This window comes from Dreissena polymorpha, chromosome 3, assembly GCF_020536995.1.
Source record: "Dreissena polymorpha isolate Duluth1 chromosome 3, UMN_Dpol_1.0, whole genome shotgun sequence".
In the NCBI taxonomy this organism is placed as follows: domain Eukaryota; kingdom Metazoa; phylum Mollusca; class Bivalvia; order Myida; family Dreissenidae; genus Dreissena; species Dreissena polymorpha.
In genome coordinates, this window is record NC_068357.1 from 128,830,214 (window position 1) to 128,886,084 (window position 55,871).

Genomic DNA, 55,871 nt, shown 5'->3' on the forward strand with positions numbered 1-55,871 from the left:
TTTTAGGGGGGGATTGGAATCTGGGGTGGGGCGTGGGGGATGGTTTGGGTGGAGTCCATTGTGGTATGTCAGGTAAGTGTTCTTATGTCCAAGTATGAATCAAATCTGATCCTAAATAAAGAAGTTATGGCAATTTAACTAAAATTTATTAATTTGAACTTTAGTCAAGGTCATTCAAAGGTCAAGGTCAAATTCAACTTGCCAGGTACAGTACCCTCATGATAGTAAGAAAGTATATGAAGTTTGAAAGCAATAGCCTTGATACTAAAGAAGTAAAGTGGATCTAAACACAAAATTTAACAAAATATTCTAAATAACAAGACAAAAAAGGGCAATAATTCAGTTAAAATGCTAACCAGAGTTATGCAACTTGCCCTGTACAGTCCCCTCACGATAGTTAGCGTGTTTTCCAAGTCTGAAAGCAATAGCTATGATACTTAAGGAGTAAAATGGACCAAAACATAAAACTTAACCAAATATGTCAATATGTCAAGGGACATAGAAAATATTTGAGGTGGTACGAAAACTTTAACATTCCAACGTTCAGCGATACAGATCAATTGACTTTGTCACGCGCTAATGCGTTATGCATGCAGACGATAATTGCTATTAATACACATTGTTATTGTTAATGTCACCTGTTTAAAGTGATATTATGGGCATCTAACAGTTTATAGCTGGCTATCGCAACCGTTGTTTATTTTTGGTATTTTCACTTCATATACAATGTACACTTATATTTGTTAATTCAGCATCAACATACTAAAACACTATCCCGGAGAGAGAAAAAAAATGCATTTGAATATTAACCGTCTTCGTTAAACAACTGATCATGCATGTACGATGTGAACCTAAATTTAGTTTTAGTGCAGATTCGTTCATACGACACAAAGACACAATTTTGTTTTACGGATCATTTCGGCTTAGAGGAGTGGGTTAGTCATGTAAAGTAACGAATATAAAATATATTTTTAATAAACAACTGGTAGCAAAATGAGTTTCAGAAAATTGGTCTTTTAATACAATCAAAATGAAAATTCAATAATAATGGTGAAACAATTTTACATACCGGTCATGGATGCACAAATTGTTTGTTTACTCGCAGCTGGTCGCTTTTATAATATCAAAGACAATTACCGCTATCAGACGCTTTTACCACAAAATAGACGGACACATGATGTGCTGTGTTTTTAATTTTCGCGACTCGAGACGACCGACGCGTGACCGTTGATTTCAGGTCAAACATGAATTTCGGAGTGGAATGTAGTGGCCGTTGGCCGTTATGGACAGGTGGCTGTTGAATTCAAGTGTAATATAGAGTGTTTTTCGTCGGGGGGATTCCAGACTGACCGTTGTCTGCAGGTGACCGGTAAATTCAGGTGGCCGTTAGGTCAGTTTCGACTGTATATATTTAATATAATAGTTGAGCTAAAAATGGATTATGATGGCCCACAATGCTCATCTGCAATTGACAGGATCATACTGTAGAACACTGCCCAAATGAACAATTTTGAATGAACAAAAGAACTCAAAGTGACTTTCATTTTTTGATAAACAAAAGTCTCAGTATGGACTTTAATGATAATTAAACACAAGTCTTAGTATGGACTTTAATGCTGATTAAACACAAGTCTTAGTATGGACTTTCATGATGATTAAACACAAGTCTTAGTATGGACTTTCATGTTGATTAAACACAAGTCTTAGTATGGACTTTCATGATGATTAAACACAAGTCTTAGTATGGACTTTAATGATGATTAAACACAAGTCTTAGTATGGACTTTCATGATGATTAAATACAAGTCTCAGCATGGACTTTCATTATGAATAAACGCAAGTCTCAAAATGGACACTCAATATCAATACAGTTGTCTCATTATTGACTTTCATTTAATTTGGCATGCATGTGTATCTCATGGAGCTGCACATTTTGAGTGGTGAAAGGTCAAGGTCATCCTTCAAGGTCACAGGTCAAACAAATAATACAAAGCGGCGCATAAGGGGGCATTGTGTTTCTGACAAACACATCTTTTGTTTAAATTGCCATGTTTAAAACCATTCTTTACGCTGCGTGGCATAATTTATCAACAAACTGGAAACATTTAAAGAATTTTTAATAAAGGACCACACAAGAAACATTCTTGTAAATTTGAATAAAATTATGCCAAGCCATTTAATATATGTTTGAATGAAAAGTTGACAGAGTCAGAAACACTTGTCACACAAACACATATGTATGATGGACATCATGTTATCCCAAAATCTCAAAATGCACCCATTGATCTCAGATGAGATAACAAAATGTAAGTTTACATTGTCTAAGAAATAGAGAACAGTTGATGTGTTGATTTCAGAGTAAGATTGCATAATGATTTCATGACTGATCTATTAAATATATTTTCACAAGTAACCAGCGGACCTATACAAAACATTAACTGTTTTATATGGCCAAAATACTACAATGAACAGACAGGAATAAATAGCCCAGATCATTAAATAGAATACAAACATACGGATTACTGTATTTTTTTTAGATTTTATTCTGCATTCTTAATAACTTTCAATTACAAATAAGCCTATGATGGACTAGTAGCTCATGTGTTTAATGCAAGGTATATTACATGTGATGGTTTTACAAAGGTAAAGTACACCCTTATCTTCATATAAAATACTTTGTCAAAATCTGTCAAATGATTATACAAATGCAAGAAAAAATACATAATACAGAAAATGTAAATGCTTAATTGTCTTGGCTGTGCTTATAAATGAGTGTGTGTCGATAACATGCCTGTAACTAAAATATTTCTAGCTTTTCTTTTACATAAATTACAGGAAAATTAGACTAAAGCTTAAAAATAATGCTTCAAAATTAAATGCACTGCTTTTGAAGTAGAAATAAATTAAACAAAGACAAGTAAAAATCCATGAAATTCGAGAGGGTTAGCAAAAACTGATACGTTTGAAAGTTTAATAATGATGCGAAGAAATAATTATGAATACAATTATAAATAGTTGCATACAAAGTGTATTAATTTTGTATTATTTGCGTCTTTTTTTTTCTTTCATAACATCATATTCTACAAGATATAATTATATGAATTTAAAATAGATACAAAATATTATCAACTGAAACAAAACACAATATGTTACGGCTAAATTTTTTTTTTGGACCCCAAGTAATACCTTAAGCCTTAAGGCCAGGAGTTTGATACATGTGACACTCTGTCTTCTTTTGATGGTCATTTTTAGTAACTTTTTTTTTTTATTGCACTACAAATGACAAAATTTAAATCTAGACAAGCAGTTTTGTGGCAAATTAGAGATTTGACCTCTCAGTGTGATCTTAACCTACGAGAAAATGAGACAGATGCTATACAGCAACAAATTGTGTAATGAAGTTTTACCAATTTGCCAAGCTATTTTAAAATCCAGCATTATTATGGAAGTTAAGGTTAAGACAGAAAATGTCTAGAAGTTTTTGGTCAAATTTTACTTTTGACTTGTAATTGTGTCCTTAACCTTCCAGAAAAGTAAAATGGTGCAACAAGCGACAGGTCGTCTAATGATGGTTTAGATTTGTGCCAAGTAATTATAAAATCCATTATTATTCAGCAAAGTTATGGAAGAGACAGGAAATTTTAACGGTTTTAAATTATTCATTAATAAGGGTAACATTATATAATTACGTTCTATCACCCTTTCCCTGTCCAAAAACAAAGGAAGGTAAAAAAGTGCATACAACTGCAGAATACACTCGTTTATTTCACATTATATAATACTCTTCAACATTTAAAGCAAAGCTTTACGAAGAAAAACATATTATTACGGATGAACCTTTTCAACATTTTTTTTCTTACAACTTTCTCGAATAAATCAATGTATTCAAATGTTAACATGCTTTTTTTTAAAGTATGAACATTTGCACATTTTCTTCACAGATCAAACATGATTTAAAATGTACACGTGTTACTTATGACAAAACAATAAAGACGTACTAAAATAATAGCCATTATTATAGCAAATGCAATCTATGTAATGCCAGCATTCTAGAGCAAACTATTTATTACAAAATACATATGGAAAATAGATAAAAATCCAGATAAAAAGATCATTATATACCGGTAACGAAAAGTGTAAAACATATCACATCTCATATTACATGTCTAGTGTAACACAGTTATATAAATGACTAAATTTTGTATAGTTTAAAAAAATATATATTAAAATGAGAACATCACAGATTTTGTATCAACTTAAACACGTAAGATTGACTTGACATTGTTAGAAACTATGGCTATGTTAATTTTGCTTTCATCATAATATCATTACAATAATACACAACTTTGCCAAGGTACCAATGAAATAAGAAATGAAGAGAATTTTTTTACAAAGGATAATGATACATTTTTATAACATATATTACATAGCTCTATATATTATGATACATACAGTTGAAATGAACCAATATTAAAATAAGAAGTATTTAAAACAAACACAATGACAACTAAACACTGCTGAACATAAACATTGTTTAACCTTATCTGCTCAGAAGAAAATTATTACGGCTATAAGAAACCAGCATAAAACTAGGAAAGTATTCAAGTTACTCGCAGTCTGTTCAGATTGTATGCTGTTTGCTGCTCTTTAGTATCTTAGGGTTAAAAATAAAGGTTTTCAAACTTAAATGCAGTAAAAATGTCTTAAATTTTATTGATTAACTAATTGACTACGAAAACTTCAAAGTGTGAATCAACAGTAAAAGGTTAGGGATACTGAATACTATACAAAAAACACATGGGATTTGAAACATTAACTAGAAAAAAAACAGATAAACAGGAATGTAGAACAAACAAGTTTCACTGGGATTAAAAGTAATTTAGGCTTTCTTGCGATTTGGCTTGGCCATGTCTGGGGAGTTCAGAGCCTTGAGCCTTGCAGTCAACTGCTGCCCATCTTGTTCACAAGGTTCTCTGCCAGCTTGTCAAGGAACTCAAAGGTGTTCAAGTAGTCTGCCTTTGTGACACTACAATTGTTAAAAACAACAGTTTACAATTAGGCATTGAATTGAGATTTTCCACTTGCTTGACTAGAAATATGAAAGCATTTAAGTGGTTGACCCTCCTGACCCACACAATTGTGGCACAATTTGTAAAAGCTATGATTAAGGATGTTTCAGTCTCATTATTAATTGAACATGAATACAAATTCAAACAATCTGCACATACCAGTAATATTGTTCACATTCTACAAAAATAAGGAACATATAACTTTTGAAAAACATGATTTCAAGACAGCCACTTAGTTTTATGTAGTCTGAATTTTCCTGTATTTTAATTAAATGCCAACATACGAAACATGTTTGCAATATTCTGGGCTTGTTACAATACAGAAATAATGAAAATGAAAATATAACTAAATGTGCATACATAGAAATTTATAAAAAAATCATTGTTTTCTCCCTTTTATTTGTATTTATTTTGGACATCAACTTTCTGCTATCCCAAATATTAAGCTCAGAATGAAGAGACATTGCAAAATTGAATTTGTTCCCTTTATTTCAAGCCTATTCATCTTCATCTTCTGCCACAAATATTATTATCTAAAAACAAGTGAGAATATTTCATAAAACAGAGCTATGTAAACATGAAATTTGAGTTATTGTCAGCACAATACCTTTCAAGCTGGTCATAATATCTACAGTGCATAGGACTTTCAATATCATGGTTTCACCTTAGTAGTGCCCCGATTCAACCATAAATTTGTACTCTCTAAATGCATTTGGCAATGCTTTGGTCATCTGTTACCTTAATGGTAGTGTTATTTACCACAATACCGTAATAAATCATCCCTTTATACACATCGCCACATCCTTTTTTTACTACCTTGTCATCCCCTTGATACATCTCCCAATGTCCTTGTTTTCAACAAAACTTGTCCTTTTGCAGATGAAATTGCCCAGTTTTTGTTACTACCATGCCTTGTCATTCCCCGGACGCAAATAACCTAGTAGTTGTTTCATCTGTATTGTGTTATTACCCTAATGCATATACTCAAGTCCTTGTTACTACTGTATTTTGTTATTCCCTTGATGCATATACCCAAGTCCTTGTTACTACTGTATTTTGTTATTCCCTTGATGCATATACCAAAGTACATGTTACTACTGTATTTTGTTATTCCCTTGATGCATATACCAAAGTCCTTGTTACTACTGTATTTTGTTATTACCCTAATGCATATACCCAAGTCCTTGTTTCTACTGTATTTTGTTATTCCCTTGATGCATATACTCAAGTCCTTGTTACTACTGTATTTTGTTATCACCCTAATGCATATACTCAAGTCCTTGTTACTACTGTATTTTGTTATTCCCTTGATGCATTTTCCCAAATCCTTGTTACTACTGTATTTTGTTATTCCCTTGATGCATATACCCAAGTCCTTGTTTCTACTGTATTTTGTTATTCCCTTGATGCATATACCCAAGTCCTTGTTTCTACTGTATTTTGTTATTCCCTTGATGCATATACTCAAGTCCTTGTTACTACTGTATTTTGTTATTACACTTATGCATATACTCAAGTCCTTGTTACTACTGTATTTTGTTATTCCCTTGATGCATATACCCAAGTCCTTGTTACTACTGTATTTTGTTATTACCCTAATGCATATACCCAAGTCCTTGTTTCTACTGTATTTTGTTATTCCCTTGATGCATATACCCAAGTCCTTGTTACTACTGTATTTTGTTATTCCCTTCATGCATATACCCAAGTCCTTCTTACTACTGTATTTTGTTATTACCCTAATGCATATACCCAAGTCCTTGTTTCTACTGTATTTTGTTATTCCCTTGATGCAAATACCCAAGTCCTTGTTTCTACTGTATTTTGTTATTCCCTTGATGCATATACCCAAGTCCTTGTTACTACTGTATTTTGTTATTCCCTTGATGCATATACCCAAGTCCTTGTTACTACTGTATCTTGTTATTCCCTTGATGCATATACCCAAGTCCTTGTTTCTACTGTATTTTGTTATTCCCTTGATGCATAAACCCAAGTCCTTGTTACTACTGTATTTTGTTATTCCCTTGATGCATATACCCAAGTCCTTGTTACTACTGTATTTTGTTATTCCCTTGATGCATATACCCAAGTCCTTGTTTCTACTGTATTTTGTTATTCCCTTGATGCATATACCCAAGTCCTTGTTACTACTGTATTTTGTTATTCCCTTGATGCATATACCCAAGTCCTTGTTTCTACTGTATTTTGTTATTCCCTTGATGCATATACCCAAGTCATTGTTTCTACTGTATTTTGTTATTCCCTTGATGCATATACCCAAGTCCTTGTTACTACTGTATTGTGTTATTACCCTAATGCATATACCCAAGTCCTTGTTTCTACTGTATTTTGCTATTCCCTTGATGCATATACCCAAGTCCTTGTTACTACTGTATTTTGTTATTCCCTTGATGCATATACCCAAGTCCTTGTTACTACTGTATTTTGTTATTCCCTTGATGCATATACCCAAGTCCTTGTTACTACTGTATTTTGTTATTCCCTTGATGCATATACCAAAGTCCTTGTTACTACTGTATTTTGTTATTACCCTAATGCATATACCCAAGTCGTTGTTTCTACTGTATTTTGTTATTCCCTTGATGCATATACTCAAGTCCTTGTTACTACTGTATTTTGTTATTACCCTAATGCATGTACTCAAGTCCTTGTTACTACTGTATTTTGTTATTCCCTTGATGCATATACCCAAGTCCTTCTTACTACTGTATTTTGTTATTCCCTTGATGCATTTACCCAAGTCCTTGTTTCTACTGTATTTTGTTATTCCCTTGATGCATATACCCAAGTCCTTGTTGCTACTGTATTTTGTTATTCCCTTGATGCATATACTCAAGTCCTTGTTACTACTGTATTTTGTTATTACACTAATGCATATACTCAAGTCCTTGTTACTACTGTATTTTGTTATTCCCTTGATGCATATACCCAAGTCCTTGTTACTACTGTATTTTGTTATTACCCTAATGCATATACCCAAGTCCTTGTTTCTACTGTATTTTGTTATTCCCTTGATGCATATACCCAAGTCCTTGTTACTACTTTTTTTGATATTCCCTTGATGCATATACCCAAGTCCTTCTTACTACTGTATTTTGTTAGTCCCTTGATGCATATACCCAAGTCCTTGTTTCTACTGTATTTTGTTATTCCCTTGATGCATATACCCAAGTCCTTGTTACTACTGTATTTTGTTATTCCCTTGATGCATATACCCAAGTCCTTGTTACTACTGTATTTTGTTATTCCCTTGATGCATATACCCAAGTCCTTGTTACTACTGTATTTTGTTATTCCCTTGATGCATATACCAAAGTCCTTGTTACTACTGTATTTTGTTATTACCCTAATGCATATACCCAAGTCGTTGTTTCTACTGTATTTTGTTATTCCCTTGATGCATATACTCAAGTCCTTGTTACTACTGTATTTTGTTCTTACCCTAATGCATGTACTCAAGTCCTTGTTACTACTGTATTTTGTTATTCCCTTGATGCATATACCCAAGTCCTTGTTACTACTGTATTTTGTTATTCCCTTGATGTATATACCCAAGTCCTTGTTTCTACTGTACTTTGTTATTCCCTTGATGCATATATACCCAAGTCCTTGTTTCTACTGTATTTTGTTAGTCCCTTGATGCATATACCCAAGTCCTTGTTTCTACTGTATTTTGTTATTCCCTTGATGCATATACCCAAGTTCTTGTTTCTACTGTATTTTGTTATTCCCTTGATGCATATACCCAAGTCCTTGTTTCTACTGTATTTTGTTATTCCCTTGATGCATATACCCAAGTCCTTGTTTCTACTGTATTTTGTTATTCCCTTGATGCATATACCCAAGTCCTTGTTACTACTGTATTGTGTTATTACCCTAATGCATATACCCAAGTCCTTGTTTCTACTGTATTTTGCTATTCCCTTGATGCATATACCCAAGTCCTTGTTACTACTGTATTTTGTTATTGCCTTGATGCATATACCCAAGTCCTTGTTACTACTGTATTTTGTTATTCCCTTGATGCATATACCCAAGTCCTTGTTTCTACTGTATTTTGTTATTCCCTTGATGCATATACCCAAGTCCTTGTTTCTACTGTATTTTGTTATTCCCTTGATGCATATACCCAAGTCCTTGTTACTACTGTATTTTGTTATTCCCTTGATGCATATACCCAAGTCCTTGTTTCTACTGTATTTTGTTATTCCCTTGATGCATATACCCAAGTCCTTGTTACTACTGTATTTTGTTATTCCCTTGATGCATATACCCAAGTCCTTGTTACTACTGTATTTTGTTATTCCCTTGATGCATATACCCAAGTCCTTGTTTCTACTGTATTTTGTTATTCCCTTGATGCATATATTCCCAAGTCCTTGTTTCTACTGTATTTTGTTAGTCCCTTGATGCATATACCCAAGTCCTTGTTTCTACTGTATTTTGTTATTCCCTTGATGCATATACCCAAGTTCTTGTTTCTACTGTATTTTGTTATTCCCTTGATGCATATACCAAAGTCCTTGTTTCTACTGTATTTTGTTATTCCCTTGATGCATATACCGAAGTCCTTGTTACTACTGTATTTTGTTATTCCCTTGATGCATATACCCAAGTCCTTGTTACTACTGTATTTTGTTATTCCCTTGATGCATATACCCAAGTCCTTGTTACTACTGTATTTTGTTATTCCCTTGATGCATATACCCAAGTCCTTGTTACTACTGTATTTTGTTATTCCCTTGATGCATATACCCAAGTCCTTGTTTCTACTGTATTTTGTTATTCCCTTGATGCATATACCCAAGTCCTTGTTACTACTGTATTTTGTTATTCCCTTGATGCATATACTCAAGTCCTTGTTACTACTGTATTTTGTTATTCCCTTGATGCATATACTCAAGTCCTTGTTTCTACTGTACCGTATTTTGTTATTCCCTCAATGCATATAACCAAGTCCTTGTTTAGACTGTATTTTGTTATTACCTTGATGCATATAACCCAGTCTTTGTTCAGACCAGGCTCTGTTATTTTCTTGATACAAATAATCAAGTTCTTGTTTCCACCATACCTGTTACCCTTGATGCATATAGCCAGGTCCTTGGTCATTTGGCCTGCCTCAATTGTCTCCACACATACAGCCTCCAGATTATTGGCAAACTTGGCCAGCGCATCATTGTTGTCAAGCTTTGCACGGTGAAGTAGACCTTGCGTCCATGCAAAAATGGATGCTGAAAAAGGAATCAACACTGCTCTATATATCTAATAGTTGGTTAAGCTGTTGCATTTTTGTGCATGCATATATGTAACGATGAAAGTCAATGCAAAATTGTCCATGCATAAATGTATTATCATTATTAAAAGCGTTCTTTTATACTACTTTACATCTTCAATATTCAAATTGATTATTCAATGGGTGTTAATAAGCCAATAGCAATACAGCTGTATTCACTTTTCTCCAATGTTAAGTCTATTAAAAATATACAAAGAAATCAGTATGCTAATGTCACTGTTCTTCCTGAAAGTCCATGCTTAATTGGAGGCAATTCATTTTGTCATTACATTGGAAAAAATTGTATTTCAATTATAAAATGATTTGGTTTTGTTCTTGGTATCATATTTCACTTAAAAAGTTAATTTTCAAAGTCTTTTAAGATCAATTTCTACAAATAAACTGAAATACCAATTGGATTGGTTGATGTTTCTTTTCCCTGCTGATGCATTCTATAGTGGCGTGTAACCGTTCCATGGGCTGCCTCAGACTCTATGGTCTTGCCATCTGGACATATCAACACGCTGGTCATCATTCCAAGTGATCCAAACCCTGAAATGAAGTGAACATTTTACTTGAAATTCGCAGATTTCTTAGTTCAAGGTTAAACAAAATGACAACATAAGCCTGTATTCTAATGTATTTAAACCCACATACATAACTCTCTACATCAATATTGATTTTATCATGGCAAGTGGTCTTTAAGCTGGGGTTCACTTGAAAAATCATTTAAAGAAAACAGCCCGACAATAGTTATGAACGTGTTTACATGATACTTCAGATGGAAAGACAATGTGGTGACCATAGTCCTACTCCCAAACCCTTTCCGTGAGAATACAGATCAGAATAGCCACATAATTTAACAAATGGTGTTATATTTATTTCCTTGGGAGACTCCAGTTTAATTGTTTAATGGGGACAATCAAACATGAATACCAAAATATTGATGATTTTAAATTTAAGCCGTAAACAAATTTTCTTACATTGGGAAACAGTCTGACTGCACTACTTCTTTCACAGCCACATAACTTACACAACTATCATATGCATGCTTATAATTAAATGCTATCAACTGAAGCCATAAATGAAGTTTTCTGACCTTGGGCAACTGAGTCTGACTGCACGTCTCCATCGTAGTTCTTGCACGCCCACACAAACCCACCCTCGGACTTCATGGCATAGGCGACCATGTCGTCTATCAGACGATGCTCGTACCAGATTTTCTTGGCCTCATATTTCCCCTTGTACTCCTTATCATAAATCTCTTGAAAGATGTCCTTGAATCTACCATCATATTTCTTCAGAATGGTATTTTTTGTACTAGAAAATGAATAGTCCCAAATCAGTCACATGTTTACAAAGAATTTTAGATTATAAAGTATTGGAGGATGGTTAAAGAATTATAAAAAAACTTGGGTCCCCGGCGCAAGTCCAAAAGAATGTAATACCATGCAAAATGAATTAAAAAATACACCTTTTTGATCTTATGGAGCATCTTCAACTTTAACAACAGCTTATTCAGGACAGCCAGAACGAATTTCTTGTTGCAAGAAATTTATTGTATGCTAGGGTAGGTAAGTTATTTTAGCTATCAAGTAATTAAGTATTTTTCTTATTTTTATTTGCAAAGTATCCTATTGAGCTAGTGGTTTTATCTGACATCTCAGAAAACTGTTTAAAAGGGGATTATTAATGATAATCCATTATATGCAAGAATTATTATTCTAACACTACACGCGACTTATTTTCAATAGACAATGAAGGAAATCAAGTGTGTGTTATTCTGCAATAATTATTGGCGAGGTTTGATGTTTCGAAAAAAGTCCGGAATAAATAAAGAAAATATTGCAGTAAAACCCGCTCTAATAGAAGTTCAATTAAAGTAGTATGTAAATGTAGTATGTATATAAATGTAATGAAACAACAAATTGCATATTGGGTGAAAATTGGTTAATCACGCCTACAAAGAATGTTATTTGTTAGGAAACGTAATTAAGAAAACATTTATAGCATGTCAGCTTTTCAGTAGCATCAATAAACGTGACGTCATTTAGTTTCTACAATATTTGTTCACAATGAAAGTGACATCATTTGCAAATATTTATGAATGAAAACAACGTCATATGTTTGTAAAATTCAATGACGTCACTAAATAGTCAACCTTGTACTACGAAGGGTAGAGTATTGAAAAATATACTTCACGCCCAAAAGCTTGAACCAAATCAATCAGAATTGTGTCAGAATCAAAATAATAATTTTCTATGATGGTTTGTTGTCGAATACCTCACAGTAAGGAGTATAGATGCGTGTTATCAAACCACTCGTGCTTCACACTCGTGATTTTATTCCTACGCATCTATACTCCTTACTGTGGTGTATTCGACAACAAACCACAATAGAAAAATATTATTTCTTAAACAGAACCTGACAAGGTATTTTGCATGTACAATAGAAACTATAACAGATTCTGAACTATATTTTCCATTTTTTCTTTGCTTACAAATACACACTGCACCTTATATGCCTTCTTTACTATACAATGTATGATTAAAACCTATTGAGAAAAAACAGATAAATTAGTATCTAATGATTGTTTACATACATCTCTATCAACACTTACAAAAACCACATATGATAATTACCTTAGGTACAGAGGCCATTCTTTACCCAAGGCATATTCAAAGGAGCAATATGCAAACTCTCGAATGCTCTGAAGAATAAAATATGATTTAGTCAAATCTTTAACATCATCCCTACAATGCTAATCTGATATTTCTTATGCGTTCACGCTCGGCTGCAAAAGCATGTCAGAATTATTATTTTTTTTAGAGGTCACAGTGACCGTGACCTTTGACCTAGTGACCCAAAATGGGTGTGGCATGTAGAACTCATCAAGGTGCATCTACATATGAAGTTTCAAAGTTGTAGGTGGAAGCACCGGCGGACGGCTGACGGCGGACAACGAGCAGGCTATAACATTAGCTCGGGTTTTCTCCGAAAACAGCCTCGCTAAAAAACATGGCGGCCATGTTTTTTAAAAGTTTAGAGCAATTTTCCCATTCGGCAGAGATCTCATTTTTCAAGATTCAGCACACAAAAGTAACATTTTGATTGATTTAAAATTATCCCCTTCTGCCCAGTACATGTATTTCAACGTGCACAAATTATTTCCAAACCAGACCAATATGTCATTCAAACAATTGTTACAATCAAGTTGTTTCATGTAGCTGAAAAACAAAATATGTGACTTTAGAGTTTTCATCTGGTTATACTAAAGCAATAAAAGAAAAGCTGTCGAACAATTTATGAATTGAGCTGAGATATTAGTACAAATGTTTTAAGCAAATTTTGTGATGATTTGCCAGAAAAATGGTACTTCTAGATTGTTAAAATGGTTCAACTTTATTTTAAACTGACTCACCACTCAATGACCATGTCTTGAACATGCTGGAACCATTTCACAACTGAGCCAATAAAGTATTACGATAAATGTTATGAGCACATTGGAAAAAGATAACACACATAATGTAAAAACATTTTCTGGTTACAGCCCCTGACCCATGGCTCTCACCTCATCTGTATTGTACATAGCCAGTGCAACACCACCAGTATTTTCAAACTGGAACACAGTGTATTCCATGGGCGCACTTCCGTCGTCCGGTGTGAACTTGATCTCCAGCTTTCCAGGTCCAGGCACCACAAAGTCTGTAGCCTTGTACTGAAAACATTAGAAACATTAGTACATTCACTGGAATAATGCTAGGAAAATGTCTACTGCAGTAAGCATAAAAGTAAGCTTCATTAAAGTGGAATGATTTCATAAATGTGGCAATGCAATCCATACCAGATTTCAACAAAAATATAGATGTCTGCATGAACCACATTCGATAATATACTCAATTTAAACAGGCCTCGACAATAACGGTGTCCCAGGAACCCAAGGACACCAGTTTTTGGCGAGGGTCACCAGTTCTTTCAAGCTGGGTGATCCTCCGGGATCCCTAAGTTTATAGAACCACTTCGTATGGATTGACCATTTAAATCCACACTGGTTTTTTCTCTTTGTTTCAATGTGTTTCAGTGTTCGCAATTTGAACAATAAACGAAAACCGGTCTGCACCAGAATATGAGAAATCGCTTGACCTATTGTTATTGAAGCGCACATGGTAGCTGGCCAATTAGCATTGAGTTTGCTCACACATGACATTAAGACATTCATGCGCAGACACTGTATACTTGGAATACAGTTGATATTGTCGTCCGCCAATGGCAAACGTCTTATTAAAAGATAAACAAAAGAAAAGAAGCGTAACTGTAAATAAATTATTTCTAAGCTGATCACTTTACAACCTTCTCCCAACTATGGATCTGAATTAAATGATGATAATTAAAAAATTAGTTCTATGTCGATGATGTTACACCTTTCTAGCGATAATCGTTTGACCTAAAAGGTGATAATTAAGTTGTTTTTTACCCACAAAATATGCTTTTGTAAATTAATATGTCAACCAAATTGTATATTTGCTAGGTTACATAGTTTTTCATTTTCTACAGTGAATTTTTTTTTGGCATTTTTCAGACTGTCGTTTTTGGATACATTATTATTCGTAGATAATAATTTATTTTCGAAGTTCTTTATAGAAGAAATAAAATGACGAATACATAAGTGGTTTATAATATTTCCAATTGTATCCACTGCTGAAAATGATAATGTTGAAGATGATTATTACTAAGATGACGATGATGTTGATGAAAGACATGATATCCAAAGTTTACAAAACAAGGCTTATAAGCTATTAATGGGTCTACTTTAAATGGCAGCTGATTTGAATATTGGAAATAAAAATGTGTACTAGTATGCTTCTTGTATTTATTTGCCCTTACGCTGTGCATCGAAACAGGGGGGAACCCTAGTTTGGGTAAGGGTCACCAAAAGTTGAAAGTAGGGTTCCCTCCGGGAACCCTGTCAAAATAGTTAGTGTCAAGGCCTGTTTAACATACAAAATATAAACTTGTAAAAAAGGTTTAATCTGGCCCATGTATCTAAGGGAAACTTAACAAAATATGCAAAAAATAAATTGTATGTAACAAATATGTTATGTTGCAAAACTTGTTAATAAACTTTAAAGTACAAAATAATTTATATGTGTCTACATGTATGCTCCATATAGCAGGACTGGAAATCAGCATTAAATTTGTAAAATGTATTACTATTGTTTGTTTTTACATATATTAATGTAACAGAAAGTATCTAATTCATCATGGTTGTCAACAGTAGTCTTCGGGCATGCATGTAGGTCCGTATTTACATATACAACATTAAAGAACTATTGCCACAGACTTTGGGAAAATTAACTGTAACTTCTGTAAGTAGGATTTGATTAAAATGGGATTAGATGTACGATGACATTTTGTCTTTTGAAAATTTGTAAAATTGTTAAATCCAGATAAAAAATCCCTGACCTCAAGTCAATGGAGCTTGACCCTGGACCCTCCCTGTTTCAAGGTAGACACTCTACTGTGTCACTATAAAAGCTAGCTCTGACAAGGGCTGTTAGTAAAACATGCATGCCCCCCATATGGGCTATCAGTTGTAGTGACAGCCATTTTGTAAATATGTCTTTTGTCACTGTGACCTTGACCTTTGACCTAGTGACCTGAAAATCAATAGGGGTCATCTGCGAGTCATGATCAATGTACCTATGAAGTTTCATGATTGTAGCAATTAGCGTTCTTGAGTTACAATCCGGGAACCATTTTACTGTTTCGGGTCACCGTGACCTTGACCTTTGATATAGTGACCTGAAAATCAATAGGTTCAAATGCGAGTCATGATCAATCTACCTATCAAGTTTCATGATCCTAGGCATAAGCGTTCTTGAGTTATCATCCGGAAACCATTTTACCATTTCGGGTCACTGTGACCTTGACCTTTGACCTAGTGACCTGAAAATCAATAGGGGTCATCTGCGAGTCATGATCAATCTACCTATGAAAATTCATGATCCAAGGCATGAGTGTTCTTGAGTTATCATCCGGAAACCATTTTACTATTTCGGGTCACTGTGACCTTGACCTTTGACCTCAAAATCAGTAGGGGTCATCTGCAAGTCATGATCAATGTACCTATGAAGTTTCATGTTCATAGGCCCAAGCTTTCTCGAGTTATCATCCGGAAACCACCTGGTGGACCGACCGACCGACAGACCGACCGACATGTGCAAAGCAATATACCCCCTCTTCTTTGAAGGGGGGCATAATAAGTATAAGTTCTCCTTACACCTCCCCCTGCATTTATTAATTGATTGATTGGAAATTTACTGAATTTACTGAAAATGGCAAATAAGGAGAAATCATAGTGTTGTTCAAAGTGACTATAAATACAACATATTTAAGCCTCTACCCAATCTGTTCATAATACTTTGTGCTTTGTGGTCTACAAACAACATAAAACTGGGAATTACCTGGTCACCATATGCATGACGGCCTATGACAATGCTCTTAGTCCAGCCTGGCACCAGTCGAGGGATGTTTTCACAAATGATTGCCTCTCTGAACACTGTGCCACGAAGGATGTTGCGGATCGTTCCATTGGGTGACTTCCACATTTTCTTCAGCTTGAACTCTGTGCAGGTAAAGTGTTGTATGTTCTCATGTCATTTAATGAAAAAAAAACATGAAGGGGATTACCAAAGCCAAACATAATTTACACACAAATGGGGGCAAGACATTTTTCAAGAGTTTTCCAGGTAAATTATTGAATAGCCATCCTGGGACCCTCCGGTTTTGTATTATGCTAGTCCCTAGTAAAGTTTGAGGTTATACTCGTTCTACATTTATGTTAAGTGTAACCAGTAGCTGAAATAACCAAATTAAAACAAGAGGGCCTGAAAGGCCCAAATTCGCTCACCTGAGATAACAAGATATTATTGGGACAAATCTTCTGACCAAGTTTCATGAAGATCGGAAAATAAATGTGGCCTCTAGAGTGTTAACAATGTTTTACTATAGCCAATGTTTTTCAACCAACCAACATCATTTTTAAACTCTTCCAAGTTATTATCGGGATGAATCTTCTGACCAAGTTTCATGAAGATCGGACAGTAAATGTGGCCTCTAGAGTATTAACTCTGCCAAGGTGAAACTATAATACGTCCCATTTTTTTTTAAACGGGCATATAAAAATGCCCGCCCCTTGGCAGCCATGTTTTTCAAGCAAAGGTTACTATTTTTGAACTCATCCAAGATATCATTGGGACAAATCTTCTGAGCAAGTTTCATGAAGATCGGAAAATAAATGTGGCATCTAGAGTGTTAACAAGATTTTACTATAGCCATATATAGCCATATAAATAAAAATGCCCCGCCCCTTGACAGCCATATTTTACAAGCAAACGTAACCATTTTCGAACTCATCCAAGATATCATTGAGACCAATCTGCTTACCAAATTTCATGAAGATTGGAAATAAATGTGGCCTCTAGAGAGTTAACAAGGCAAATGTTGATGGCTCACGACGCACGACGGACAAAAAGCAATCACAAAAGCTCACCATGAGCACATTGTGCTCAGGTGAGCTAAAAAAGAATCTAATTGGTTAGTTATATATATAAAAGCTTTCTAAAACAAGGGCTGTTTGTAAAACATGCATGTCCCTCATATGGGCTGTCAGTTGTAGTGGCAGCCATTGTGTGAATCCATTTTCTGTCACTGTGACCTTGACCTTTGACCTAGTGACCTGAAAATCAATAGGGGTCACCTGCCAGTCATGATCAATGTACCTATGAAGTTTCTAGGTCTAATTATTCCGGAGTTATCATCAGGAAACCATTTTACTGTTTCGAGTAACTGTGACCTTGACCTTTGACCTAGTGATTTGAACATTAATAGGGGCCATCTGCCAGTAATGATAAATGAACCTATAAATTTTCATGATCCAAGGCTTAAGCATTCTTGAGTTATCATCCGGAAACCATTTTACTATTTAGAGTCACTGTGACCTTGACCTTTGACCTAGTGACCTGAAAATCAATAGGGGTCATCTGCGTGTCATGATCAATGTACCTATGAAGTTTCATGATACTAGGCGTATGCGTTCTTGAGTTATCATCCGGAAACTATTTTACTGGTTTGAGTCACCGTGACCTTGACCTTTGACTTATTGACCTGAAAATCAATAGGGGTCATCTGCAAGTCATGATCAATGTACCTATGAAGTTTCATGATCCTAGGCGTAAGCGTTCTTGAGTTATCATCCGGAAACCATTTTACTGGTTCAAGTCACCATGACCTTGACCTTTGACCTAGTGACCTGAAAATCAATAGGGGTCATCTGCGAGTCATGATCAATGTACCTATGAAGGAAGGACCGACCGACATGAGCAAAACAATATACCCCCTCTTCTTCAAAGGAGGGCATAATAAAGCAAATTTTCTCACTCTCTCATGTAACTTCTTATAATAGCATGCATTTTGGCCACTAACTTTCAACAATCAAACTGCCTCTCATGTATTTAAAATAGGAAGTTATTTTACTTATTACACAGAGTAGCAAAAAAGTCATTACAAAGAACTAATGACATCCATAGACTACTGCAATTGTTTTTTTACCTTCCACACGTTTTTCATCTGGAGTGATGGTGGCACATTTGATACCAACATTATATTTGCGGATTGCGTTGGCCGCATCAACTGTTACTAAATGACAAAAACAATAAAAGGTTAATTTCAAATAATTTTAACATTAAATACGACACACAACATTAATCTGCTATTATAACTGCATCCTTAAAACATTGAATACATTTTATCATAAATAATAAATTGTAGAATATGATTATAATCTTGTGGTTTTTTTTAAGAGCATACTTATATTAAATACATGGGAAATGTTTTTGGCAGATCTCAGGAGGCTGTTTTATCAACAGTCCTTATCTTAGCGGATCTTATCTTAAATCAGATAAACATCAAGATTATAATTAAACTCCCTTGCTTTGGTTTTTGAAAACATGTAAAATCATTTGAAAATACGAATTTGTTTGAATGAATATTGATAGTGTTTCCTGAAACTACAAAAGGTATCACAGAAAAAGTACTGTCTGGGGCTGGCACTCTTATGGTGAACAAAAATAAAGTATGATTGCAAATGACCCTGCATGGTTATTGTGAGAATGCATTAAGACAGCCAAAAATGCCATGAACTTTACAGTATATTCTTTGATTATTATAGAAATAAACGCCAAGGATCCTCCTTTTCGGCCTTGGTTAGGTTTTCTAAATGTCTTACACTGCTTAGACCCTGTATTAATAATGTTTCTGAGTCTCTATAATAAAATGGTGTTAGTTTCTTCAATTCCTGACCCACAATCCTTAGTCTTAAGTATCACACTGATAAGAACCAGTGACGTCTGCACACATCAAAATGTAGAAAATTTCTCATACAAATCAACTTTTTATGCTCTCAACATAGGTGCTTTATGGTTGTATAGTGTTAACACAAAGATCGCAGTAGTCATATAGGAGATGCCTACAACATTGTGTTGATGCTGTAAAGCTACATAAATTAGTCACAAAATTGCAAATTGATCACTCAATAAGGGCATGTTAAGAATGGAGCATAAATGTAAAGAAAACAGAAAGCGAGCGGTAAGTCCATTGTGTGATGGCCGAAGGTTTTCAGATTTCTGTGGGAAATGCACATTGGTGCTTTTACTACGACCATGAGCCTTTTCCAAAAACTGACTTTTGGTTGTAGAGTAGAAGCCATTCTGGGAAAACATGTATTGGGAAAACAATATATAAAACTGATGAAGAGAAGGTTATTTGACTTGGTCAATATTGAAAACATTGCTATATGCATTCTTTATAATACATTATTCTGCATCGATTGAACTCCTTGCATTTTTTTTTCTCAACTGTGTTACCTTGGTCGTCTGTAGCATCTCTGTTCTCAATACCAAGGTCATATGTGTGAAGTTCAAGGTCAACAAAGGGCAAGATCAACTTTTGCTTGATCAGATCCCAAATGACCCTAAAACAAAACAGTACACATTTAGAAAAAAATAATTGAACATGTGTTATTTTAAAAGCTATTAAGCATTCAATGTAAATATGTTCATTTACATTGCAGACATGTTTTTTGCACTGCGTCACATATTCATTAATTTATGGTTAAGATCTTGCATAAATTATGTCATGAGTGGAGAAAATACTGATCACCTGATATTCAGGATGAGAAAACTTACATGAGTAGATGTGAGTGTATGTAGAAATGTTATACATCACAAATAGTGATTGCTTTCAATTTTTATTATTTACAGGAAATTTATGAATAGAAAAGCAAACAATAAATTAATCGTGATAATCGATTGACCACCCGATAATTGCATGTTTTTGGCAGATGGCACAGTTAAAGAAAGTCGGCAAAAATAATTAAAGAAAAACAAAATTGATCAAAGGCCTATTAATTAAGTAGATCCACTATTAAGTCCAGCGATTTTTGTCAGTTTGTTAATCCGCCGATAATTACGAGTAACACCCATCTTATATAAACTGAATCGGTTCTTTTTTATTATTGTTCTGTTAATTTTGAATTATGGATTAATGTTACGTTAAATCGTGAAAATGTCGCAAAAGACTTTAAGTGGATTTGGTTTTCTCAAATCAGGAAGTGTTAATAGTGGTGAAAAACGAAAGATTGATTCAGTAAATTCAGATGTAGACTCAGAAACATAGTTTACTCCTAAAAAGAAATTTGTAAAAAACTTGATTCAGGTCAGTTTTGACTGGTATGTGTGTGATGAAAAAGGACTTTGGGATTGTTCTGTGTGTCGTGAAGCCAAATCGGATAACATATACGCACATGGTCACGAACGGCCCGCGAAAACAACTTACCACATACAACATGCTGAATGTAAGTACGATTTTTTCCTAAAGTAACGTTATTAATAGTTATAAGTATGGTCCGTTGAAAACCTCATTTAGAAGGGAGATATTGGCAATCTTTTTTTGAATTGCAAGGTCCGTTATTACAGTAGCTCTATGGTAAAATATTGGCGAAGTTTATACACTGAAAGCACGCACTGTAACTAATTAAGGAGGCAGTCTACAGTTTTGTAGCCATATTTGCGCATTAGCCCCGGTCAATTTCCTGAATATAAGGTGTATGGTCTAAACCGAATAGTTTTTTTACTCCAGTAGCTTAAATGTAAGTATAAATGGTCAATATTCTAGTAATTTCACATGTTTTCAGTAATTCGAAACTAAGTTACCAGACTTTTAGTCAACAACAAAGACATGCTCAGTGAGATGTAAACAAATGTACCTCCTGTTTAAAGCAGCCGGCATTTAATTGACAGATTTCAACGGTGGGTTTAAATAAGTTAGAAGTGCAAAAAAATTCAATGGTAATGACCCATTTTGTTTGGCTCAGTTTGAAAGCATTTGCTGTGATAGTGCAAAGCATGTTGTCCACTGTGCGCGTATTCTTACCCGGAAAGTTAAATGTGATTTGCGGGTTTATCTGAAAATGGGGTTTTTACAGTCAAGTTCCGAGACCTCCGAAAAGGTCTATTTTACCCCAGATATCAGTTTAAAGTGCATTTTCTGCATTGTTTTGTGCTTTATTTGCAAGCTGTTGATGAGCTGCACTGAAAATTGTCTGAATCTATTTTCAGGTTGTGACTGAAGGCCTTGTTTTGAGGGTGTTTTGCAGACCAGTGGTTGTCGGCCTGGGGATTTTCAAGAAAAACTGTAGACTGCCCCCTTAAGGTAAAAATCCCAAATTTCACACCCAACACCCAATAGTGACATTTTTTTATAAAATAGAGTCATCAACACCTGAAAACAGCTTTCCCATTAAATTCTGACCAATTTGAGCAGAGATATTAACATTTCAGTAGGGGTTGGTAAGCCTGATTTTTTAAGAAAACCCTTTTTTGAACGGTACGCGCATCTGCTTTAGAGCTGCAGTCTTTGTTTCTTTGTGCGATATGCTTATTTGTTTATGCAAGAAATACTAAGCTGACTTAATTCAACTATATGTACTACATTTAGTGCCTTTCAAACCATTTAAACCCCTAAATGTGCATAAACGTTGATGTAAAGTGAGTAAAAAACACCGATTTTAAGGGAAAAATCATCCAAATTCATTTTATTTTTAAACTTTGACCAGTGTAGTGAGCAATTTTTGACTCCGGGTGTAAGCTGAAACTCATTACGAGTCAGTTTTGGCAATATGATTATATCTACATTTCATATCTGTGCGAATTGGGGATTTTTAGACTTGGGTAGAATACGGAAAGAATGACCAAAAAGTTGAGTGAAAATGCCGCCATTGATATGCTCACTAAAAATAGTCTCCAATTGTACATTGCAGTTATTTTACAAAGAAAACCACCCAGTTTAATCCAAAATTGACTGAAGAGTACAAATAATTCAAATTTAGATGGGTTTAAAACTTTGGACTGCCATCTTAATGAGGCAGTCTACAGTTTTGTAGCCATATTTGCGCATTAGCCCCGGTCAATTTCCTGAATATAAGGTGTATGGTCTAAACCGAATAGATTTTTGACTCCAGGAGCTTAAATATAAGTATAAATATTCTAGTAATTTCGCATGTTTTCAGTAACTCGAAACTAAGTTACCAGACTTTTTGTCAACAACAACGACATGCTCAGTGAGATGTAAACAAATGTACTTCCTGCTTAAAGCAGCCGGCATTTGACAGATTTCAATGGCGGGTTTAAATAAGTTAGCAGTGCAAAAAAGTTCAATGGTAATGACCCGTTTTGTTTGGCTCAGTTTGAAAGCATTTGCTGTGATAGTGCAAAGCATGTTGTCCACTGTGCGCGTATTCTTACCCGGAAAGATAAATGTGATTTGCGGGTTTATCTGAAAATGGGGTTTTTACAGTCAAGTTCTGAGACCTCCGAAAAGGTCTATTTTACCCCAGATATCAGTTTAAAGTGCATTTTCTGCATTGTTTTGTGCTGTATTTGCAAGCTGTTGATGAGCTGCACTGAAAATTGTCTGAATCTATTTTCAGGTTGTGACTGAAGGCCTTGTTTTGAGGGTGTTTTGCAGACCAGTGGTTGTCGGCCTGGGGATTTTCAAGAAAAACTGTAGACTTCCCCCTAAGCAATTTTGCCGATACATTTTTCACCAGCGTAATAATTCGGTATTTTATGAATGAAACGTTACATCTGATCGACAGAACAGCCAAAAGTTATTTTTATGGGCGGAACTTCACATAAAATAGTACACAAGAAATAAAAGATACATTGTGTAAATCTTAAGTAAAATCCGTGTTAGAATCGAAATAATTCGTGTTAGTTTAGTTTGTTGTCAAATAACCCACGGCTGGAAGTTTAGATGCGTGGTTTCAAATAAATCGCGTACACACTAGTGATCTAATCCCTACAGTACGCATCTAAACTTCCGGCTGTGGGTTATTCGACAACAAACTATAACATACACAAATTATTCCTTAAATAAAATACGACGTCAGCTGTCCCCGACAAAAGTAATTTCTGGTGCAATTATTGTTTGAACCGATAGTTTTCTTTTTTTAATGTTCATATTATTGAACGGCCTTCTTTATAAGCAAATCAAACGCCTATATTGTAGGGTTAAAGCATGTTGATGCACGAGTCCGTAGGGAAACAAGAGCACCGCCTTGCGGGTGCAGACCGCTCATCTATTTTGTTTTTAAAGGTGAAGGGACTCTCATTTTCAATCACAAAGGAGGGAGGGGTGGAGTGAAGAGGGGTGCATTGTGTAGGGGTGTGGACATTTATTACATTATGTTCCAAAAATGCAAAAAAAAGGAAAAAAATAATTCGGGGGGTGGGGGGGTGGTGGGGGGGTGGGGGGGGGGTGGGGATTCTTGGGTGCGATGGTTGGACGGTATTTCAAACATAAAATAATCAAAATAAATAGTTTTGTTTTTTAACCGTTAAAAAAAAAAATAATTGGGGAGGGGATGGGGTGGGGGGGGTATAGTGTGAGAGTGTGGTGGTCATTTGTGAAATGATCTTTAAAAAAAAAAAAAAAAAAAATAGGGGGGGGGGGGGGGGGGCAAGGGGCACGGGCGATGGTTTGGGTGGAGTCTATTGTGGTATGTCAGGTAAGAGTAGTTTTGTCAAAGTATCAATCAAATCTAATCATAAATAAAGAAGTTATGGCAATTTTAGCAAAATTTAATAATTTGACCTTGAGAGTCAAGGTCATTCAAAGGTCAAGGCAAAATTCAACTTGCCAGGTACAGTAACCTCATGATAGCATGAAAGTATTTGAAGTTTGAAAGCAATAGCCTTGATACTTAAGAAGTAAAGTGGATCGAAACACAAAATTTAACCATATATTCAAAGTTACTAAGTCAAAAAAGGGCCATAATTCCATAAAAATGACATTCAGAGTTATGCAACTTGTCCTTTTACTGTACCCTTATGACAGTTTGCGAGTGTTCCAAGTATGAAAGTAATATCTATGATACTTTAGGGGTAAAGTGGACCAAAACACAAAACTTAACCAAACTTTCAATTTTCTAAGTATAAAGGGCCCATAATTCCGTCCAAATGCCAGTCAGAGTTACATAACTTTGCCTGCACAGTCCCCTTACGATAGTTAATAAGTGTTGCAAGTATGAAAGCAAAAGCTTTGATACTGTAGGAATAAAGTGGACCTAAACACAAAACATAACCAAATTTTCAATTTTCTAAGTATAAAAAGGGCACATAATTCTGTCAAAATGCCAGTCAGAGTTACATTACTTTGCCTGCACAGTCCCCTTATGATAGTTAGTAAGTGTTTCAAGTATGAAAGCAATAGCTTTGATACTTAAGGAATAAAATGGACCTAAACACAAAACTTAACCAAAATTTTAAATTTTCTAAGTATAAAAAGGGCACATAATTCTGTCAAAATGCACTCCAGAGTTATCTAACTTTGCCTGCCCAGTCCCCTCATGATAGTAAGTAAGTGTACCAAGTTTAAATGCAATAGCATTGATACTTTCTGAAAAAAGTGGACCTAAACGCAAAACTTAACCAAAATTTTCAATTTTCTAAGTATAAAAAGGGCACATAATTCAGTCAAAATGCACGCCAGAGTTATCTAACTTTGCCTGCCCAGTCCCCTCATAATAGTAAGTAAGTGTACCAAGTTTGAATGCAATAGCATCGATACTTTCTGAGAAAAGTGGACCTAAACGCAAAACTTAACCGGACGCCGACGCCAAGGTGATGACAATAGCTCATATTTTTTTCTCAAAAAATAGATGAGCTAAAAAATGACCGAATGCCTTTAGTAACAAGATTAATATTAATTTGACCGTAGATATTAATATGTCTCCTTTTTTTCAACAGCTGGTTCCCACAAGTCAGCAGTTACCAAACAGAACTTCAAGGGTAAAGATGTTCTACCAAAGCAAGTAGAAAAGATCATTACTCAGGATACTGAAACCATATCAACATACTTTAAATAGCTTACCACCAGGCTAAACACGAGCTTCCTAAAGCAGCTTTCAAACAACTTGTGCAGCTTTCAGATTCTTTGGGTGTTGACTTAATTAAGGACAAATCCTCAGAAGTTCTTTACACATCTAACAATAGTCTCAATGAGTTTCATGAATGCATCAGTGAGGTAATTTGGCAGGACACCTATGACGCGATAATAAAGTCTAATAAGAACGTTTTAATTATAGATGAAAGCACCGACATAGGTAACAAAAAACAGTTGCTCGCGTACATACAATATCTAGACCAGGACGGTGTCAAGTGCGTGCTGCAAAAGAACATGCTTATTACTACCACATCAGCCGATGTTAATACCATTGTAGAGAAAATTACAGACTGTCTGCAAAGAAAAAAGATTGACATTAGCAATATGGTTGGAATCGGAACCGACGGAGCATCAGTTAGGACAGGTAGCAAAAATGGTGTGGTGAAAAAACTCAGAGACTCAGCCCCTCCCCTGATTGGTGTACATGCTGCCTCTCAGGCTGGCAATTCAATCCCTGAACTCGCCTCATTTCGTAGGACAGTATCAAACATCTACTACTACTTTTCCAACTCTGCCTTGAGATCCAACAGGTTAGCTGAAATCCAGTCCCTCTTGCAGTTACCAACACTGAAATTTGCTAACATTCATTCAGTTAGGTGGTTGTCTCTGCAGCATGCTGTAGAAGTTCTGTACCGCAGTTACCCCGCTTTAGTGACGGCTTTTGAACATGAAGCGATCATTAACCCAGTCGCAAAAGGTTTGTTAAATGAAGTTGTGCAGTACAAGTTCATAGGTTTCATACATATGTTGATGGACATCTTACCCTTTATTGGCCGACTCAGTAAGACCTTTCAAACAAATGTTATAGACTTTAGTAAGATCAGACCAGCTGTCACTGCCACATGTGACTCTCTAGAGGATCTCCTGGAAGCTGAAGGTGTCTACACAGATAAGTTGTCAGAATTTGTAACAAATGAAGATGGTAAAAGTGAGTACAAGCGCCCTGTTTCAGAGAGCAAAGCTGCTGTTGTGAAAGACAATATATCAGAGAACATTGATGGTTTTAGTGGCTTTGAGCAAGTGTGTGATGATTATGATGATGAAGATGACATTATTCCTGAGAGCAGTGCTCAGTTAAGAGTGAATGTGAAATAATTCATTGAGTCAGTTTGAAATATGCGGATGTTCAGAAAAATGTGTTGCAAGGAGTCAATCAGGAATACATTAAGGAAGTTGCTCAGAATCTCAGAAACAGGTTTAATGATTTAGATACATTGGAGATGCTTTCTACCCTTGACCCTAATGTGATTAAAAAGAATGAATCCTGTCCAGCATCCTTTGATAAGGAAAACATCCTGAAACTTGGCAAACATTTCAGCATTGATTGTGACACACTTAGATCAGAGTATGTAACATATAAAAGACTTGTCATTGGTAGTTGCAAAGATATGGATTTGCATGAGGTAGCCTTGAAAATGTTGTCAGAGCATGAAAGCATGTTGCCAAACATCTGTCTTTGTCTTAAGATTTGCTGTGTAATACCAGTAAGCAGTGTTGCTTGTGAACGTGGGTTCTCCACACAGAATCAAATAAAATCCAAATTGCGTACAAATCTGAACAATGCAACCCTAAACAGATTGATTAAAATATCCGAGCAAGGTCCCAGCCCCAAAGACTTCAACTTTGCCAGAGCTGTTACAATCTGGAGACTGAAAAGAGAAAACATTGAGTTATATGACATTTAGTTGTTAAACTATCTGTAAATGTATTGTGAAACTGTTGGGTATAATAAGACTACCGGGTATATCTGTTTTATATATAAATATGACATGGCAAATCATAGGAATATATGTGAATGGTGTACTTGATATTATATGAATCATGAACATTGAGTTATATGACATTTAGTTGTTAAACTATGTGTAAATGTATTGTGAAACTGTTGGGTATAATAAGACTATATCGGTTTATATATAAATATGACATGACAAATCATAGGAATATATGTGAATGGTGTACTTGATATTATATGAATCATGAACATTGAGTTATATGACATTTAGTTGTTAAACTATGTGTAAATGTATTGTGAAACTGTTGGGTATAATAAGACTATATCTGTTTTATATAAAAATATGACATGACGAATCATAGGAATATAATAATTATGTGAAAGGTGTACTTGATATTATATGAATCATGAACATTGAGTTATATGACATTTAGTTGTTAAACTATGTGTAAATGTATTGTGAAACTGTTGGGTATAATAAGAATATATTTTTTATCTGTTTTATATATAAATATGACATGACAAATCATAGGAATATAATAATTATGTGAATGGTGTACTTGATATTATATGAATCATGAACATTGAGTTATATGACAGTTAGTTGTTAAACTATGTGTAAATGTATTGTGAAACTGTTTGGTATAATAAGACTATATCTGTTTTATATATAAATATGACATGACAAATCATAGGAATATATGTGAATGGTGTACTTGATATTATATGAATCATGAAAAAATAAACTTTATAAAAATACACTTGAAAAACTTTAGTCGATATTGTTCGCACAAACTTCTCCCTGATTTTCCAAAATTCTCCCTGTTTCAAAAAAAAGGAGAAGTCACTTCTCCCTATTTTTAAGGCCTAGGGTCGTCCCTGCAATATTACTATTTTCCTACAATTTGAAGTTTTCCTTTAAAAATATCTTATTCTCCATCAGTTTTGTTAATTGTGGCAAAAATGAAGGCTTCTGAATGCTCTTTAGCCAAATCAACAAGAAAGAGCTCTTAGATTTCAAATGTATAACTAATTCATTTCAGCTTATAAACACATGGTAAACAATTAGTAATTCAGAAATGTATTTGAGCTTTTATGAGTACATACAGCTCCCAGCGACTCAGAGGGTCAATAGCTGGGACTGGAGTTGGATTATTGCAAATAGGTAAACAATATGGTACATGTATCGGGTCGTTTGGCCTCAAAACCTGTTCGCCCTAGGTCACTCTGAGTCATTTCGCCCTTGCATGTGGGCTGTTTCGCCCTTATTTTAGTTTAAATTACAATCAAAGCAGATTAATTAACATACCAATTATCTTTAATTGAACAAGGGCTGCTTGTAAAACATGCATGCCCCCCCTATATGGGCTATAAGTTGTAGTAGCAGCCATTGTTTGAATACATTATTTGTCACTGTGAACAGTGGTGGTGGCGGTGGTGGTGGTGGTTGGGTGGTTGAGTGGTGGGTGGGTGGGGTGGGGTGGGTGGGTGGTGTAGTAGTAGTAGTAGTAGTAGTAGTAGAGTAGTAGAAGTAGTAGTAGTAGTAGTAGTAGTAGTAGTAGTAGTAGTAGTAGTAGTACTAGTAGTAGTAGTAGCAGTAGCAGCAGCCGCAGCAGTAGTAGTAGTAGTAGTAGTAGTAGTAGTATGCATTACAAAAATGCAGTTAGCCTTACATTTGGTAAAATTTAAATATATTATAAGGGAGCCAAATGCTGTCACAATAAATTTAAACTTATTGCATTTGTTTCCCCTGTATATAAGAAAGATATAATATTGTATTACCTCCCCTCCTGCTTATATTTATATTAATCAACAAAATTAAACATTAACACAATATTGAATATACAAAATATACAAAAAAATCTCATATTCTGATAATATTTTTACTGATCCACTGTATTTTACTAAAAGGATGATGTTTCATTGGACTGATAATTATAGATTTAGGATTACAGACCAGTTGCTTCAGTAATATTGTTCAGAGTGCGCCCTGTTGGCCGTGTATGCATTCTTGAGTTATCATTCAAAAACCATTTTACTATTTCGAGTCACCGTGACCTTGACCTTTGACCTAGTGACCTCAAAATCAATAGGGTTCATCTGCGAGTCATGATCAATGTACCTATGAAGTTTCATGATCCTAGGCCCAAGCGTTCTTGACTGACAACCACCTGGTGGACGGACGGACCGACCGACTGACATGAGCAAAGCAATATACCCCCTCTTCTTCGAAGGGGGGCATAATAATTAATTTAAGTATGTTGTATATAACACCTTTCACACCTCTTACACACAACTATATTACTCGAAAAATATAACGACCACAAGTGTGACAGAGACATTAATTGTGACAACCGAATGTTCATATTATTAAAAAAAGAATATCTGATGTGTTACACGTATTTGTGATGTCTTGTTGCTGTTGTCAGTAACTCAACACAATCTTATGCTTTAGAAATGTGCAGTGAATGGAATAACAAACATTTTTTTCTTGTCTACACTCTAAGCAGTATACTTTTAACATTGATTTTGTTCTTTACATATGTATCTGTGACTTTTTTACCCTAAACTATATAGAAAATTAGACACATTGTTTTGTGCACTTATATGGTAAACGTTTAAGGAAACATTACAGAAGATTGTCAGTTATGTAGGAATGAGGGCGAAACGACCCTAGGCGAACGGGTATTAGAGCGAAACGACTCACGGGCGAACAGGTATAAGGGCGAAACGACCCGGATTCAAACAATACTGTACAGTATGGTACAAAATATTATTAAACACATGGTTAATTTTAAGATTTGTTTTTATCAGTTAAGTTATTTCATACAATAAAAGTATGTTCTGTTTCAAATTAATTTAGATTTCGAATAAATTATCGCTGAATCAGCTTTGCACTGTTAGTGTTCTCTGTATAATAAAACATGTCGTCGAACAGCTGATAAGGGGTCATAAAGTAGGTCGCTTATTTAAAACAACTATGTGGATCACAAAAGAGCAAAATAAAAAGGCATTACTGATGGGAAATCGCCATCAAAGTATCCGCAAAAATTAGCTTTTCTTTTCTAACGACTTATTTTGAGTAAATCTGTAATTATTTATGAACAACCGATACATTGATATTGTCAATTTGTCATAAGAGATACTGTCATACCTGGTCATTTCGTCACCTTGCATTTCAACCACAGGTCCGCCTGCAAATAAAAAAATACACTAAATATAACTGGTAAATCATCGATGTTGATTTATTATCGCCCGACTTAGTAAATAGTTTATGCTTACCATTGATTTTGCCCATTTTGATGTTGAAGAGTGTACCGACTGGCGGTTCTACAAACTGAAACGCGAGTGGAGTTAAGATAACCTTTGACATGCGATAATGATTGGTCGATATTGAGGTTATCGATAAAAATAGCGTGCAGGAAATGACATGCTTTCAAGCGGACGCGTTGACGAGTGACGTTACGCGCACCTGCAAAGTTAAGATTCCGTGCAACATTTTGTTGACAGATTCATAATTTATTTTGACAATATGTCAACACATTTAATAGTTTGGCCTTAATTTAAGTCTCAATGAGAAATTTAAATGAAAAAAATGCAATCCCATCTTAGTGTGGGCCGCTTACCACTACCACAGGTGGTTAGCGTGTGGCTATGATATTAAAGGGATCTTTTCACGCTTTGGTAAATTGACAAAATTGAAACAAGAAATATCTTTAAAAAAGATATACGGCGTTGATTGTGGTCGATGTTTATGAACGATCAAAAGTTATCTCTATGAGATAAAAAGTAGCGGATGCCTTTTTTCTGCGCAGTTCTTAGCTACATCACAAGCAAATCAATTACGGGGTGTTGCGCCAGATTTCGTGGCTTATTTTGCTTTATGTGATATTTTTACTCAGATGTCTATATTTACAGAATAGAAAAACACAAGAAACATGAAAATAAACGAGTGCATATAGGTCAGCCGGCAATACTCGAATCTTATTTAATTGCATAATTATAGTATAGTGAATTATTGTGCTCATGCGTAATAAACTGGTCAAAATGGATAAATATTTCTAATTAATTTTATCAAAATTGGTCCTTATCATGCAAATGTTGAAAACATATTAAAAATCGATGATTGGCATACCACAATAATATTGCCGAATATCTTTATTTAGTATCTTTCTGATCAAAACAGACTTCAAGTGCACAAAGTTTACGAGACGGCGTTTATATAAAGATTTCTGCAACTGACCGCAAACTGACCTTGATACCTTGCGGATTGGAATGCAATGCATTAAAGTTAGGTAACAATTCTGCTGCTGAAACGACGGCTTGTTTACGCCAACTGTACTCGACCAAGGCAACAGCTGTGCCTAAAATATTGATAAAGCGACTAAACGAACTATTTACTCCATCAGACAAAAATAGCATAGATTCCAATTTTGTCCTTCAATGAAAAGGTCGCAACCCCTTCTGCGAACTCCGGTGATGAACTGTATATAAACTCTGACTTTCGCGGGTTGAAATGCAATGCAAGTAAGTACTAAATATGAGAATATAGCCTTTAGTATAAACGCTTTTGCGCTGGTAATTCTCTGAAAATAAAAGGTGAACGCACAAACTGTATTTATGTCGAAAATTGATTGTAAAACTGTTCTATCTATTGAGCCTTTTCATTAGAGATAAAATTGTTTCATGCAGTAAAACAGTGTTACAAAGACGCGGATATGTTTCCAATGTTCTGGTGTTATACTCAAATCAGCCAATGGAATAAATGAAGTGTATTCATTCGTACCTAGCCGCGGGAAATTTTATTTGCATATTATTGGATACTTACAAAGGTCAAGTCAGGGTGAAAAGCTGGCTTAATACAGCTTACGCCGAAAAAGTTGTTTCACATTCGCAAATTTTCGTTTTAGTTATGATATTTGTGAGGAAACAGTAATACTGAACATTTACCATGGTCTAATATAGCCATTATATGCATCTTTTGACGATTTTAAAACCTAAAAATTATAAAGCGTTGCAACGCGAAACGATTGAATAATTTGGAGAGTTCTGTTTTTGTCGTTAAATTTTGTGAAACTACGAAGATTGCTTATATAAGGTATGAAATACGTCCATATGTGTACTCGGCGGAATAGCTCAGTAGGCTAAAGCGTTTTTACTTCAGGTCTCTGGCAGTACTCCAGGGGTCACTGGTTCGAAACCTGCTTTAAAGGGGCCTTTTCACAGATTTTGGCATGTTTTAACTTATTCATTAAATGCTTTATATCGATAAATGTAAACTTTGGATCGTAAAAGCTCCAGTAAAAAATCAAGAATAAAATTTAAAAAAGGAAAAGAACAATGACCGGACCAGGTTTCGAACCAGTGACCCCTGGAGTCCTGCCAGAGTCCTGAAGTAAAAACGCTTTAGCCTACTGAGCTTTTCCGCCGAGTACATATACGTGCAGTATTTTATACCTTATATAAGCAATCTTCGTAGTTTCACAAAATTTAACGACAAAAACAGACAAAACTCTCCAAATTATTCAATCGTTTCGCGTTGCAACGCTTTATAATTTTTAGGTTTTAAAATCGTCAAAAGATGCATATAATGGCTATATTAGACCATGGTAAATGTTCAGTATTACTGTTTCCTCACAAATATCATAACTAAAACGAAAATTTGCGAATCTGAAACAACTTTTTTCAATTTTGTCACTTTACCAAAGCGTGAAAAGATCCCTTTAATCAGTGAAAACATAATTTTGAATGATAAATAATCAAATAAAGCAAAATCAGCTTTAAAAAAAAATTCACTATCAAATATATTAATTTGATAGTAAACTTTTTAATAGAAAAAGTTGATTTTTAGTAATTTGATTATTTTTCATTTAAAATGGTGTATCAAAGACCTATAGATAACACAGATTGGAAACTCTCCTCTTCGCGATAGCGATATGCGATAATATCTAACGGCGGACGCGGGTCACGTGACATTGATTTTGGAGATGCCGGTGTACCTGTAGATTCTTCCCTGTTCCAGCTACTGTCGGCCATTTTGTTATAAAGCAATCAATTATTCTTCGTAATTAGTCGTTAATATTTGTTGTCGTAGGGTATTCTGAGCATGATCTGGTAGTTTATATTATATTTATATTGTTATTAACAATCTTAATGTGTTAATTAGTGTTTTTAGCGCTCGGTTGTCAGTTTGCAGAGCAATGAATGTCTGAAAGCGCAACGCTACGAACTTCGCGTAGTGAGCAAAGTCGGTCGCCGAAAAAAGACATATTGAATATTTTTTTGTGTGAATAAAGATAAGTATTTATTTTCTGTGTTGATAATTCTTTAGGTTTTGGTAGTTGTTATTCTAATTAATTATTAATTTATCGGAATTTGAAAGAGAACACTGGATTCGTTCATTTTCGATAATTTTTGAAAAATTGAAAGGCCCGAAGCATTTTTTTTAAACATCTTCATTAAGCATCACATATTGATAACGTAAGATTTTTATGCTAGGTGAGATGTTAATCTATTATGATTAATAAAAAGTAGACGAAAATGAGGTATTTTAAAGAATTTTGCCTTTGTACAATTTGTACTATTTTATACTGTTATTCCATTCAATCATTTTTCACACCTGTCGCCAAAGTGGTTTGTTTCTTTTTGACAAACTTTTCTAGTTCTCATCCCATATCGTTGAAGTAAGATTTTTATGCTAGGCAAGATGTTAATCTAAGTATAGATTTAAACAAACCAGAAGAAAATAATCAATTTAAAGTATTTGGCCTTATACAATGTTGGTACAATTTTAAGCTCTTTTATTCTGTTGTACAAGATTGCTGTCAAACGTGTTTTTGTTCTTTTTGATAAACTTTTTCATTTTTCATCCAAAATAGATTAAGTCAGATTTGTATGCTTGGTGATATGTTAATATAGGTATGAATGAACTAAACTGGAGGAAAATGTTCATTTTAAAGGATTTTGGCCTTGTACAAAGATGGTACAATTTTAAGCTCTTCTACCCTATTATACACACATGTCGTCAAAGGTGCTTTGGTTCATTGTGAAAAACTTCGTCATTATTTACCTCAAATCGAAGAAATAAGATTTTTATTCTGGGTAATATGTTTATCTTGGTATGAATAAAAAAACAAGATGAAAGTACAATGTATGGGTTTAATTTCTCATTTAATATCTTTTATTAGTATTACCAGTTTTCCTGTCAATGTTACACATGCAAGTTAATATACAAACATGTTTTAACAGATAGCTGTGAGATTACTATTAAAACACAAACAAAAGCTGTGAGATGACTATAGTAGAGGGGAAACTAGGCTTCTGGGACAGAACCGTTTCCCTTCCATTTTCCTTCCGTGTCCCAGGAAATTCTATATATAAATGTATAGGTAAATAATATCTTTTTCAAGATATTATATATCCTTCCGTGTCCCAGGACATTCTATATATAAATGTATAGGTAAATAATATCTTTTTCAAGATATTACATATTTCCGAAAGGTCAAGCTCGGGGCAGCATCCCATTCGCAAACGCGGCGGCTCGAGGACTTTTGACCACTACCATTATTCGTGAAGGCCTTTGAAAATATTGTGTTTATATGTTTAATTTCCAAGTCTTGGTAAACAATGTCGTTTGGTTTGATCATTCCGAGTAAGAAGGCCGTGGTAATAGCACCTTTGCGATATTTTTTCTCCTTCATATCACACTCTAATTTTAACACGTATTTGTCAATGAACCTAAGTTGATCCCGTTTTTTAACCTTTACCCACTGTTTTATTGACTCTTTAATGGTTGCTTCCAGCTTTTCAAACTCAGTGTTTTTAGTCCAGAGCATTTGATTAAGTTCATCATGCATTTGGACGCTGTATGTTATTGGGATTTTGAATTTTCCCTTTTTTTTAACGAGTGTTGACGTTCCATCGTCATTGTCAATAATCATACCACAGTTTCCAAACCCAAGAAGTTCCAAATACCTTTTATTTTTCTGATTTGTTTCATGCTTACTACATTCTAGAAAAAACGGATAAAATTTCATGTTTTTATATTAAGACTGCTTTAGTTAAATTAGTCTGATAAAACATACAACTGCATATATTGAATTCCAAGTTCTCCAGGTTGGGTTGACATAATATCAAGTTTATAAAATCGAAATTTTTTAGTAGGTGAAACCGTGAAAAACGAAGGAGAAGTAGCAGTGCCAAGCAGCTTATCATTAGAAGTAATAAGCTCTATATATGTTTTTCCATCACGGCTTCCACTTATACTCCAATTTGTAATAGTTTTACCCTTTAAAGCCATTAACGCCACTTTCCAAATTTTTACGGACTCAGGACATTCAATTTCAAGACTTCCCGAACCCGGAGTAGCCCACCCATTATCAGTAAGATTGTTAAAAGCGTGGTATGGTTGAAATGTATCCCCTAGTATAGCACTTGAAGAAACACGAAACCCAGTTACACTAACATTTCCTTCCAAAATAGGAATATATCCACTTAAACATGGAACACTTGTGTTTTCTTTAGCTTCGCTAATATGCGTATCAACATAACTTTTAGTTGCAGCATCTTGATCAGTAGAAGGATCACCAACACCGCTTATTTTGTTAGAACTCATTTCTAGTATACCAGTTAAAGTACCACCTGCTAATGGAAGATGCTTATCAACATAACTTTTAGTTGCAGCATCCTGAGCATTAATAGGATTCAATACATTGATTAGATTGTGAGAATCCATATTAATATTTTCAGCAGCTGCATTTTTACCATCTCGTCTTAAGAACGTATTAATGGCTTGTGATAATGTAACCCCTCCTGAAATCACTCTTTGCGACGATCCGACGTTTGTTTTACCAAATATGTTTACAGACATTTTTATATACACATTTTTTTTAATACAATGAGTTTATCACATGTTGTAAGCTTACGCTCTCACATTGTTTAAGAATGTAAAGACAAAGGTGACCACAAAATACCTCACCATCCGTTTGTACTCTTTCGCTATTATAATACACAGGTTTGTTTAAATAGCTAACTAGTACTTGGGGAGGGGTTAAACCATAACTATCAAAATAATATTTACGCTGATTGTTTTTGATCCACGCAGTCCAATGTGTGCCATTTCCTTGTGAGTTCCCCAAATTTAAAATTCCGCATTCTACCCTTTTAGGTTGTTTAGGAAGTTCATCACGTAGGTAGACACCCCTAAAGTTTGTAATCTTTAATTTTTTAGCAGCATCTATCAACTGAAAATTGGATAGAGGTTCGTTTGGTAATACAACCCCTTCAACACTAATATATTTAACGGTATTAAAACTCATTTTATATATTATTGTTTTGCGTTCATTCGCTCGTTTAGATAGGTTACAAGTTCAAGAGATGGCTCTAAAGAAAAAGTGTCAAAGTATATTTTTTCATGACCGTTTTTTATCCACGCAGTCCAGTGTGTACCCGGCATATTTGGATGACGTGGATAGTTGTCACGTACATACCTTACTCTAACATTTGCTTGTTTTATTTGCTTAGCAGCATCTATAAGCTGTGATGTGGAAGAGAACGTACTGTAAATGGGTACGTTGGGTACAACACGTCCTCCCACGCTTTTAAACTTTTTGATTAATTTATTAACGTTTGTCATTATTTTTTATTAAGACTGTAATGTCCATAAACCATTGTATGAATACCGTCTTTTAGTATAATACGCTTGTTGACCGTTTCAGTATATATTTCATGCGCGTATGATCTTATAACGTTCATTGACCTTAGCACTTCTTGGCGAGAAAACAGCGTGTTTTTATAATCGTTGTGTGTAATGGTGTTTTCGATAACGCTCTTTTTTACCCCCTTACACTTTTTGTTTTCCTTTCCTTCATACATTTTACACGAATACAGTTTAGCTCTGAGTCCTACAAATTCCTCTATTTGTTTTCCAGCTGCCTCATCTTTGAACATTCCGAGAACCTTTTTGTTTACACCCGTTTTAATTCCGGAGGGGTGATCTTTTGGATACTCACTCGTATCAAACAGTCTTTCAACATCGTTTGAAATGTCTGCATAAAAATCTTTAGTTTTAATTTCGTAGACAAGACTGTCTGTATCCGTAAACAATAGCTTTGACCTTTGTCCATATTTAGCCTTGATGTAGTTATAGTGAAACTCATACATTATTGTCTTGCTTAAGTCTAGAATAGACATTCCAAGATAAATGGGTTTGTTATAACATAACTTGGTTTTTCTCATATGTACAGCTATTAAATTTTCATCAAATATAGTTAAGCGGTCGAAATTAACCTTTGCAAGGAGCTTTTCCGCCTGTGTAACATTATTAACCAATCGGATATCAACACGATTCTCGATGTTCTCCATTGTTTTTCCAAACACACTGTTGTTCATCAACTTGAAGAAGTCTTTTTCAAAGTTGTTAGTTGAAGCTGTTCGCAATTCAGTGTTCAAGTCGATATATGTTTTTAACCAAGGGCTTTCATCAAACTTAATTCCTCTGTGAATGTTGGTAACTCTGAGCCCTAGCTTTTCGTACTGCTGCAAGTTTTCATAATGTACTACATACTTGGTTTTGTTGTTCAAGTTTGGAATAAGCTTTTTAACTTTTGATCCCTCAGGTATAATGTTTTCAGGGGCTAATGGATAGTCATTATGAAGATCATGTAATTCATCAGGATATTCCAAGTCAACTTCTAAAATACACCCATGTCCTTCTGTGCATGAAATGTTTTTCCAATCGTTAAGCTCATTTACATTCATCCACTTAAACCCCCCTGTTGGAAGTGGCTTACTCATCGCGCACCCGTAGAGATTGTTAGCATCCAGATAAATGATAAACGATGAGTCTTTGCTTTCATCATAATCATCACCCATATACTTATTGTTTCCAATACCAAGACGCGTTGAAATTGTACTAACCCCACCTCGAATACCTTGCTTTAACATTAGCAACACGTCATAATCGTTTATAAGCTCAAGTTTTACCTTTGTCAACTTAAGACACGCATCCATAGATAGTCCTGGCGCTGTATAATACCATGCTGGATCTAGTTTATAATACTTATTGCTAGCATCTCTGAAGTTTTCGAAAACGTCGGCTAGCAGCAAGACATCACTCTTTATGTAGAGTTCAAGGTAGTCTCTAATTGTTTTACAGCCAAAAGCCTTCCATACTTTGTTTGCAAATTCATAATCATCATTACAAATAGCCTTACCCGTGAGCTTTGAGTAGAATGCTTCCTTTGGGGGCAATGACGTTTCTGCGAGTTTTTCAACAGAGCTCACATAATCATATGGAAAGATGCCCTTTTGTTTCAAGAGTGTAAACTCATTACCGGTATAGACCTTAGCCAATTCACGAAACTGATCATCGGCAAGATTTCCCGATAAAGCATCCAAACTCGATTGCATAAACCTATAGGTATCAATAAACCTAATATCACGATAAATAGGCTTTTCCTGTCCTTTTTTGTTTGTATACGTGTCAACAACAACCTTCTTACAGAACGAAATATACTTTTCCTCGTTATTTGGAATGCAGCTAATTTGTCCTCCAATACTTAACTTTTTAATAAATAGATGACAGTCATATCCAGATAGATTGTGTAGTAATACAGGAATAAATTTAGGGATTTTATACCCTAAATTACACTTTGAATGTGCCGCTCCTCTAAACTTTCCAGTCAAGTGACAATGATCGCGAACCTTTGTATAGCTCTCAGTGTTGCCTTCTAATCTAAACTCGCCTTTATCACCTTCGCATATATGACATGTGGTCGCAGCATCGTATTCAGCTTGATCATCTTTTGTGAATATCATTTCCTTGGAAAATTTAAATGTGTTGTAAATATCCTTAGTGGTTTGTTCAACAGAGTTAACAAATAATTGCGCGACATCATCTGTTTGATTCTTAGCTGAATACACAACAGGCTCTCGACTATACAATGAGCCGTCAGAGCATACCACGTGATAGCAAAACGCGCTAGGCGTATGCTTCTGGAAATTGTGTGTAAACGACGTCGCAGGATTCGGATTACAAGAACTAATAGGCTCGATAAACGATTCGAAGTCTGCATATATTACAAACGGAACCCTCATTGATCTACAGTAATACTTGAAATACTCTGTGGTTCCCTCTGCTGGCATCACTATTTTCTGTGTGCTGTGTAATGAACAATATTCATTGTGTCTTTGAAGACCCTCAACTGTTCGATGACCTGTTAAGCACCTTTTACAATAATACATTTTATTGTGACCGGTTTCAGTTCGTCCCGAAGCTAATTTGTTAAAATTTTTAATCAAGCAATAATGTTTTGTTTTTCCATTTGAAATTAGCAATAAATCAATAGCCTTTTCACTTTCGTTTTTACTTATTATTAGTGGGTAAATATCCTTTTCTTTAGAATCATAACCGAATATATTGATGCTCAAGTTGTTGTTTCTTTCAAATTTACTTATTACATTTTCATCCACTGCAACTGGAAATTTAATTCCATCCCAATTTAACAACTTTGCGTGTTCCTGTAATTGTTCGGTTATTCTTTCGGAATGTTTTACAATAGGATTTAATGCTCTCGTGACGCACCACTTGAAACATTCGTCGTCTTCATTCTTTATGTTAATAATTGCCTTTTTAGCAGCCAACTCTTTCGGCAATGGAATGTATGATTTACCTTTTAATGGCTTATACGTACCGGTGTTAATTTCCAGTCTAATGACGGACTTTAGTCTCCAATTGCTTCCCTTCATTTGAAAATTTGCAAACGATTCCAAAATCCTATCTACCTTTTGGATAAATAATTCAGCAACATCAGTGCCCTCCAATACTATTTCAGTTCTCGAAACAAAGGGTATTTTTTCGATTACACCAGTTTCATGTTCCATGGAATGCCGCTCCATTTCACACACTAGCACTAGATTCATTTTTATTTGACGATTTTTGCTCATAAACTTTACAACTTCAGGTTTAACAATATCTAAAAATGTTGGAGCATCAGTTTTGTCAACCCCATCAATAACATATTGCCTTGCAAAACGTCTAAGTGCAGTTTTACTTTCTTTAATTACTATGGCACTTTCACTAATTTTAATATCACGTTCACTTCTTTGCTGCTTCTTATAGTAATTATTATAAATAGATTCGACTTCTGCTTTAAACGCATCAGCCTTTTCGCTTATCGCTTTCCTTAAAGGCTCACGTGTATGTTTAATTATCCAATCATAGCTATTTTTTGCAGCTGTCTTTACAGGCTTAACAGCCCAATCATAGCTATTTTTTACAGCAGTCTTTACAGCAGTCTTTACAGCAGTCTTTACAGCAGTCTTTACAGTCTTTACAGGTTTAACAGCCCAATTAAATAACCTATTTATCATAGTAGGTTTTTTAGCTGGTTCAGCCCTTGTATCCTCCCTCGCATTTTCCCATACATCATTATCCCTTGCATCCTCACTTGCATTTTCCCAAACATCATCATCCGAATCCTCATCGTTGCGTCTGCTCAGCCTCGCTATTAACTCAGCTTTTGTGAGCTTCGAATATCCGCACATACCCTGATCTTTTGCGGCTTTCTTCAACTCTTTTACAGTTTTGTTATTCATTTTATATATATTAAAAAATATTTAGGTCAATTCATTTTTTTTATAAGCATGTGTTTTGCTTATAAAAACATGACCTCATACCTCATTCCATTTACCACTTGTCCGTTGTTTCTCTTTTTTATATTAGAACCAAGCGCTTTTATTGCTTGGTATTTTGAGTAGGTTGTTTCCTCTCCAGTTTCAATATTCGTTAATTTAACAATTACTTTAGGTGAAAACTGTATAGGTCTGCCTCGCGGTCTTTTTTCATCAGGTTCTGGTATAACAACATCTTCTCGTTTCCAATCTAGTCCGTTTTCCTTTGCAATCAACATTAACTCCATTATACTTTGATCAGTCGTAGCAGGAACGTCAATACTTTCTAGCATTTTAATTAATACTTTCTTCGTGTACTTCATTTTTTATATAGTAAAAAAATACTTAAGCCATTTTCATTTTATTTTCCTTAATACACTACAGTCATTTTAGTTCCGTCAGAGTGAAAGTTTAACATTTTATCTGAATTCACAACTGCGAACGCTTCCGTCCCTGGTGGCGCTGCATTATTGAATAACGCTTTTATTTGAATGTCTACAACTCCCGACTTTAGTCTTTCGCTTTGTTTACTAACATCAAACACCATAATTGGATACAGATCTTTGAAATCCATAGGTGTAATGTTACACTGCGTTATCAACGGATCCATCCCATAAAACTTTTCACCAAATCTAGATGCTTCATAATACGCTCTCGCAAACTGTTGATTTGGGAATGACAAGTTGTAATCTACAGCTGGATAACGTTCTTGATTCATCATAATGTACATGTTTTTGAGATCGCAATGATCAAAAAGTGATGGATTTGCTTCTTGATTACCATCACGATCAGTTTGAAATCCTACTAAAATGTACCTCGGTTTTTCGGGTGATGTCTTAACACTTAGTCTCCAGCTGAACGTAGTAGACTCTGGAACTGTAATAGTGTCGCATTGTCTCGCTCTGAAACTAACGGGTAATGTTGCCTTCGCCTCAATTGTTTTGTACAGCTGCATTCGCTCCATATCTGCAGGTATGATATGAGGCATAAACCCTGAAATTCTGTCAATGTTTACTTTACCAGCAGCATGAACTCCATCCGCTGTATGTGCTCTAAAGATTGCGTCATCGTCTGATTTTCTAACGAGGGTTAGCGTATGTTTAAAGCCATACACAATCTTGTCATAGTCATCACAAAATCCAAAAATGTGTTTCAGCGGGACAATGAATGAGAATGTTCCCTTAACGGTTGGCTTTTGAATTAGGTGTAAATGTCGAGCAGCAAATCCTAGGTTGTTTGCAATAACAGCTGTTTGCAGTGCTATCTTTAGCCCAAAGCTGATTGAGTCCTTGTGCTTTACAAAACTCATCAGGATACTTTAGCAATCCAATCATGGTTGTGGCCTGTCCCGGATGATACAAGGATTCTACTTCTTGGTTTGAAAGCGAATACGTTATTTGTGAAAACAAATGCATAAGTCCGTTGTGTGTTATCACTACTGCGTCTGCGTTTGTGTATAGATCCCCGTTGGCTTTAGTCAGTCGACCTTCAAATTGTAAGTATGATTCCGCAGGATGAGTAAAGAGGTCTTGCAACTCAATGTTGATACGTATTTCACCAGCTGAGTTTAAATTCGTACGAGCTACAGGCTCATACTCGTGACACTCATATTTTTCTATCGATTCGTCAACTGTTGCAGGTTCTGTAAAATTTAATATTTCGCTTGACATTGTTACTTTTTTATTAACGAAGAAAAAAGTTTTAAGCAAGACGAAGACCGGAGCCTGTGTTCAAACTTTTTACAAGATCTTGAATTGAGATTGCGGCGGCTCTCTTCACCCCGACGCCGGAACCCGCAAACCTATTGTAAATGTCCACTTCATTGGAACCCATATTAATTAGAGAAGCTAACGCGTCCCTCGATTCTTGCGTTAATTCTTGATTGGTAGGGTGTTTTATATCCATCAATCAACGCCTTAGCTTTAGCTATGGCTACATCTTTTCCAACATCGATAGCTTTTAAACCAACTTCTTTTACAACCGATTTTCCGGCTGTGATAGCCTTTTTACCTAGTTCTGTTTTTGATGCGCTACTCACTTTCGATGCCACCGTTTTTGCGACATTTGCAGCAGTTTTTGCAGCCGTTGATCCTACTATTCGCTTAACGAAATTTGCAGCAGTGTCAAATATTCAAGCACCACCAATAACGTGTTTTTTTTATGTATCTTCGTTTAGTTGTAAACAATCATTTTTTTAAATAAGCAACATTAAAGTTTTATAATATTCTTTATCTATTACCCCTTGTCTCAACAAATCATCTGCTAGGTCTATGATTTCATTTTTACTCCAGTATTGCCCGCTTTATAACTTGCAACTCGTAATGAAAGCATGCTAACCAGTGTATTCGGATCAGAAGGCATTAACGCTATTCCTTCTCCTTTCTTCTCCGGAGTCCTAAAAGGAATTTTTGTTGTCTTTTTAGGCTTGACATACTTTTCGTATACAGGTTTTATGATGTTTTTATACTTCTCTCCTGAACTAGATTTAAACTTTCCCGTATCAGGATTTATGATTGCATTGGTGGATAGTAAAATTGTTTCGTAGGAGTCAATATCCTGAGAGGAATATATATTGGAATCAGGAGTTTTGGAGGTGATTAGTTCCCACAGTCCAGGAGTTCCCTCATATTTGGTGTTTCCTAAAATAATATCATCCCCTGATAGTGTTACCTTAGAATCACCTATATAAAAGGACCCGTTTTTATCATACAAACCAAATGTTTTATCGGTTTGTGTTTTGCTTGCCATTGATTTCAAAAATTCCGTTGCTATTGGACCAAGTTTTATTAAGCTTTCTTTCGGTCCTTTATCCTCTTCTGCTTGTATGCTCGGATAATGAGGGAACCTAACTGCATAAGGTGCTGTAGCTGTTAATGCTGCAGGTAGCGCTTGGATAGCACTTGACGTGGCTTCTTTTACCTCTTTTTGAGAGTCGGTGATAGGTTTGTAGAGTTTTGTTAGTTCTCTTTGTAAACTTATATCTCCTATCTTTTCAGATAAAGAGTTTTGACGAATGTTATGCTTTGACTTTAGAAACTCCTTCACAAGAAAGTCTCCTTTTTTGCGGATCTGTTATCTTTAAAAACGACATTTTTAAATAGAAATAATAATGTTTTTAGACGTGATTTTCAACGTGATTTTCAACGTGATTTAAAACGTGATTTTAAACGTGATTTCAACGTGATTTCAACGTGATTTTAAACGTAATTTTAAACGTGATTTCAACGTGATTTAAAACGTGATTCGTAACGTCTTACGTCGTACGTCTCACGTCTTACGTCGTACGTCATACGTTGTTTGAGCGGTGTTCGTCTTTTTTTATAAACGTCTCTTTCGATTTACTAAACATGTTTTGAAACGATAAAATTGCATCGTCACGTCCTTTCGCAATAAGAGACTGTTTTGTTTCCTCGTCTAAACCTACTCTTATTTTAGATCTTATTTTTTCTTTCATTTGATTAAATTTGTCTAGTTCACTTAGAATCAATGAGTATTCTTCATCAGAAATTCGATCGTCTGCTAACGCCTTTGATATAAGATCACTTATTGTGTTCAACTTTGCATCCGCAAGAGTTTTAATTTTTTCGTGTTTTTCAGCTTTCATTGATAGCTTTTTATTGGTTTGACTTCCAACGATAGACAATAGTCCTATACCTAAGGCAGCACCTTCCATTGCTATTGCAATTGGCGCTGCAATGATTGTACTCAATACCCCTATCCATGTAGCACCTAACACCATTGAAAAAACAACAAAAACGTTGTCCACTCCTGCTATAACTCTCATTGCTCTGTGATACTTTTTAGACAAGTTAGCACGCTTGTCTCTTTCTGTGGCAATTTCTTTTGAATTTCGTTAATCTTTTGAAGTCTGTATGACTGAGCAGTTCCTTCAACTCTTATCAGTTCAGGAGCCGATGGAACAGCAGGTAGAGCTGGATATAGTTTAGCGTCACTAGCATACGTACCGTATGCGTTACATTTAGAATCTTTATACTCCATTTTGATATGACAAAAATATATTTTTAAAACGACTGATGTGTGACAAAGCATAAAGATTCGCCTTCAACAATATTAACTGCAACGTCTGAGTTGTTTTGAATTGTAACAATTATGTCGTCAACAGATTCAGCAATAATTCCATCTTGTAAACTACATTTCTTTTCCTTTAAACTTTGTTTGAGCGATACCGAACAAACACCTTGAAATAACCGTAAACCTATTTTTAATTCAATAGTTAGTGCTGCTTTCGGTTTAATAGTAAGCGATTGCTGCGTTAAAATACTCCATTTACCATACAGTTGTTCTGCAGGATGCGCAAGATTCTCGTGTGGCAACCATTTAACTGACGCTGGTGGTGGTTGTTTATACTTGTGGATAAACTTGTGAATTGGCATACTAGATCTTTGCATTTTTATATATGTAAATATTTTTATTTATATTTACAACAGCATTCCTAGTATTGGAATACTGCTAAATGGTGAATTAGGTCCTAGTAGCAATCCTGATCCGGTTTCATGTACAACCCTTTTCCGGTTTTCATGTATAATCCCTCTCCTAACGAACTACCTTTCCTCCACGGAGCTAAATACAATCCTTTACCTGCTTGTGTTACTTTACAACCGCTTCCGTTTTTCTGTAAATACAAAACACCCGATCCACTAATTTTGTCGACAACTTTACTACCGGCTGCGGCTCCTACGCCGGTTAGCAAACCGGTTGCAAGTCCTGGTAAAACGCTTGACATAAGAACTTACCCGCGGTAGCCAACATCGGCAAAATAGCTCCAATAAATCCACCTTCAACTTTTGCGTTGTGTTCTATTTGTGTTTTTGACATTTTAATCGTCACTCCTTTACCACGTTGGTACGCTTTTGTCATTTTGTTAATCTGTGCTTGAGTGAGGGCTAGCACGTGTTCTCCAGATAAATCCTCGTGTGATAGGCGAATAGACACGGGAGCTCCTGATTGAATAGCTTTTTTGATCTTTTCTCTCTGACCTTCGCTAATATTTACTTTTATATTTACGAAACGACTCATTTTATATATGATTAAAAAAAAACTTTTTAGTTTAAACTTCTCGTATGTGGAACCTCATAGAAAGTTCTTCACCGCGCAAATTTATAAGTTGACCGGTTTGATCAGTAAGTTTTGTTTCCATTGACGAAATTGTGCTTATAGTGATAGGTAAATAAATTAAATTAACTGGAACTTCAATAATTTTATAGCCGGGTCCAACTGATGGAAAAAACTGTATATAATGTTTTCATGTTACACCATTCGAATATGATGAACCAATTATATCACTAGTTACTTTCAAGCTATTGACACTTATTATATTAACAATGTTTCTGATTCATTGTACCCTGATGAGTATACTTTTGCATTAAACCCCAATACCGTTCTGACAGAGTTGGCGTTGTAAAGTCTATTTGATACTTTGCTTTAATCTCTAGAACAGACCTGAGCGTGCTGTTGTTTGGCTCTAGTGTTATGCCGTACTTATCAAATTTAGAGTTGTAGTGGCCATTATCTCTCATTATTCGTTGTATGTATTCGTTTATGTCCTCAAGTTCGTATGAGCCTTCGGGAATATTTATATCATACCAATCATCTCCGTTGTTAGGGCTATAGCGAAAGTTATTGTTTGAAGAGTCTATATTGGAAATGAATAGTATGTTTCTAAATTAACTAGCGCCATTTCATACTTTTGTTTTTATCTAGTTGTATGAGTGGTCTAAATTTAGTCTTAATGCAAGTGCTTTCTCACTCAACAAGATGTAAAACGACGATTTTGGCTCCGTATTTTTAGCAGTTGTTTCCGTATTATTTGCAATTCTTTCTAATAGCGTTGTTTCCATTTTTATATTAGTATTATTTTTTACACTGATTCGGACATATAAAAGCAGTCAAATCCCGATCTATACTTACCATTATTTTTTTTACTAGTAAGATCTATTACAGCAAATCCATGAGGACGGTCCCAAGCTACTTTACAAAATTTTCTAAATTCTTCTTTTGACATATCAGTTGAAACGTGATCGTTGTAGATGTTATTAATATTGTTCATGTCTTGTGGAAATAAACAAATAAAGTTTGCATTGTCACGTATTGTTTGTCTCGGAAGTTTAAAGTAGTTTTGTGCAAGATAAAAGCAGTCTACATTGCTGTGCCGTCCTCTTATGTAATAAGTTTCACATTTGTTTTGTTTTTCCAACTGAAGGTCGTCAAAAATCATTAGATTTTTTTTAGAGCTGCACAAGTCTCTAGGATCAGGTACATCATCAGACGTTTCAAAAAAATTACATTCAATATCAGCTGGTTTATCTAAAATTTTAGCCATTTCTTCAACTAAAAGAGCTGGTGAAACGTCATTCTCCATTATATAGTCTTGCTCGTTAAACAATTTATAATCTCTTCTTTAGGTAGCTTTTCTTCAAATGCTTTCTTAATAATTCTGTACTCCGGCTGAAAAAAGCGACTTGCCAAAAAACTTGCAAGTTGTTGTAGTCTAACCAGCCTGGTTGAAGTAAAAGGTTTAACAATAGTATAGTTTTTCCACATCCGCTTTTACCAATAATAAGACCTCGTATTGATCTCGGTAAAAGTCTACTGTTGTATCTTTTTGTATTTACGTCATTCCACGAAAGATCTTTAACTTCCATTTTAAATATAAATTATTTTTTCATTAAAAAATGTATTGTGTAAAGTGCAAAAGCAAAACTGAAACAGTTGATGTAAAAAATGTTGTCAGTAAGAACAATAAACCAATGCTTCGCGGAAAGTGCTCCGTTTGCGGTTGTGTTAAAACACAGTTTGTAAAAATGCATACTAAAACTGGCGGAGACTTGGTTTCGACGTTAAATAAGGTGACGAGTAAAGTCAAGCGTTCGTAGGCTAAATTTCCCGGTGAAATGCATATTCCAGGAATGAACTTTGCAGGACCTGGAACTAATTTAAACGAGAGATTAACTTCAACTGGCGCATATAAGACTGGAGTAAACCAGTTGATCGAGTTGATATTCCGCATACCTTCATGATTTAGCTTACCAACACGTTCCAGATACAGCAGGTAGAAACGTAGCTGATCAAATTATGCTTGAACAAATGGATGCTATTAAAGACCCAACACTCCCGTGAAAGAATTGAGCGTAGTATAATAAAGCCGATATATCTACCAAGGCAAAGTTGGGGTTGGGTTATAATGGGAAAAAAACGTCGTGGCTAAAGAAATAAAATGGTCTGATCAGCTCGCAGTCGAACTGCATAGACCCGTTGTAAAACTTTTTAGAAAAAGAATAGTCGTTGCCATGGCATTGATAACATATGGGCTGCGGGATTAGTTGACATGCAAGCTTTTGCTAAGTTTAATAGTGGTGTAAAATACTTGCTAACAGTTATTGATGTATTTTCAAAATATGGATGGATTGTTCCATTAAAGAGTAAAACCGGAGTTGAGGTTGCTGAAGCATTTAACAAATATTTAAAAACAGACAACCTCAAAGTTGTGGGTCGATAAAGGAAAGGAGTTCTACAATAAAAACGTTATGGCGTTGGGAGTCGAGTTGTATTCCACAGAAACGAAGAGAAAAGTTCCGTGGTAGAGCGATGGAACAAAAAAAAATGAAGGAAAAAAATGTTCAAATACTTTTCAGCCAACTCTACCAAAAAATATGTTGATGTCTTAGATGAAATGGTCAATGACTATACAACACAAAGCATTCATCAATCAAAATGGACACCTGATGATGCTAGTGATAAAAAAAATGAAAGTGTTGTTTGGGGTAAATTTGTACTCCAAACACCCACAAAAGTACGGTAAGCCAATATTTGAAGTCGGCGATAAGGTAAGAATAACTAAGAAAAAGGGAATATTTGAAAAAAGGATATACACCGAGATGGACTGAGGAGGTGTTTACAAGTGTCACAATTTCAATATACAGATCTGCCAACGTATAAAACACTGATTATAATGAGGAGGAATACAGGGTACGTTTATGAACAGAACTTCAAAAAACAAGTCAAGAAGTATATAGAATAGAAAAAGTTATTAGAAAACGCGGGGACAAGTCGTTAGTCAAGTGGCTTGGATATCCCGAATCGTTTAATTCGTGGGTTGACAATAAAAACCTAATAGACTTGTAATAGTCATTTTCATACCCAAGTGAGGGTTTGGAAATGGACCTTAATCCTTTGTAAATCTACTAAATCCATAACACGTTCATCATAAATCCAACTGTTTTAACAGGTTTATGGCTTTGCATTTTTTGCAATTAATAATTTTTGTGTAAAATTTTAAGTCGTGTAAAAATTTATTTAGATGCTCATTTGGTGGTGGATTTTCAATTTGCTGAATACGCCGTTGAATCAATCTTGTACCGTTTTGTCATCCATTTTATATAGTAAAAAAAAATACGTAAGTCATTTTCATTTTATTTTTTATTTTTGTAAAATGCACGAATAATGGTAGTGGTCAAAAGTCCTCGAGCGCCGCGTTTGCGAATGGGATGCTGCCCCGAGCTTGACCTTTGCTGAAATATGTAATATCTTGAAAAAGAATTATTTACCTATACATTTATATATAGAATGTCCTGGGACACGGAATGATATATAATATCTTGAAAAAGATTTATTTACCTATACATTATATATAGAATGTCCTGGGACACGGAGGAAAACGGAAGGGAAACGGTTCTGTCCCAGAAGCCTAGTTTCCCCTCTACTGACTATAATTCGCCGGCCGCGGCCCTGATCACACAATTAAAATCAATCAACAACGCAAACTGATAATTGAAGTTAGGATCCCTTCTTTTAATTAATTCTCAAGAATAAAGAAAAAACACACAAACACAAAGCATCTTCTTCAGTTCGCTAATTGATCCGACGATTAACAGGCGCGTGAATGTTGTTGTTTTTTTTCTTTTCGCGAAATCCTAGCCCACGATACTGAAAGCTTAATTTAATAAGCAAAAGAAAAAAACTGGATTACAAACAAAACTTTAATAACCTATAACCCATGAATAGATCTAAATAAAAAGAGAATTAAACAATTTAAAATATCTACACAATCAATATTGAATAAGTCTAACTGAAACCGTTTTTGGATCGAACGATCATAGCATTTATTATACTGTAATGTTGTTTAATCAAAGACCTAGATCTATGTGTCCACATATATCTATCCGTTTTGAAATAATAATATTTTATAAGGTTTTAACTGTTTGAAATACCAAATTATACAAGATATTTTATCAGCAAACGCCTTTCAAATAAACTATTCAACAGCATTCTCGCCGCGAATTGAAGTTCTTAGCGCTATTTCTTCAACGATCGCGGTATTATAAATCTTATTGTTGGTAAATAAAATCGAGATTTTATTTAAAAAAAACATAATTACCCATGTTTCTTTGAAACTTTATTTTATATAAATCGGATCATTATTGACTAAGTTACAGCCGCCTTTCATAGCGCCCGTAACATTTTCGCATAACTTTGCTCGATAATCGTAGCCGTTGCTACTGACGCGTCGCTTTCTTATCGCAATCGTGATACACCGGCTATCTCCGGACTACTCCGACTGATTCATGAATAAATCGTCTGCTGATCCTCAGTGTACTTATCGGTTTCTCGACCACGTGACCCCCGCCGAGAGATAGCCCGATAAGGCGCGAAGTTTTCCAATCTGTGTTATCTATAGGTCTTTGGGTGTTATGTAGCGCCGTTAAATGTCGCATCGACGTTATTTGTCGCAGGCTACGATATTTGTCGCAACGTTCACGATAAATGTCGCAAGGAACGATAAATGTCGCAAATCCGACTGACGATATATATCGCAAATGATTTCCTTTATATTGATATCGAACATCAACTATTTTATATGTAATATAGAAGGAAATTAATTGCGCATGCGTAACCTTTAAGAACTTCCGACCAAGTTAGTCGTCTGCCAGAATTTTGACAATTGACCATCAAAACTCTCTGTATTGCAAAACATAACTGCCAGATGTCATTTTGACCCAATTAGGGCTGTTTGCAATTGGGCTGTAGCACTTGGGGTAATAAGGGGGGTAAATGCTGGAAAATCACACCGAAACCTGTTCCGGAGACATATTCTTAGACTACTTAACACTCGGTATTGTTTTTCAGTGACATTTTGGCATTAATTTGCATCAATCTCAAAAATGAACCTAATGCATGTCTTTTTCATTATCTGTATCTATTATTACTGTTTACTTTTTTGAACCTTTTTACTGTCAGAAATGCCTGCCAATTTTTGACCGACACTGTTATTTGCCTTCGCTTTCAACCCCGTCAGGCAATTCTACTCAGAAAGTTTTAATAACACTACTTTGCCTTATTTTTCCTGTTTGGATATCTTGCTGAGTTCAAGCAAAATCAAGTGTTTAGCTGAAAAACACAAAATGATAGTAATATTATGCTTTCATTGCTGGAGGAATGTTGTGTGTTATAGACCCCGCATGAAAACACCAGGGAATCTGTATTTAAGTGACCTCATCACTATTATTATGCGTAAACCTAAGCGTGCATTTGTAGGCGGTGTCGAAATGGGTCTATAGCTCTGTCTGAACTGTCGTCCAATTGTTTTACAGGTCCGGCTGAAGTGACAAGCCATCAAAAACTGTACAGCATGACTGATTCGGAGACAGCCCTCAACACTCGCCCAGTCGTGTCGAGAGGATCGGTGTCTTTGTAGGTTAGTACACCGTTATTTTCAATTAAATCTATTGTAAAATGATTTCTTTGATACCTTGGCACACGTTTGTCCCCAAAATTAGGAAAATTGGTGTTTTACATTTACTGCAGCTCTGAAACACATTTTAAAAGAGTTTAAGGCGATAACTTTACCAGTGTGCCCGACAATGTGATTCCGGCGTGGTGACTTATCCCTTTGCAGCATATAAAGCAACAAAGACTATTGAAAGCTTACTCTAATTGTATCTCCATTCCAAGGCAGCGCTACGGGACATACGATTCTGCATTCTTCCACACAGGCAAGATCTAATGTTCGTTGTCCGTTGGCAAAGTAAGTTCCGACAACTGTATTATTGAAGCAAATATCTTGTTCGATGAAGGTGCTCAGAGATCTTTTATCACAGAGAAACTTGCGAATGAATTAAATGTAAAGAGACTGGTACAGAGACAATCTACTTGGCAGCATTTTGGTCATTCATCTCAAAATGTACAGATAATGAAAAACGCCACAGTGCACGTTATCACTGACCGGAAGGAGCGGATCCCGATTGACGTCCTAATTACGCGCACCATAGACGTCCCGCTTCCGAACTTACAGAAAAACATCACGTCCATACCGTACCTTGAGGTTTAAAATGAGCACACCCGTTATTGCTCATAAGACGTTTGATATGTCCATGCTGATTAATGCAGATGCCTACTGGAAGATAGTTCAGAATCACGTTGTTAGAGGCAACGGACCTACGGCGATACAGTCGAAACTAGGGTATATTTCTTTCTGGCCCGCTGCCAAATACAAGCGCAGGAACAATGCAACATATGCTGAACATTATGACGTCACCTTTGAACACCGTTGACATCGAGCGATTTTGGAAATAATAGTACATAGGCATCACGCCGGAAGCGGAGGTTACTTTCGGTCCGAAAGAACTTGTGAAAAACCGTGTTGCTGAAATAAGTTCACTTCTACCAAGTCATGAATGGCGATATTGTCCTACACAAGATAATCCCGCCGACCTGTTAAGTTGTTAACCCGCGAAATCTCAGCAGAGCAGTTCATACAAAGCGATCTTTGGGTCAAAGAACCGCGTTGGGTAAAGAATCCCGGAAGTTGGCCGGCATGGGAACCCAAGTACACAGCTGTCTGGGTCGCAGAAACATGTTGCCATCCATCAATGCAAGCGGTTAGTGAACCAGATCAACAGGAAGTTCATGGAGTTCAAGCGATGATCTGCATGGCGAAATACGGTAATTTACAGCAGTAACTGCGCGTTACAGCATATGTATTACGATTTATAAAGAAATGCAAGAACAAAAGCCTATCACAGTCTAGATCATTGACCGCATCTGAGCTACTTGATGCAGAGAAAGTATGGATATCGAGTGTTCAACTCTCTTCATATAAAGAAGAAATTCAATGTCTTCGAGACGGCCATTCACGAGCGACACTGGTGAAACAACTGAAATTGTTCATTGATGATAGGGGCTTACTGGAGGACGTATACATAATGCCCGGTAACAGAGACTGTGAAGTTTCCGTATCTATTACCACAGAAATATACATTCACTCGACTAGTGGTGATGGACGCTCATGAAGGAATTCTACATTTAGGTCCAAAATCGACAGTGACTTTCATACGTCAGAAATACTGGATTCCTGCTCTTAGACGATGTGTACAGCATGTGCTTAAACATGCGTGCCATGTAGAAGAGTTGTATGCAAGCCATACTCTGCACCGGATCCACCACCGTTACCCGCCGTGAGACTGGAAGAAGCGGACCCATTCACTGTGACTCGTTGCGACCTTTCCGGAGCGTTACAGATACGTGGTACAGACGGTCAGGACACGAAGGCATACATTTGCCTGTTTACATGTGCTTCCACACGTGCAGTACATCTGGAGCTGGTACCCGATTTGTCCACAGAGACGTTCTTACAAGCCTATCGCAGATTCTGTAGTCGACGTTCAGTACCGCGGATGATGATCTCAGACAACGAAACAACATTTGTAGGTGCAGCGAACCAAATTTAGAATCTTTTCGCGTCCGAGAGAATCCATACGGAACTTAGCAGAAGAGGAACAGAGTGGCGCTTCATCATTAAACGTGCTCCATTGTATGGAGGCTGGTGGGGGCGTTTGATTGGGGCAACGAAAACGTCTATCAAGAAAGTGCTAGGACGCTCTTAAGTTGACTACCATACGTTATCGACTGTGATCACGGAAATAGAAGCTGTTATAAATGATCGACCTCTGACCTACATCAGCACCGCGCAGAGTGACTTGCAGCCGCTGACCCCTTCTCATCTTGTTTTCGGTCGCCGAATCACAGTGCTACCCTACAGCCGTGACGTGGATTTTGATTCTCAAAATATCATCACCAGAGAAGCATTTCCAAACGAGCGCGAATGCAGCAAAAACTCATCGACGATTTCCGCTCTAGATGGAGAAGAGAATACCTCACAGCTTTACGCGAAAACCAGCGGATTTCCGGCGTAATGAGCAGACGATTAAAGTCGGCGACATCGTCATGGTACACGATGAAGGTCCACGGTCACGATGGAAATTGGCATGGGTCGAGGCGCTCATCCAAGGCAACGACGGACGAGTACGAGCCGCAAACATTCGGACTGACAGGGAAATTACGAATCGCCCAATTACCAAACTATATTCATTGGAGGTCGGAGACGAAGCAGTGTCATTAATTTACTGATAATTGTTGTAGCGAAAGACAATAATCGTGCTAAGAACATTTTTGTTTAAAAATGCATTTTCGTCCCTGATTTAATATTAATGTTAAATTATAATTATTTGTTTATTGCTTCGATATTTTAAGTGCATATTGTTGTATTTCTATGTGTTAATTCACAAGGTTGCATTCAAACGTAGTATTTTTAAATATTTTTTTTTTATATATAAAGATAATAAAAAATAAAAAATATTTACTGCCAACCGCTCTTTCGAGTATTATCGGCAGATATGCACACTGTCGAGTCCGTTTCCCAGATAGAACCAGTACTTGGTGTCTAAAGAGGAGATAATAAAACGCTCCCCGAGTAGAATCGTACTTTATAATAATACAGTTCATGCATAGCATCAATGAAAATATGGTTTCTTGTAAATTTTTTAAACTCAATTTTTTAAATTTTACAGATCAGTTGCTTAAACTTAAAGATGCTAAAGATGAACTTTAACTCAAAATCACCGGATAAAATATTTGTTTAAGTTGTGTTATGCATTAAAATGGTAGAATCTAGTTTCAAAGTTTCAACAAAAAATAAATAGTCAACATTTGTGTCTGAAAGTTTCAATTGTCGCCGTGGTGTGTGGATGAGGTATCCGCCTAGCGATCGGGAGTTGGTGCCAACTCGGGGAGCGTTACATTAACTCCTCTAGAGACATCAAATAATGGTTCTTTCTAAGAAACGAAATCAAAAATGTCCATAACTGCCGATACTAATCGACAGCGCGGTTGGCAGTAAATATTTTTATTTTATTTCATATTAATTTAAAAAAAATAGATTTAAAAATATTGCGTTTTAATGCGACCTAAAACAACGTTGCAGCAACAATAGGAAAAACGTCGCAGCAACGTTGGGAAAAACATCAAAACTTTCATATACACCATTGGTACACCAAACTGCAACGTTCGAATGCAACCTAAATACAACGTTGCAGCAACGTTGAATGCCCATTGGGTTAGCGTGCCAATATATTGGCGCTGTTTTATTCGTATAATGCAGGCTGTGTTTATATATGCGATGTGTTATTTTGCTATAAGTGGATTAATTTAAAGAAAGACGGTGTCGAAAGAAAGATTGATATTTGGCTTT

The 55,871-nt window shown here is 35.5% G+C and overlaps 1 protein-coding gene across 1 annotated transcript; it reads right to left on the reverse strand.

Moving 5' to 3' along the window:
* Nucleotides 1-2,957: 2,957 nt before the first annotated feature.
* On the reverse strand, nucleotides 2,958-31,066 carry LOC127871413 (isocitrate dehydrogenase [NADP] cytoplasmic-like). Its single transcript, XM_052414324.1, has 11 exons — nucleotides 30,941-31,066; nucleotides 30,813-30,852; nucleotides 20,289-20,395; nucleotides 18,976-19,062; nucleotides 16,830-16,990; nucleotides 13,937-14,083; nucleotides 13,008-13,075; nucleotides 11,465-11,685; nucleotides 10,777-10,917; nucleotides 10,165-10,324; nucleotides 2,958-5,026 (listed from the first exon to the last, which is right to left on the reverse strand). The coding sequence occupies exons 1-11, from the start codon at nucleotides 31,029-31,031 to the stop codon at nucleotides 4,942-4,944; spliced, it is 1,308 nt and encodes a 435-aa protein (XP_052270284.1). The 5' UTR covers nucleotides 31,032-31,066; the 3' UTR covers nucleotides 2,958-4,941.
* Between the last annotated feature and the right edge of the window lie 24,805 nt (nucleotides 31,067-55,871).

Bases quoted from the DNA above. Each gene is read 5' to 3' on its own strand.
- LOC127871413 (XM_052414324.1), bottom strand. From the start codon at position 31,031: ATGTCAAAGGTTATCTTAACTCCACTCGCGTTTCAGTTTGTAGAACCG. The intron at 20,396-30,812 runs GTATGACAGTAT...GTTTTGTTTTAG, and splicing joins CAAGGTGACGAAATGACCAG to GGTCATTTGGGATCTGATCA. The intron at 11,686-13,007 runs GTAATTATCATA...TTCATTTTCTAG, and splicing joins GAATGGCCTCTGTACCTAAG to TACAAAAAATACCATTCTGA.